Genomic DNA, 72,089 nt, shown 5'->3' on the forward strand with positions numbered 1-72,089 from the left:
AATTAACAACATACTATTCGATCACCTTATTTTTATTTCTATTTTCTAAGTGTATAATGATTATTGTTGAGGCAAATCACGTGTATGTTTTTATTTCTAATGTTTAAAATAGTTTTTAGTAAAATGATCATTATATGCGGATGGTTAACAGGCGAGTTACTGAAATAAACCCCCGAATAAGCCATATTGGAGATGCGCCTTCTATGATCGTGCAGCTGTTTCCTCTAACAATACGTTATTTTGCTGACGGGGATTCCCCTTTTTAAAAAACACGCACTAGTAGTGTGTCAAATCATGGACAAAACACGTACGATCGTTGTCCATGGCGAGGTAAAGATGACGTCTATTACTAATAACCATACATTTGAAACGTCTATAGGCCTCCTGCACGTGTTTTTGTGAAACGATCCAATGAGCTATAGATGCTCGACGCGATTATGAGATCATGTTCATTCATTCTTTATTTAGCCTTTAAAATCGAAATACATTTAAAACATAGGTAACCAAATCAAGACACGTGGAAATGTAAGGAGGCAAGGATAAGCAAAAGCAATTAAATCGCTGTAGCTCACAGGCTTGCTTATCCATAATAATTCCGAATAAAGCACTTTTTCTATAATTTGACAGTATGATTTATACGTATATACGTCGGCGATACTATAGATTTTAATTTGAATATATTTTTTATTTTTTTTCTTCATTTATAATAATCATTTAATGTAAATAATTAAGTAAGTGCAACTCAGTGTCTCGCATTCATACGCCGTTCGTAAATCTAAACGTTTAAATATCAGTGCATTACCTCTTTGAGAATTGTGTCCACCTTTATTATCCATACATTATTATTCTCACATCTATCATCGGCATATTATCTATATATTTTATTAATATCCTAAAACCATACGTAATTGTTTGCATAATAAAAGACACGACAAACGTATATTCTCTATATAATATATTAATTACAGTACATATAAATAGAGGTAAATTATTATATGCCTAATATAACAATATGCCTAATATAATATTTAAACGTGTTTAGAAATGGCCATTTTGAAAAGACACCGTCCTTCTCCGAGACCTGTGAAATACAAAAAAAAAATAAATTAATGATTAATAATAAATATTTATTAACCAAGTAACAAATATCCACATAAATAATCTAGTTCCTTAAAAATATCAATTAAATCTATATAAACGAAAAATGTATATCCCGCTCTAGCATGCATCCCGCTCGATCCATACAAAATAGCGCGACCGATTTCAAACGCGACCGATATAATCAAAAGTATAGCTCTAGCGGCGCGCCATACAAAATACCGGAAGTTGATTTTATCGCGACCGATTTCAAACGCGACCGATTTCAAGCGCGACCGATTTCATCTGACACCCCACAATCACCACCATCATCATCATCACCGCCAACGCTGTCAGCGCCGCCATCACCATCACCACTATCGTCACCGTCACCACCACCACAACCGCCACCACAATCACCGCCATCATCCATCATCACCAACACCAACTCCGCCAAACCAACTAAATCAATCACCATGTCTGTATTTATTTGCTCCATGTGACAGGTATTTCGGTACATTGAACATTGCCAGTTTTTTACGCCGACATCTATTCGCGAACCATCTAGTAATTATAATTATCTATTCATTATTAATAATCATTGTATTTAATTTTACAGAATTACACAAGAATTACAAATTCGACAAACACAAGGTATTATTTTAAGCATTCTGGACAATCTGTTAATGTCGGTGGCTACTTTAGTGTGATAATTGAAGCTAGAGATATCAACAACAGTCATTCCCGAAGAGGAGGAGATTTTTGGTATGCAACTATAAGAAATAAAGTTGTAAATGTAGCAGGCAAGATAACTGATTTTGATAACGGTACTTATGAGGCTAAGTTTTTTGCTGCACAGCCAGGTGAATATGATGTTGAAATTATATTGGTACATCCGTCTGAAACAACTAAGTTTATTGAAAATGTACTTTGGTCGATGGAAGATAGAGCGTCTTGGGATGGGAAATTCACCTCTAACGTCACCTATGAGATTACTAAATGTGCATTAGGTGTACAGTTTAACTACAGTAATAAATGCATTTATAGTTTTCCTTTGGCGATGGGGAAAACCGTGTTTTTATGTGATAAACCAAAACAAACAATACTTACCTGTGACTCACTGACGTCACTTAAGTCGAAGATTCCTCTCATCGAGAAAATATTTTCCGAACTATTAGCTGCAAATGCGGCTCTATTTCACAAGTAAGTGCATCTTAAATCTATTTTAATTGATTACTTAAATGCAATAGGTCTGAACACCCGAAATACTGGTACTCGGATCACTTGAACGAAAAATCAATGTGTGTTTGGAAATAAAATATAAACCATTGGTGCTTTGATCATGCAATGATATAGGCCTATAAGATCGAAACCGTATATAATTTTACATTAAATGAATAAAGAATAAAATATGTTTTTGTAGATCTGTGACTTACGTAAGAATTTTGAATGGTCCGCTTAAAATAAACATTACAGGTAATGCATTTATTCGTTTTCTATTATTAGGGTTACCTTGTAGATTATAGATTAGCAAAACTTGTCTATTTGAGTTTCAAACCCATATGAACCACTATAACCAATAAAGCTTATGAACAGTAGAATAATTGGAATGATGATGTTTGTTTTGATGAATGAATCTAAAACCAGCATATCATAATAATAAGCTTAAATAATACGCTTAGAAACATATTATGTTATTACACAGAAACTAGTGAAGACAAGTTAACTAAGCTGTTTACAGGCCTACCAAAATGCAAAGCAAATTTACCAGTTACACTTAGTGATGGTTTCTGGGTCAAAGACATCTGGACGTCACTAAGATGTAAGTCGAAGCAGTGGACAACGGCGGAAATAAAGCAGTGTGTAAAAGGAAAACATATCTACCTCTTTGGAGATTCCACGACTAGGCAATGGACCGTAGGTTTACTAGATCTTCTAGACCTCCGAAAAACGAACATGACAAAAAGACCTAACGCTAAGTTAACGTATCATTCGAGTGATGTACTCAATCTAACATTTCATTTTCATCCATATTCAATAGGACACAGTCCTTGCCCTTACCGCATTGGTAGATGGGAATATGAGATCTTGGATAACCTAGACTCTAGCACATGTAATTACATTATTGTTGTTAGTCCATGGGCCCATTATACACAGTGGGTGAAAGATAGTTTCATTGACAGACTTTATCTCTTGCGTCAAACAATATTGAGATTACGGAAGCGTTGTCCTAATACAGTCTTTGTTGCTAAAACTCCAAAACCTCGAAATCACGACACAGGCACTTCTCTTCTATATACTGGTGATAGATTAATTTATGATGTACGTAGTTTTTATCTCGATATATTTAAAGATATTGGTATTCATATTATTGACGTATGGGATATGAATTTGGCGTACCCATGTGCAAATAGAATTCACATGCCGATGAAAGTTATTTATCAAGAGCTACATTTGTTTCTTTCCCATGTTTGTAATATAGAATAGTATTGTGTGTGTGCTTCTGTGAAGAAGATTCAACATTGTCACGTGCACATTAAAATGATAATAAATACCCATAGAGATTATATTAAGCTTTCTTATATCTACTAGAGGGTGAGCTCGCTTCGCTTGCTCCCCCTCTATTTAATTTGATCTTTATTAATTTGCAGTATAATATTTTTTTAACTACTGCACATTTACACGCGCGGTCCGTTCCGAAAATAAACAAAAAACTAAAATGGCTATAGCCACTAACGTAACGGCCAACTTAGTTGAAACCAGGTAGTTGCAAGTTGAACTCATCGTGAACCCGGAAATTACTTTGACCGGTACAATTGAAATTGAGTTGAAAATGTACCGATGAAATCAGGAATTTTGTTTAAAAACTCTTTATAATATCTTCCTAAGGTAGAAATATGAAACAATATCGTAATAGTGAAAACTAATTTACATTTCGCGGTAGGCCTACAGTTTTTCCATTGTGCTCGCCTATGTCAGAATTAACCATAATATTTATATATAGATGTAAATAACACACTTATACATACTTGAATAATATACATCAAGAAGCTTATCTATCTTTCAACTGTAAAGTATTTATAATTAATCAAAATAGGCCAAAACAAATCTTAAATATTCAAAGCCAACATCCCGAAAACGAACAACCTATTTCCTACGATTACATAATAGGACAATATGCTAAAATTAAATATCTAACAGTTAATTGATACAATTTACTGACTGATAGACATTCAGGCAGACAGAAGTTGACAGTCACAGATGATCAAAACATTGACATCGTATAAGCTTATTGACAAATCGTATTGAAGATGCCATGACTTAGTCTTAATATGTGAGTAGTGTGTCGTGGCACTGTCGCAAGTCATAATACATTATATCAAAAAGTTATCGTAACAAGATCGTATTTCCATTGTGCGACCGTCGTAACAGAAACACGACAACGTAGTTTTCAGTACGAATGATGATTTTTGTAAATTCATAACTCATGCTCATTCGTAGAAACATTTGTAAATGTGGGAAAGGGGCATTAAAATTTTAAATAACTGCCAGTAAAGTTTACTTTATCGTTTTGATTTAGCTTTTCGCTTTTTTTGTATCTCCATTGAGATCCAGCCACAGATACCCGCAGCATTTTCATTTTTTCAGTAATTTGCCTTTGGATTTATATATATTTTCTACTGTTCGTATCAATTTTGATCTGATTTTGCTGTAATCATGGAGGGTACTTTGGATACTCCGGAGTTGGATAGCCGAGTGGTTAGGACACTTGACTGTCATACAGATAGACCCGGGTTCAATTCCCGACAACTCCCAGTCCACTCAGCTGTATATGAGTACCTAGTTGAAAATACTAGGGAGAAAAAAGTCGGCGTGGAAAGGAACTGGCCACCCTACCACATAAAGCCGAGGCTTAGTACAATGAGCTCCTAACAGCTAATTCCTCTACGTTCAAAATGAACACGGGACTCACCTTTTTTCTACTTTGGATAACTTTACCAAATTACGTCGCCTGTCCGAGAAACGTGTCAGGTACCGTCACCATTTACATACTTTTCTTTTACATCGTTCTAAACATTCGGCCCCTAAAGGAATTAAATAGGTATTCGATTTGCAGATGATGGCATGGGTTTTCCGTCACATCATGAATATTCATGTATGGATTCACGCCCTCTATAGTCTCTGCCTTAACATAATAGTAAAAAAATACCCCCTAGATAAATATTTTCCCATATCGGCCCCCTTTTTATCAAAATTCTAAATCGCCCATGTTTACCTTTCACATCAACCACAACCATTGCGTTTTGCTCTTTGATGTGAAAGGGGTATAAGCTTAAATGTATTGAATTAACCGAAATGTGCTTGACCGAATAAATACCAACATTAATGAAATTAGTATAGAAGACATATTAGATAATATAAAACGAATTAAACTTAATAAAAAGCAATGTATACTAAACTAACATATGTTTTCTTTAATATATAAACAAAACTGATATAAATACATATTTAACGGCTATTGAATAGATATGACTAAATTAATAGAATCGACAACTCGTACCACATCTAACACCCTAATTGACCACATATAATAACATTAAAACCAATAAATACATAAACATGTAAAAAAAAAGCATGGATCAGTTGAAGTCCAGAAAGTAATTCAAAATAACTTTGATAATTCTGATTTTATTACATAATATACAAAATACTGGAAGTGGAAGCTAATAAATGACGTATTTGCTACAAATCTTAACTCTGAGCTCACCTTACAGAGATAGGAACTCGTAACAGTCCTTTGATATTACGTCTGGATGCGAAAAATATCAACAGAGGCACGCGGTGTATGATTCCGCTTCAAATTAGATAAATATCGAATAAATACGAATTTTGTTATGACTGTAGAAACACTTTATACAACCGCCACGCTCTGTTAATTCACCGTTAACCTTTATAACCCATTGAGGGCGGGCTACTCATTATCAGAATATCCATTTGCTTTTTGCAAAGTTACATTATTTTGGACGAACAGGGGATTTTTATGTTCTGGTGAGTTTATATAATATATATTTGTTTGTATTACACTGTTATATTAAGTTTTTCATGACTGACTTTGTGAATGATTATGATCGACTCAATAACATAGTAGGCCTACTATTGTAAGGATTTAGTTTAATGCATGCTATGCAGGATATACATGATCCACATTGTTTTTCATATTGGTTACACATACAGGACACCACAACAAGAACGCACTTTTAATTTGCCCATTAGGCCTACATTTAATACTCACAACACATGCAATTCATCCTATCATTTTATTATATACCGTCAAGTGTACATATTCAAAAAATTCCATATGCAAAAAAAGGAAACTAATAATGGCTAATAAAAGGAAGTGGTACGCAATGTCTACCCAAGACGAATAGCGTAACGGATAATGATGATGAAAAGGAAGTGGTAATGTGTTTATAAAAGGAAGTGATTAGCCCAAGTAACTTTGTAAAATATGTCGTATTATAAATGGGAAAGTTGTTTTTATTCATTTAAAAATGCTAAATAAAGTCAGATGTTAAAACCACAATTTCCAAAAATTCATTTTTATTTATCCACTATAAACTTTACAAAAGTGTTGTTTTAAACCACACTCCAAATAAAACAAAGAAAATAATGATAGGACATTTGCAGAAAGAAGCAACCTTTGCTCTGCTACCGGTATAACACGGTTCAAATTTCGGAACGTCTATAAATTACTACGGAAATTCGGCCTAATATTTACGAACGTACGGAAATGAAGATAAATAGGGTACTACACGCATCGGAAATACAAAACTATACGCACAATTATGATTTGGCCTAAAAATGGGCCTTAGATTATGGAAAACCCCCGCAAAAACACAATAATTATGGACAAATCGATTATTAGCCTTGGCAATATGCCTAATATGGTTTATTCAAAGTCAAACCGTAACTAATCCCTCACTATTCAATCAAAATGTTATTATACTACTGTATTGTTGAAAAATGGATTGATAGTAAAACGTAATAAAGATACGTTCTTGTCTGGTTATTAGGCATTCATGCTCTGATGAAGCAGAGGATTATTTTTGAAGCGTTCCATTTAAAATAAATTTTATTACCAAGAAATATTTCGGTTGTGAAGGTCGTTTTAACAATTAGGCTAATATCAAAACATTCAACAATGATAAAAAGAAACATAAGTGTGCCAAATGTGAGCACGTACCATTCAGCGGTTTCGGAGGAGATACGTAAAATTACTCGACAAATTTAGTAGCAGCAATATATATATATCCACCAGTATACAGTAGGCACAGGTATGTACAGATACATTCAGCCATACCCCACCGAGAGTCTGTCCAATCGAATTGGAACAATACAATGAAAGCCCCAGTGGTCTAATGGTTAGAACATCTGCATATCAAGCAGAAGGTTCCGGGTTCGAATCTCAGTTAGGGCTTTCTCTCATTCTCACAGGTTTCGTCATTTTTATTGTTTCTAATTAATTAAATTTCATTATATCACCGGGCGGATTAGAATTTATTCTGTGCCTGTGCTGTTTATATACTGTATATATACAGTATATAAATCCAAAGGCAAATTACTGAAAAAATGACAATGCTGTGGGTATCATGTAGCTGGATCTCAATGGAGATACAAAAAAAAAACGAAAAACTAAATCAAAACGATAAAGTAAAACAGCCAGAAAAGTTAGTAGAGCTTTCGGGCAACACTAGCCCTTCATCTGTATATATATATATATATATATATATGTGTGTGTGTGTGTGTGTGTGTGTTTAAAATAGGCGTCATATTGGATTTCAACATGGCGGCTGTTTACAACTTTAATAACAATATATTTGGAATCCTCAGTCTCACAAACATACACATCGTTTTTAACTTTCTATGTTACTTATAAGTCAAGTTAGAAGCCAAAATACGTTTTAAATGGCGGCCATCTTGGATTTCAACATTGCGGCTGAAATAGAATATTTACAACTTTTTAGTAACAATATATTTAGAATCCTCAGTATCACAAACATAGATAAAGACATCATTTTTAACATACTATGTTACTTAAAAGTCAAGTTAATAAGGCAAAATATGTTTAAAATGGCGGCCATCTTGGATTTCAAACATGGCGGCTGAAATAGAATATTTACAACTTTAATAACAGTATATTTTGAATCTTCATAATCACAAACATAGGTATAGACACCATTTTTAACTTGCTACGTCACTTAGAAGTCAAGTTATAAGCCAAAATAATTCTGAAATGGCGGCCATTTTGTTTTTCACATTTTAAGGGTGAAGATCTAAAAATTGAGCCGGGTAAACAGCAGATTTGAATTCAGCACCCCGAAATTACCCTAAAACACATGTTTTTTTGCTTTTAACACGAAATGCCTACAGCATTTCATTTTTCTCAAATCTGGACTAGTCTATAGTAGATTAAGCGATTGTATTGAAAATGTGCAAAAGAGGGCTTGCCGTATTATGTTAGGAAACGATTATATTTCTTACTCTGGTGTCCTAGATTAAAATAGAGACTTTGGCTGAAGGGTGGAGCATTGTCGCAAGTTCGCTGAGTATCTCCTCAACATTAAACAAACAGCTGATTTAATCCCACCGACCAGACTTAGCTGTCATGGTAGGAATTTAAGAAATAAAAACAAAATTACCCAGCTAGCGTCGAAAACATCCAGATTTACTAATAGCCCTATACCCTACTTCATCAAATTATTAAATTCCTAATTATCTCCCCTGTGAGCTTGCGATTGCTCTTCCCTTCTTTGTTTTTGTTTTTTTAATTAATTTTGTATACCGTATATATATTTTTTCTATGACATGTATTTTTACACGCAATTTGGCTCTTAGCCACGAGTTGTAATTTTGGTCGATTTTGATATTTGAATAAAAGTGAATAATAATAAAAAAAAGACAGCAACGGCAATTGTTACTCTGATTTAGTTATAGTTGTCCCATGACGTAGAGGGTTGTACGAGCGTAGACCCTGGTTTATAGTCCTTATCCAAGAAGACTCGTTCTATCACCAGAACCATGTAGCGAATGAGCCTAACCCTTGGCGATGTTATGGCTATGTAATTAAGGTTATACTGCCCTTAACCGCTCGGCCACTCGATATTATTTATTTCCGATGTCCCACATGGGTCTATCACGTTCGTTCAGGTTTACCCAAATGGGATTGTCGGGGCCTTCTCTTTAGTAAGTTAGTGCAGTTTTGGCTTACCAATGGTTTATTCAAATTCAACACTGTAACTAATCCCTCACTATTCAATTAAAATTATATTATACTATTATATATTGTTGAAAATGCATTGCGTGATATGATTGAATTGATAACAAAGATACGTTTTAGTCTGATTATTAGGTATCCATTATTTTTGTAGCGTTCCATTTTCCATGTTTTGGCGCCAGCATTACTTATTTTACTAATTTTCACAAAGCTAGCAACAAAACATTTTAACAATGATAAAATGCCCTGCAACTCTGTAACTACTTTATTAAACCTTACCAAGATCCGGTTCTAAATTTTTGCAAAATTCATGCAAAAATGCAAAAACAAAATAAATAAAAACGTTATAATATTCTGAAATATTTATTTTTTGTCATCCAACAATGTACATATTAAATGAAATAATTAAAACTCATACATAACCACCTTAGAATCAATTGTGATCATACAGGTTTAATTATATCATAGCTAGTCCTACATAATATTAACGGATTTTGCCAAAAAAGGAAAGGCAATTGATTCAGCAATCAAGTACAATGCTAGACTAACATGAAACATGTATGTCATTTAGTGTCAAATTATTAATCAATTGTTAATACTAGTTGTTGAGTGGTTTACCCTAGCAGTGCGACGAGAGATCATTTTCGATTACCGCGTGAAAACTATTTCCAGGGTTTTCAGTCACATTATGTTTGGATTCACGCCCTCTATAATCTCTACCTTAACCTAATAGGAAAAAAATATCCCCTAGATAAATATTTTTCCATATCGTCCCCCTTTTTATCAAAATTCTAGATCACCCATGTTTACCTTTTTTCATCAATTACAACCATTGAGTTTTGCTCTTTGATGTGAAAGGGGTATAAGCTTAAATTTATTGAATTAACCGAAATTTGGAACATTGATGATAAAGACAAATATCAATTGAGTTCTTATAGTTTTCTATACAATTTGCTGCCTATACTATTCATAGTTAAGTATAGATGTCTTTATATAAATGTTGGTAACTCTGAATCATTGTGGTTTGAGGTATGTGATAGGGGTAAAATGTGCGTGACCGAATTAATACCAACATTAATGAAATTAGTATAGAAGACCTATTAGATGATTTAAAACGAATTAAACTTAATAAAAAGCAATGTATACTAAACTAACATATTATCTCTTTTCTTTACTGATATAAATACATATTTAACGGCTATTGAATAGATATGACTAAATTAAAAGAATCGACAACTTGTCCCACATCTAATACCCTAATTGACCACATATTATAGTAACATTAAAACCAATAACTACATAAACATGTTAACAAAAAAGCATGGATTACTTGAAGTCCAAAAAGTAATTAAAAGTAACTTTGATAATTCTGACTTTATTACATAATATACAAAATACTAAAACTCAGTACAAAAGTTGAAGATAATAAATGACGTACTTGGTAAAACAAGGTATTCTAACAGCAGAACTTAACTCTGAGCTCACCTTACAAAGATAAGAACACGTAAGAGTCCTTTGATATTACTGGCTGCGACAAATATCAACAGAGACGCGCGGTGTATGTTAGGGGTGTGGAACTGATTGTGTCGCAGCCACAGATAAACCCTTTAATCTCCAGAGCTGAGCATCATGTTGTTAGATTGCCTTGGTTTATTATTTGGCCGTGTGTTATCATATTACCGATAAAGTTCATGTGGAAACGGGATTATCCGATTCCGCTTCAAATTAGATAAATATCGGATAAATGCGAATTTTGTTATGACTGCGGAAACACTTTATACAACCACCACGCTCTGTTAATTCACAGTTAACCTTTATAACCTATTGAGGGCGGGCTACTCATTGTCAGAATGCCCATTACTTTTTGCAAAGTTACATTATTTTGGACGAACAGGGGATTTTTGTGTTATGTTCTGGTGAGTTTTTATCATATATATTTGTTTTTATTACACTGTTATATAAAGTTTTTCATGACTGACTTTGTGAATAATTGATCGACTCAATAACATAGTAGGCCTACTATTGTAAGGATTTAGTTTAATGCATGCTATGCAGGATATACATGATCCACATTGTTTTTCATATTGGTTACACATACAGGACACCACAACAAGAACGCACTTTTAATTTGCCCATTAGGCCTACATTTAATACTCACAACACATGCAATTCATCCTATCATTTTATTATATACCGTCAAGTGTACATAGTCAAAAAATTCCATATGCAAAAAAAGGAAACTAATAATGGCTAATAAAAGGAAGTGGTACGCAATGTCTACCCAAGACGAATAGCGTAACGGATAATGATGATGAAAAGGAAGTGGTAATGTGTTTATAAAAGGAAGTGATTAGCCCAAGTAACTTTGTAAAATATGTCGTATTATAAATGGGAAAGTTGTTTTTATTCATTTAAAAATGCTAAATAAAGTCAGATGTTAAAACCACAATTTCCAAAAATTCATTTTTATTTATCCACTATAAACTTTACAAAAGTGTTGTTTTAAACCACACTCCAAATAAAACAAAGAAAATAATGATAGGACATTTGCAGAAAGAAGCAACCTTTGCTCTGCTACCGGTATAACACGGTTCAAATTTCGGAACGTCTATAAATTACTACGGAAATTCGGCCTAATATTTACGAACGTACGGAAATGAAGATAAATAGGGTACTACACGCATCGGAAATACAAAACTATACGCACAATTATGATTTGGCCTAAAAATGGGCCTTAGATTATGGAAAACCCCCGCAAAAACACAATAATTATGGACAAATCGATTATTAGCCTTGGCAATATGCCTAATATGGTTTATTCAAAGTCAAACCGTAACTAATCCCTCACTATTCAATCAAAATGTTATTATACTACTGTATTGTTGAAAAATGGATTGATAGTAAAACGTAATAAAGATACGTTCTTGTCTGGTTATTAGGCATTCATGCTCTGATGAAGCAGAGGATTATTTTTGAAGCGTTCCATTTAAAATAAATTTTATTACCAAGAAATATTTCGGTTGTGAAGGTCGTTTTAACAATTAGGCTAATATCAAAACATTCAACAATGATAAAAAGAAACATAAGTGTGCCAAATGTGAGCACGTACCATTCAGCGGTTTCGGAGGAGATACGTAAAATTACTCGACAAATTTAGTAGCAGCAATATATATATATCCACCAGTATACAGTAGGCACAGGTATGTACAGATACATTCAGCCATACCCCACCGAGAGTCTGTCCAATCGAATTGGAACAATACAATGAAAGCCCCAGTGGTCTAATGGTTAGAACATCTGCATATCAAGCAGAAGGTTCCGGGTTCGAATCTCAGTTAGGGCTTTCTCTCATTCTCACAGGTTTCGTCATTTTTATTGTTTCTAATTAATTAAATTTCATTATATCACCGGGCGGATTAGAATTTATTCTGTGCCTGTGCTGTTTATATACTGTATATATACAGTATATAAATCCAAAGGCAAATTACTGAAAAAATGACAATGCTGTGGGTATCATGTAGCTGGATCTCAATGGAGATACAAAAAAAAAACGAAAAACTAAATCAAAACGATAAAGTAAAACAGCCAGAAAAGTTAGTAGAGCTTTCGGGCAACACTAGCCCTTCATCTGTATATATATATATATATATATATATATATATGTGTGTGTGTGTGTGTGTGTGTTTAAAATAGGCGTCATATTGGATTTCAACATGGCGGCTGTTTACAACTTTAATAACAATATATTTGGAATCCTCAGTCTCACAAACATACACATCGTTTTTAACTTTCTATGTTACTTATAAGTCAAGTTAGAAGCCAAAATACGTTTTAAATGGCGGCCATCTTGGATTTCAACATTGCGGCTGAAATAGAATATTTACAACTTTTTAGTAACAATATATTTAGAATCCTCAGTATCACAAACATAGATAAAGACATCATTTTTAACATACTATGTTACTTAAAAGTCAAGTTAATAAGGCAAAATATGTTTAAAATGGCGGCCATCTTGGATTTCAAACATGGCGGCTGAAATAGAATATTTACAACTTTAATAACAGTATATTTTGAATCTTCATAATCACAAACATAGGTATAGACACCATTTTTAACTTGCTACGTCACTTAGAAGTCAAGTTATAAGCCAAAATAATTCTGAAATGGCGGCCATTTTGTTTTTCACATTTTAAGGGTGAAGATCTAAAAATTGAGCCGGGTAAACAGCAGATTTGAATTCAGCACCCCGAAATTACCCTAAAACACATGTTTTTTTGCTTTTAACACGAAATGCCTACAGCATTTCATTTTTCTCAAATCTGGACTAGTCTATAGTAGATTAAGCGATTGTATTGAAAATGTGCAAAAGAGGGCTTGCCGTATTATGTTAGGAAACGATTATATTTCTTACTCTGGTGTCCTAGATTAAAATAGTACTATTGTAAGGAATTAGTTTAATGCATGCTATGCATGAAATACATGATCCGCATTGTTTTTCAAATTGGTTACAGAAAATAATTTAAATGAATGTAATTTTCTTTTAATTTGTCCATTAGGCCTACATTTAATACTCACCACACATGCAATTCATCCCATCATTTTATTATACATACCGTCAAGTGTACATATTTAAAAAATTCCATATGCAAATGGAAACTGATAATGGCTAAATAAAATGTTCATGTATTCAAAAGGAAGTGTAAAATTTGTCGAGGCTTTCGTTTTTATGCTACAGCTGTTATTTGCAATGTTTAGCATTTTTGTTTAAACGTTACAAAATCAACATTGATAACCCAGTTATTTAAACAACGGTGAAACAAAACTAAGCCCCTTCTTCATAATGTTATAAGAAAGAGGCATTTTAATAATTTTTTATAGTTATATAATTTTATAAATTGGCAAGTTGACATCGTTTACCTTGGTTTTATCAAAGCATTCGATATTGTTTTTCATAAATTACTTTTACATAAATTGAAATCGTATGGCACTCACTCCAACCTTCATTTCTCATAAAGACAGCAACGGGAATTGTTACTCTGATTCTAGTCATAGTTGTCCCATGACTTAGAGGGTCGTACGGGCGGTTTATAGTCCTTGTCCAAGAAGACTCATTCTATCACCTTTTATTTTGTTACCATGATATTGAAAGTAAATAAATGTTTAAATGCAAAAACCATGTAGCGAGTGAGTCTCGAACCCATGGCGATGTTATGGCAGTACGTAATTAAGTTCATACTGCCTTAACCGCTCGACCACTCGTTATTATCTACCCGTTATTTCCGATGTCCCACATGGGTCTATCCACGAACTCATCATTTTTAGTCGCGTGCAACGCAACTCTATAGCTCATTATTTCGGTCGGTTGGTCGGTCGAGTGGTCGGTCGGTTGGTCGGTAAATACTAATTTTAGCATGTGACTGCAGCAATGTATATGGCCTTGTTCTTTTGATCATCCTGCCTGGCATGCCACAAAACTGAACTATAATAGCTCTCTTGGCTTATGACCCCAACTGAATCAATAACATTATTGATTCTAAAGGCTTTTGCAGAATAACATAATAGATGAAAATTTGCTTTATTTGCTCACACGTTGTAATCACAAACCAATAATTCATATCACAAGGTATCCCACCATGTAGTAACATCATGAAGGAACAGTATCAAAGACCTCGGTGTCAATAATTATTATTTGTTTATGAGCTTAAAATGTTATCCCAAAATGATCAAACAAGATAAAGAGCTCATTATTAATGTAACCATAACATCATACCACCCTGATTCGTTCCGACTTTATATATGGCAATATTTCACTTATAGAGAGACAAACAAATATAATCAAGAAATATTACAAGAAATAAATAATTTGATTTTAATGTGGGACACATAAAAAACTAATTGACAAATGAATTAAACATCGAATTCAGTAAGAATAAGCATGAGGTTCAAATCTAATACACGTATAACCCAGACGAACACAATTAATTATTGTAATATAATGTGTAAGGTTTTACTGTATTAAAGTCTCTACTCGCTTGGTGGATTGAAATATCACAGTTGTTTATTCAGTAATACGGTATAAAACACAATACAATACAAATAGACTGGGCGCCCAGAGAATGTATTCATGTGAAAAGCCATAAAAGGTTTGGTGGGCTGATTATGTAGATATATGGCTAAGATTCAATAATAAATATTGCTGCCGGGTAATATCCTGTAAATTTTCCCCGGGGATACCAAATAGGAGGGGTAAAAAATGGATTTAATCATGTGAAAAGCCACACGGATAAAAGTTGTTGTACATTGTCCGCATATGTGTATAGAATGTTGAAACAGCAATGACAGCAACTTATTTGGGTTTAATATTTTTCATTTCTGTTAGTTTCTCTTCTTTTTTAGTGACAACTTTTTCACATCTGTCAACCAGGGTGTTAACAACACACTTAACCTGTGTCCCAATGGATGGCAGGAGTGAAAGTTTAAGTATTGATCTGTGTCGGTCTTTTTTCTGTAAACTGTTGTCGTTAGATTTCCAATTGTTCAATGTAATTGTGATGTCTAAGATGGGCAATGTATTGTTGGACATATGCTCAGTTTTAAATCTTATGTTACCTGTTTTATCAATTTGGTTTTAAATGTGAGTTAAGATTTTCCGCTGATCCCTCAGGAATGAGAGCTAATATGTTGTCAACATACCTTTTTCAAAATGTTGGTTTCATTCAGTCTGGTGCTGTTTGCCTTGCTTTTTCTACCAAATCTTCCAGATACAAATTTGCAACAATCGGGCTGATGGGACTACCCATGGCAATACCGCCTATCTGTTTATATATTTTTCCTGGAAGCTGAAATAAGTGGTATTAATGACGAGTGATAGTAAATCTATTATATCTGTAATGACAATGTTTGTGCGTTCTCGGGAATGTCAAGAGTGATCAGTTCCTCAACTAGTTGTTTTGAATTGTCGACGTGGTGGCAAGAGGTGCCTACCAACGGAGAGAGAATTTCAGCTAATGTTTTACCCAAGTTATAGTAGATGGTGTTTATGCAATCCACAATAGGTCGTAGTGGGACATCAGGTTTGTGGATTTTGGGTAAACAGTATAACCTTGGTGTGATTTCTTCAGTTGGGAATAAAGTAGCTTTCTCTTTATTAGAAATTTTTTTTTTCGTCTAGAAGCCGTTTTAACATTTTAACATACTGTGTTTTGTTTCTTTTGGTAGGGTTGTGGTTTAAGGCTTGGTATACCTTATCGGCATTAAGCATCCCTTGGACTTTTGTATGTAATCAGCTTTGTTTAGAATAACGGTTGCCCTCCCCTTGTCGGCTGGTAGTATTAATATGTCCTCGTCTTTCTTTAATGAATCTAAAGCAGTGTGTTGATCTTTTGTAATGTTACTAGGTGGGAGTTTTACGGAGCTTATGATAAAGGCCATTTAACTTCATTACGCATCACGGTCGTTTGATAAGTACGTACAGGTCTTCTATAAGCTTAGTCGTTGGGGAAAGCTAGAGTAAAAAACGTAAGTTTTACGATTTTTATTTGCCTTTGGATCATCCAAAAGAAAAATTATTTTAATAGTATAAGAGATCCAGATGAACCTTTTTACTAAAATTCCACTATAGACTGTACAAAAGTGTTGTTTAAACCACACTCCAAAATAAAACAACGAAAGTAATGATAGGTAATTTGCAGAAAGAAGCAAACTTTGCTTTGCTACCGGTATAACACGGTTCAAATTTCGGAACGTCCATAAATTACTACGGAAATTCTGTCTAATACTTACTTACGGACGTAAACGTAAAATTAATAAGGTACGACAAGCATCGGAAATACAAAACAATACGCACAATTATGATTTGGCCTTAAATTATGGAAAACCCCCGACAAAACTCAATAATTCAGGACAAACGATTATTAATATTAGCCTTGCCAATATGCCTAATAAAAGTAATGAATAGGCTATATTTCGTTTGTCGATGAATTTTTATTTTGACGCAAAGTTCATGTGTGAATGGATGCTTGATCCTTTAGAGGTAATCTGTGATGGCGCTACAGTAGTAACACTACTATGCGTGGGTAATTTGTGAATGACGTAGTAGGCTACATACCCGACCCCAGATAGGGAAGATCTGTACTGCTGTTCATTGCGAGAGGAGGGGGAAGTCAGGTAATGTGTAACAAGCCAGAGATGAAATAAAATCACGAATACATTAGTATATCGTGATTTAGTCGCAGTCAGAAGTTTTTTGACCGACATATATTTCTAATGTGTAGTAGAGCGTTTCTTTGAATAATTTTGTTTGTATTATAACCTAACAGCAAGTTCATTTCGGATTGTTATTAAATTGAAAAGCTTACCAATGGTTTATTCAAATTCAACACTGTAACTAATCCCTCACTATTCAATTAAAATTATATTATTATACTATTATATTGTTGAAAATGGATTGCGTGATATGAAAATTTATTGATAGTAACTTAACAAAGATACGTTTTAGTTCGATTATTAGGTATCCAATATTTTTGTAGCGTTCCATTTAAAATAAATATTTTGGTTGTGAAGGTCGTTAAATTCTTTGTCGCCAGCATTACTTCTTTTACTAATTTTCAAAAAAGCTAGCAACAAAACATTCTAACAATGATAAAATGCCCTGCAACTCTGTAACTACTTTATGACTAAGCCTTATCAAGATCCGGTTCTAAATTTTTAAACATTTTTATCTGTGCGAGGTATAGTAGACCTATATTTGTGACTGTTGTGCGTTCTGCCAATTTACAAATATTCTCTTGCAGACTGGACTTCTATAACATATACTGTAAATATATATGGATATTGTATACGATGAAATGGGACTTTAATTTAGTGGAAGAAACATTTAGTATGAACTTAAGGGTGTTGCCCGGGCCACTAGGACATCACCCCTAGGTCCGTCCCTGAGATGATAATTTGCTTTATCACACGTCGTAATCACAAACCCATAATTCATATCGTATGGTATCTTCACTATGTAGTAACAGCATGGAGGAACAGTATCAAAGACCTCATTATTGTATAATATTGTTTTAAAATGTTATTCCAAAATTATCAAACGGGATACAGAGCTCATTATTAATGTAACCAAAACATCACACCACCCTGATTCGTTCCGATTTATATATGGCAATATTTAACTTATAGAGAGACAAACAAACATGATCAAGATTGTAATAAAAAATATTACAAGAAATAAATAATTTGATTTTAATTTGAGACACATAAAAAACTAATTTACATGGAATTCAATTAGAATAAGCATGAGGTTCAAAGCTAATACACGTATAGACCAGACGAACACAATTAATTATTGTAATATAATGTGTGAGGTTTTACTGTATTAAAGTCTCTACTCGCTTGGTTGATTGAAATATCACAGTTGATTATTCAGTAATATTGTATAATACACAATATAATATAAATTCAGGAATGATACAGGATACTACCATAATAAAGAAACACGAACAAAGTATAAATGATGCTGTAAGTGAGGTGTGGCTGTAGATGTGCTTCTGAGGAAGTGTCGGTAAGGTGTCTGCTCCAAGAAGTGTCTATGAGGTGTGTCTGGGCTCTTCTGAAACTTGGGGGTATATCGGCTTCTGTTCGTTAGCATATGTCATTACATTATCTCTGATCACTGTTGGTCCTAAGTTTATCCAGGTACATTTTGGGGGGATTGATTAATTGTATCTGGGGGGTTACAATGACGAATTGACCCTGTCGAGCTTAAAATGGTCAATATCTAATAGTTTTACGATGAGAAAGTTCATAGGTCAAATCAACTGTTTTCTTTGGGGAACTAATTATTATACCTAATGGACATTCAAACATTTGGACAATTCCTTCACTGGACGTTTCTGGGGCAAATTGGTGAACTCAATTTTAGTTGTGATACTAAGGTTGATTTTTCAATTATAAATCAATATCATTACATTATGTAATCAAGACTGTCAAGAGTATAAACACAGCCCAACTTTAATAAATCATAGATAGATCATATATAATCATAATTATAATAATTATTAGAAAAAAATCCTATGTTTATTTGGTTCGTTAATAGAAATTAGGCATTTTCAAACAAAATAATACAATGTGTGGCACACTCAAGCGAAATCAGACATAAGCCGCATTAGTAGATTTGTATAAAAAGCCAAAAACAATAAAGGTTGAAAAATCACAATTTTTACAGAAAACGATAGTTACCTTGGTGTTTTTCTACTTCGAGACAAATAAATGCATACATTTTTACATTTTGTGTCGTATGTTGGTTAAAAATCATGTTTTATGCTTAAATTGAATGTCTTCCAATGAGTTGTTGCAAAAATGTTATTGGACGAAGGTGCGAAGTTTCATTGAAATAAACCAATTAGAATACCCCTTTTTAAAGGCGAAAACTTTGTACTCATTTCTTATTATTTTACTTTAAAAGCATTTTCCTTATTTTTATTTGATTTTTATTTCACCTTGTTTATAAAAGATGACCCTAAACAGCGTGTGCGAACAATCAAGAGGGTGGGGGCCACTTTGATGAGTGTGAAAATGGATGTGTGCATACTAGTACACTGGGGTAACCCCCTACTCGTCTCGAAAGATGTACTAGGTTCTTTAGTGCACATGAGCCACATGTGTATATTGGACCTACTGTTTATAATAGTCCTTATCCAAAAAGACTCGTTCTACCATCAGAACCATGGAGCGAGTGAGGCTTGAGCCCTTGTTATTGATTATAACAACCTAAACTTCAAACTGTGATTTCTCTGGAAGTAAACTTAGTACCACAAAATTGTTTTCAGTATTTTAAATCTTGGTTCATATAGTTTCAAACTTTAACACCATTTGATTTCGCCATGCAAACCTTCAAACAATAAAATATTATAATGACCTATTCAATTTTCACAGCATGGGGAATTACATTACGTTATTTATACAGTGTCGTATTGTTCGAAATGTAACGTACCGTAAACCCCGCACCACAAGCTTTGAACACATGTTCCAAAAGCTTAACAAATATGTTCGATGTTGTGTGTCTTAAATGAAACGACTCAACAAATATGTATTGTGTGTTTGTTAATTCCCTAAACTTGCCTACAGGGCAGGATCTGAAAACAATCCGGCTCAACTGCTTGCTTAGGTACATACATTTTTACCAATTTTACGAATAATCAGAATATTATTATTATATTATTTTATTCTAATTCCGATATTGATTTATTATTTACTACATTCAATGATGAATTAACACAATTTTGTGACTGGTTTATTTCAAACAAATTACTTATTAAAACTCTTAAAACAAATTATTTAATTTTTCACAATTCTCAACGTAAATTGAAAGTTGATAACCTCAATATACTTCTTGACGGAATTCAAATTGAACGTAAAACTGAAACACTTTTTTTAGGTGTATATATTCATGAATACCTCAAATGGACCAGTCATCAAAATTACATTTCGAAAAAAATATCAAGATCTATTAGTATTAATAATAGACTTAAGCACTTCTTCCCTCTAAATATTTTAATTTTCCTTTATAACACACTTCCTTATTTCCAGTATTGTAATATTATTTGGGCTGCAGATTACTCTTCTAATATTGCAAGATTAACTTTTACAAAAACGTGCAGCTAGAAGAATTACTTTTTCACCATATAGAACCTCATCTGAACCCCTTTTTAAATGTCTTGGTATATTAAAATTAACGGATATTCACAATGTTCAAGTTGCCAGTTTTATGTTTAATTATTTTAAAAACCAACTTCCTATTTCTATGGTTGATATGCTCTGTAAACGTACCAAATTTCACAATTACAATTTAAGAACTTCTCATTTAAACATCCTTTTGCTAGACTTACTAAAACTAAATTTTTTATAACTATATCAGGTCCCAATTTGTGGAATCATATCCCGCCAAATTTCAAAACGTCAATATCATTATTTACTTTCCGAAAACAATTAAAGAATCATTATATATCTAAATATTATACAGCTTAGTTAATACGCTTATTATTATTATTTATACTCAATATACTATTTAAGTTTACACATAAAATATTAGTTGTTGATTATTATTGCAATCTATACTTATCTTCATCCACTTATTGTAACGATATGTATGTGTATGTATATGTATATGTGTATATATTTTTTTCATTTACCGATGTCGATACATATTTTATTTATATCATGAAAATATTGAAATATAATTTTAAATAATTTTGATAAAGAAGATGTAAGTTATGTTATTATACTGTAATTTTTATCCCCAATTATATAATTATATTATTATAATTATACTCTAGGTTTATTTTTATTTTGTTAGTAATGTGTTTTGTTTGTGGGTCCCTGCGAGACAAGTTAATCTTGATCGATCCATGATAATAATGACTTCCAATTACTGCTTTATCTATGTTCACTTTAATATCTTTTTTCTATTTTATATATGTTCATTCATTATTATCTGAATAAATGTTATCTGAATCTGAATTTGTTTAAATAATGCGAACCACTATAACTATATTTATGGGTTTACTTATCCATAATTTGTAGTTAAACATTCATTTGATTATTTGAGATAGAAAAAGAATAAAAATGTAGTCACGCGCGCCAGTAATGTTCTTTATGTCATATACCGCCCTCTGGACATACGACCTCTCATTGTTGTTGTTTTCACAAATGCATTGCTGTTTGCTATGTTAATAAAATAGCATTATTGTCATACCTCAAGTAACGGTTATTGTTGTATTATCTGTGTGAGTATTGTCTACCAAGTTAGCGCAGTTGTGTGCGTTAGTATTCAGCCGTTTTCTTTGGACACAATTTGTGATTGGCCTCCGTGACAGCAGCCTAGCGCATCACTGCGGCATTAAGTACGCCTTTTCCATGAAAGAGAAGACATCTTGGATTTGTGACAAACATGCTGTACAGGGAAGTGTAACAAACATAAATTACATATTTTCAGAGGTAAGTTACATTAAAATTCGTAGTTATGGACAAAAGTTTTACTGTAAATATTAACTACATAAATATGTATGTAAACATTGAAAAATTGTTTTGATCGCCTAAAATCCAACGGAAAAAGTGTTTTTTTTAAATATTTTCCGTTGGATTTTAGGCGATCAAAAACATTTTTTTCAAATTTTGTTTTAATAATTCAGTAATGTAGGCCAATTCTTTATGAACATTTTCCGATTTTTGATTAACATGGTGTCCTGAAATTCCCTGAAGTTGTGAAAAATGCCTATGCCGTCATTTGCATAATGTGATTCAAATGAGAGGAATCTATTTCGATATAATGAATGATGAAAAGTTGTATTTCACCTTAGCCTCGTTTATAATAATAATAACCTTTCATCATTCTCCTCATGCCATTATTTATACCATTCCACTCATAAACATTCATTATTTGTATACTGTTTGTATGTATATCAGTTTTTTTATCAGTTTATACTCCTACTACTATTTGGCATCGGGTTTTACCATTAAATGTAATGCCCCATTAGAGAATTAATTAACTATTTATGATTTGATACTTTCAGAACATCATGCCAATGACAAAATCTCCAAGATAAGAATCTCCCTCGATGTAGCTGCACAACTAGCAGAGATAAGGACCCTCATCAACGACCTCTGCACTGCAGTGCAAAATATTAAAGGTACACTACCTGACGAGGAAATAACATTCAGAGAACCGGTCTACGGCGAGGTCCTTCCTCACTTCCCAATACAGTATTAGCCTATTCCGGCCTACCACAGCTACACACGTACCTGGAACAAGGCCATATAGATTGCTGCAGTCGCGTGCTCAAGTTAGTGTTTACCGACCGACCGACCGACCAACCGACCAACCGATCGACCAAACGACAGAAATTGCTGAACATGTTTAAAAATATTTTTTTAATTTACACGTGCGTAGCCTGTCACTTTTGACGTGCTCGTATAATGTAATTTCGAGTTGAAAAGTAAGTCAAGAAAGCAGAAATCGGGCAAAAAGAGTGCGTATTAACATTTAACGCGCAGTACGCGTGCAAAAATCTGCGCACTCATGGCAATTTTTTAAACGCTTAAAATTGCCTGAAACGTACTCTTATTTCATCGAAAATAAATTTTGACAATTTGGAAAAATTTAAGCGCGCGTATGCATTCGTTAAATGCGCTACGCACGTAATTGTATTGCCATATGATAATTTATGCCCTGAAATTTATTAGTACCAAATTTTATCTAATTGTGATTCATGCTTGTAAAGATATGATTACAAACGTGATTTCGTTAAATCGTGCGTAGACCGCGTAATTTTTTATTGCGCACCGTGAAAACATAACCACATCGATTCCTGGCCATGTGAAAAATTGACTTAGCTAGATTAAACTGATATCAAGATAAGGTCATATACAAGTTAGTGTTTACCGACCGACCAACCGACCGACCAACCGACCGACATAGTGAGCTGTAGAGTGAAAATGAATAGTGTTTGACGTTTTTTTTCGCTTTAATATCCGAACCTAAAATCACTAATTGTTGTCCTAAATTGAACGTGCAATCTGGTATATTTCCCGAACATTTTTCTGACCATTACAATAAATTTGTTTTCATTTAGTATTTCAAATCTAGAGTAAACGGAACTAGATGATGGATCGGGTGTGATAGTCCGCTAGAATTATATAATAGACCGTCGTGTAAATTCGGTTCATTAAATACATTTGTCATCCTTGTTAGTAGTCCAGGCAATCTATGAAAAAAAGGGGGTAACCCAAAACAAATTGCAATAGTTTTCAAACCTTTTTTATCTGATTCAGTACCTAGTAGGACACTTTCTTTTCAAAATCTACCAAAATCTGGTTAGTGGAACATATAATAATGATTGGCTAGAAATTCTCGATGAATCTGAAATGGTGGGTGTATGTTTCCTTGATATTTCAAAGTGTTTCGACACCATTGATCATTCTATTTTAGTAAATAAACTTTCACACTATGGATTCAATACTGTCGAAATAGATTGGTTCAGAAATTATCTGAGCAATAGAAAACAAATTGTCGTTTGCAACGGTAGTAAATCCAAAGCAACCAATATTGACATAGGTATATCCCAGGGAAGTTCGTTAGGTCCTATTTTATTTTTAATATTTATTAATGTTATTTCACAGTACATCTCCCCTGGTTCTTGTAGTATATTTGCTGACGATGTTGCTATCTATGTTAATGGGAGTTCAACAAACGAAATCAATCAAAAGCTTCAAACTATTATGGATAATGTCAATACATGTTATGAGGGCAAAAAACTCAGTATAAACCTAGAGAAAACAAAAGTTATGGTAATTCGAGGACAACGTTCTAGCCCAGATGGTGATATTAATATTTTCTTAAATGGTAAAAAGCTTGAAAATTCTAAGCACACTCGATATCTAGGTGTAGAAATTGACGAACATTTAACGTGGAACCATCATGTTAGGATTCTGTGTAAGTCACTTGGACACAAAATTACAATTTTTAACAAAGTAAGTAGATTTTTAAACAAAAGCCTTCTAGAAAAAAATTACAGAATGACTATACAGACATGTAGCGACTATGCCATTTCTGTATGGGGAAATACATCTGAAACAAATATAAGTAAACTATTTAGGTTTCAAAAACGAGCGGCAAGAATAATGACAAAGAACCACGACTTCATGAACAGTAGGGGTGAAAACATAGTTAAACAGGTTTTGAGCAGAGAAGAAATTACTCTCTTGCTACCCTTATGTATAAGTGTGTTCGTGGTGCTGCACCAGATAGACTTTGTAATGAAATCGAGATGGTAATAGACAGACATAGATATAACTAGAGAGCTTCTGAGACATTAAATGTTGTTCCCCCGATACCAAACACGGATACAATGAAAACAATCACTGAGGGTCGCAGGGGCAAACATATGGAATAACATACATTTTGACATTCAAAATTCAATTTCCATTAATGCGTTCAAATCGAGTTATAAAAACACTTTTTTTTTATCTAGGGAAATACTTTTTTAAAACATTTAAATCTGTTCAATGTATTTTTTATGTGGTGTATTCTTTTTTATGAACATCTTTGTTAACTTGGATTTTTAATCATAATTTTGTATTTTTAATGTATGGTTCTGAAATTTTAGTATTATTTTAGACTGTTCAATTTTAACATTTTTTACTATTTTTAAGAAACTATGTATTATATAATTTTATGAACATCTTTATTAACTTGGATTTTTAATCATAATTTTGTATTTTAAATGTATGGTTCTCACATTTTAGTATTATTTTAGACTGTTTAATTTTAATATTTTTTAAGAAACTATGTATTATATAATTATGTATGTTGTTATGTTTTATGCTGGACCTTTTGAAAAACAACAATGTCCCCTTTGTGGGACAACGTTGATATTTTCATCCAGTAGAAATATGTTTATAAATAAAAAAAAATAAATAAATAATTTAGGGGTCATTAGATGTCAATTATGTCAAATTTGGTATTAATCACTTTTTTTAGATATAACTTATGACTGGTATAACATATTTTATCAAATGAAGTATCATGTTAGCTATTTCAATTATCTATCTAATTATAGCAAACTTAATATGTTTACATGCACACATGGTATAGTTTTGGATATACATATACTATACAAATACCTAAATTATTATTATTATCTATATATACATTTACGTAAGGGCAAAATTCGGTAAATCGCGCGTTATTTCTAGAATGTTTACTTGATGGCATGTAAAGTTGGTTCGTACTTTCGGTACTGATTTTAACCACCTGATGTAACCCTGTTTACTAATTAAATTGAGTTAGATAATTAGTTATTGACAATTAAAACGAATTTAGGTTCAACGATTTGCCCCAAATAGGGGTGTTTCCCGATTGTGGTATACACTGTCTAATGGATGTCCTCTTGAAAAATACCTGCACACAATAATACGAGGATGCTTCGCATTTTCCTATCTCCTCCTACGATAATTGTTTTTAATAGTTGAAAACCGGTTGAACAGCTCGAGTACAGTATCATAATGTTGAAGACAGGCCGATTTTCTTTAAAAAATACTATTTTGATAGATTTAATATACGTGTATACACATGTATTGATTTGTGATGAATGGAACATTCCAAATTATTTGGTTTAACCATAGAGGTATAGGCTTACCTCCATGGTTTAACACAAGTAGGTAAATTTATGGGCCCTTGGAGAATAAACATAAATAGTATTGCAATGCTGTACAATACTGTAAATAGGTATTAACCACTTTTGATTTGCCATTTGAATCGCAAATTTCTTACTGTGAATGTTGGTACTGTTAGATATAATATAAACAAATACAAATAAACTTTATTACTGTGAGTGTGTGTAGGCCTTACTGTTAGATTATAAACACATAATATACAAATAAATAAACTTTATTACTGACAGTTGCTTAACGTTTGTATTAATTAATAATTTAACAAGGCCAACAGCCATAAATCGCGTGCTAAAACGCATAGTGATACCAGACCGACCGACCGACCGACCGACCGACATAGTGAACTATAGAGTCGCGTACACGCGACTAAAAATATATAAACGTCGTAGTGGTGTATCGTTACACGTACTTTACTATTTCAATCAACTATGACTCACAGTGAGAGTTTTAACAAAGTATTAAATCGCAAATGGTTTACTGTATTTAGTGGTATATTATTTATAGGCCTATACAACATAAAACAATTACTGAGTGGATAAGAATATATTTAAAAATTGTTCCTCTTTGTACCTATCCTCTTCCCCATCCTTCAACACTACACACAAAACACAAATTGGGTTTGTTTAAATGAGTCCATTTTGTGACAAGTTTCTCTTTCGGAAGTAATTCTCAGGGTACTAATTTTGGTTAACTACATAAATCATTGTGTCTATTTATTCGTTTCTGTAAACGACAATGTATTTTAGTCCTGCGGATACGTACATTTGAAATCTCCAGTTTTTTTCTCGCTGGAATTAATGTTGTATTCGAGAACCATCTGTGGGCACGACCTAGATGGAACGCTCGCTTCGCTCGCGTACCATCTAGTTTTTAAAATAGGGACACTTTGGTATTAATAACTTTTTAGATGTAACTTTTGACTGATTAACTAATTAAAGTAACATATTTTATCAAATAAAGTATCATATAATAGCAATTCTAATTATCTATCTAATGATACCAAACTTGATATGTTTTCATGCAAAAAGTTTTTGGGTGAAAATGGTATTTGTTAAATTGTTTATCAAAAATTACAATTTTTCAAGAATTATATTTTTAGTAAAAATAAAATTTAATTACATATTTTTTATAACACACTTTTAACAATATTTTGCCCATAATATAGTCATTTTAACTTTACAATATCAAAAGTGAAACGCAATTTGGTACGGAATTATATAAATTTAAATAGAAACACACAATTTGAGGTCAAATGTTACACCTTGGTCCAACCTAGGACAAAACTGCGATTTTTTCCTGTCAAAGTTTTCTCAATAACATTTTCCACTCAGTATTTCGTGATGACAGCATAATATTATACGCACATCAATTTATATCGCTTAATTCATTTCAGGTGGTACATGTGATTCTAGGATTGACGAAGATTGATTTTTAAAAGAAGATGACTACTCGACAACAAAGAATCTGTAAATTGCTTGTGTTTGTACTGGTTATGTGTACAGCCTATTATTCAATAATGGTAAGATTTTACACTAGGACGAAAACGGTCGACGATAAAAGATAAACATACTTTTTTTTTAAATAAAACAAACTAAATTGAAAAATCTTTCATTCTAAATAGGATAACTGTTTAAACAATTAAAGGACATCATGATTAATAAGAGCAATTATATTGTGATGATACAATGTTTTCATGGTTCTTATTGATCATGACGTCATTTGATTTTATTTTTATCGTCGATTGTTCGTCCTACTGTAGTGTAACACCTTTTAAAATACTGAAAATCATAATAATAATACACTGAACCAAACTGAAATTTAAATAAATTACAAAGGAATCAACTTACTAAAGTCTACCGCGTAAATGATCGAATAAGCAAATTATATAATTTTTTCTTTATTGTCAAATATAAAATAATAATAATAGTAATTACATTACTCAACTTATTTGACAAAAAGACCAAATAAAAAGCTTTCACTTGTCTAGATTTGAAAGTAATACAAAAATAATTATTTAATAGACGCTAGATAGTATGAGTATTGTTTATAGGAAGTTTAAGTTTAGCTTTCAGTTGTATGGTTTAGCTTGTTTCAGTAGTTGGTATTGATATTAGTTTGTAGTTAGATGCGCGTAATATTCTGTAATATTTTATATAGAGGAAACACCATTTAGTATCGACTTGATTATAAATATTATTTCCATTTCAGACCCCACGGATTCCATTACGTGTGAAAGTAGGCCTATCTAGTTTGGTTCCAAGCCTTGCAAAGTACACACAACAGGTATGAAAAAGGAAATGTTTAACCGCATGTCTGCAAATCGGAAATAATAAAGATCGTACAATTTTACATCTTTAAATCTTTCTATACATCTTTATAAATTAGCTATCTCTAATATATTATTAAAGGTGTACATGTAAATCATTAAACAATTTAATGAGGTTGAATTATGACGAAATATAGCCTAATGAAAAACGTATGTGGACTGACCCTGTATTATCTTATATGTCATGTATTTTATTGTTTTTGTATGTCATAACAATGATTACGTAGTTTTTAAAATGAAAATGTAAAATAGAGAATAAATAAAAGTGGATGAATCCAACAAAAAGGAGATAAGGTATATGAAAGAGAATGTCTCGAAATGTTTTACTGCAGCCACTTTCTGTTCAAGCAAAGTGTAATGTTTAATATCTTATCTTATATCTATATATGAAAGGCCGGACTTTGATACAAGTCAAACCATGGTTGTTGGTTCACACTAGACAAGCAAATAATGCTAGGTGTCAAAAATGATTTTGGTCCTCTAATTGTCAGTTTGTGAAAAAAAGTAGGCCCTAAGATAGCTGCTTTTGCTAGTCGGGATTAAACATGAACTCACTGGTGAATAAGCGATATCTTTATTAACTGTGTTGCTCTTATGTAGTTCTATAGACTTTCTGGTATGTCTGAATGCCATGATTGCACTGCATCTTCCAAACGAACATCCTTGCGTTGTGTCCTAGTGTGAACCAATTGTGAATTTTGTTTTGGAAAATCACTTACCGAAAAGTAATAATGGGTGTGTTAAGTTTGTCAAAAATATTGCTCTCCCCATTCATTTTGCAAACATGCATTAAAATTGTGTATATTGTTTGCATACTAGTTATATATGTACACTCTTCATTATTTTACAGACAAACACAAGATATTATTTTAAACATTCTGGACAATCGGTAAACGTCGGGAGCTATTTTAGTGTGATTATTGAGGCTAGTGTCAACAGTCATTCCCTAAAAGGCGGTGATTTTTGGTACGCAACTATCAGAAATAATATTGTTAATGAAGCAGGCAAGATAACTGATTTTGATAACGGAACTTATGAGGCTACGTTTTTTGCTGCACAGTCAGGTGAATATGATATTGAAATTATATTGGTACATCCGTCTAAAACCGTTGATTTTATTGAAAATGTGCTTTGGCCGATGGAAGATAGAGTCGTTTGGAATGGTAATTTCACCTCAAACGACAAGAAACAATACGAACTAACAAAATGTGGACTCAGATTGCAGGATGAATACAATAATAAATGCGTTTATAACTTTTCACTGGCGATGGGCAAAACCGTATTTCTATGTGATAAACCAAAAAAGAAAATGCTCACATGTGATTCATTGACGTCACTTCAATCCAAGACTAATGAAATAGAACGAACTTTTTCTAATCTGTTTGCTGAAAATGCCGCACTCTTTCACAAGTAAGTTCAACTATTGATATTAGTCTTCATTATTCGGAATAAGAGTAACCCACCTGGCCGCAATTTTCCGGATAATTCATTATCTAACAAAAACCGCATTTATCTCATTATACTAATTTGTAGTAAACAGTACGTTAAAGAAACCAAAAACATAATCCTTATGAAAATGAAAAAAACACAGATCGAAACATTAAATCTTCATCAACCTATTTCCGAACATTTTAATGTCAAATAGAATAAACAAACTCGTAAAGACACTGGGAATTACTATTTCAAACAACAAAACCTTTTGGACTAACACTAGAAAAATACTCCCATATCGTTAGAATTATTCCATTGTCATTCCAAATTTTAGTTTCAATATTATTGAGTTGTTATTAATTCATTGTATATTCCATAATTGTTTATCTATGCTACATTCATTGTTTAATTTAATCACCAGCCTATTGCCTCCTTTGTTATAACTAAACTAAATCATCCATGGTTATACTGGTATTTTCTTTTATTCCAATCCACTCTAGCAGCTCATATCTACCTCTACACTATCACACTTTAAGTGTGATGTGCCCATGGACATGTTATATCACTACCATACTTGGGCATATCACTGCCATATTTGGGCACATCACACTTTTTTTTAGTCAAACTAGTTTGTTGACAGAACATAACTGTACATTATCATGTTATATTATAATTATTCTTACTGCTTACTGCCCTCGAAGTACTCACTGGCACTGAAGAAAGGATAGTGTTAACCGAAAGCCCTGGAAATTAATTCTGGATTTTTTTGCTTAATCGAAATTTAAAGTTTTTGATTATTTTCTCTATTGAGATCCAGCCACTGATACCCACAGATATTTTTGTTTCAGTAATTTGCCTTTTCATTTAAATACAATTAATTACATACAAATTGAAGAAGTACAGATAAAAACGACACTAGAAAAACTGTTTTCTCCCCATCAGCCCCACCAACGACAAATATACACTTTTCAAAAATAGATCTGCCCCGTAATTACATTTTCATAATCATGTTGTATGGACATTGTTTCTATAGGTCTGTAACATACTTTAGGATTTGGAATGGTCCTAAGAAAATAAACGTTATCAATACAGGTAAATGTTCTGCTTATTTTTAGTCGTGTGGACGCGACTCTATAGTTCACTATGTCGGTCGGTCGGTCTGTCGGTCTGTCTGTCGGTCCGGTATCACTATGCGTTTTAGCACGCAACTTATGGCTGTTGGCCTTGTTAAATATAAAGTTAAATGAAAATATAAAGCTTGTTGTGATTGAAAGAAAGTTGTTAAATGGAACAAAGTGATGTTACCGTCCTAATTGATGTTTTTTTAAATTATTATTTTATTTATTTTATTTTAAATCAACTGACAGAGATAAAAAACCACTAAAAAGTTGATAAACAGTAACAATATACAAACATGACAAAAGATCTAAAACCTGTTCACAATTTTATATTTAAAAATGTTTAAAGAGTCAAACAATATCAGAATCACAAAACAACATAGAACGTATTATATGAATCGTACAAGCGCTTGAATAAACTTTAGTTACATTGATACGACCAAATGGAGGGTTTGAAAGTCCTCGATTTCGGATACGTTAAAGTACACGAATGCTAAAAATAAAATAAATTATTAATAATCAGAGTTCATAATCTTGTAATATATAATTATAATGTCAAAGAGCACTCTACGGTCACAAAGAAGATCAACTTTAGGAGCGTCATAACCAGGGCAAGCCTTAGATAAAAAGTGATTAAATTTTCTTTGTGATATTTGTGAACAGGAACAGTATCAAGGACATGGCTAGAAATAATATAAATTAGGTTTAACTTTTTAAGTGATGGATAACTCTAATTTTCCAGATTCTAGCCCATTTAGCAAGCCTACTCAAGTCGTTCTGGAGTAGGACTGCATCCTGTGGATATGAGAGATCACTCCGAACAACTTGACATCATCAGCAAATAATAAAGATTGCGAGTGGGTGATAAAATAAACAGGAAGACCGTTGATGTATAAATTGAATAACATTGGCACCAGGAGCGAGCGCTGGGGAACCCCGGGAAGCACATGCAGCCATTCAGAAGAGTCACCTTCTTGGTCAGATAACCAGTAACTTACCTGTGATTGACAGAATCGAACGCTTTCGAAAAGTACATAGCATATCATACTGCCTCTTGCTATCCATGGCATCGCAGCAGTAGCAGTTCGAGGTTGGTTTGACAGGACCTTCCCGGAACGAACCATGTCGATTAGGGCTTAAAATCGGTGAAATGTGATCATTAAAAGCATCATACACGAAAGATTGGCAGAAGAGAAATTGAATGGTAGTTAACAATAATATTTTTGAACCACACTTGCGGACCGGTATAACATTGACATACTTCCAATGATAATTAAAAAATGTTGGTTAAAAGAAAACGAATACATTTATAGGCGCCATTACCAATTTGATCACAGCCGGAGGCTTTGTGGATGTTGATGTTCAGAAGGCCCCTCTCCACGGCATGCTGTTCTACCTGAAATCGCGACAGTGTTTCTACATTATATTCGGGAGGTTTCGAACAGTGTTCGTCATTACTACCGCAAGACCTAGAGCAAAAAAAATGAATTGAATATACTCTAGCAGCTTTTTCATAATTAGATTGAACAGAAACACCGTAGTGGGACATAATCGACCGATAATTAATTTTTGTTTGCTCTTTATCCAACTCCAGAATCGTATTTTGTTGGAGCCAATCTGGCTAGCTAGTGTGTTTAGACATTAGATGAAAATATCCACACAATACAGTATATGTGTTGTACAAAATGTGGTCTTCAATAAACTTTGATGTGTAGGCTTTCTGTGAGGCGCAGAGGAAGGAAAGTTACTTGCCATTGTTTTTCTGGCAACCTAACCCTATTTTGCTACATATTTTTAATATAACTTTAATTAATCGTCCTGTTTAATATGTACTTTAATTAATTTACTAAAAGCTGCACCTTTTTTCTCCCACAAATGAATATTAATAATTAGTAAATTAAATAGTTTTGGTGGAATGCAATCATAAACAATTTCTTAAAATTGCTTTCCTGGAAACCCATCAGGAAATTAATTTATTTAGGATAATTTAATGAAAGCACTCAGAAACTGAGTGGAGTACACAGATAGAACATATTTAAAGATACATATTTTTTGTTTAGTTGACTGGTTCAAAGCTGCTGGGGTTTATAATTTTTTTAAATAATTTTAATACAAACAAACTCGGGTATTGCAACATTAACCTTTCTGAAATCAAGATTGACCAGTTGAACCCTATAGTATAATAGACGAGCCTGTCAAAACACCACAAACAAGCGGGTGAATTGGAAAAGAAATTGGTTTCTTAAAACTACTCGTATCAAAATACCTGTTAAATCAAATTATGTTTGAAAATTACAAACCACAAATTATAACTCTTGCCTTTTGTACAAAATGAAGTTTTTTGGACATTAAAAAATGCAATTTCAGTTTACTTGTTACTTTAAGACTGCTCGCCGCCGGCTTTTGAAAATGTTCTCCTATCTTTTAACACTAGCAGGTCTATTGATCAATTATAATTTCGGCCAATGTTAAAAGAATAAAAATGTTTCTTTTTTTGTTATTTGTGAAGTTACTAATGAATTTCTTGAATTTAAACAGTCATGTTCTGTAAGTATAGGCCTATTTAAACCAAAACATTGTAGGTGCTTTCGTTCTAACAAACAAAAAAACAAACAAAGCAAGTACTATATTTTGCCAAATAACAAAACGAAACAAGTACAACTCCAAACTAGCTTTTGTGCCATGAAGTACATTTAAAAACACTCTAGCAAGTAATCATAGAATGGGACTCGAACCCACGACTTCTAGATCAATATTCCAGTGTAATATACCCCTGACGTAAATACTACTACTATAATGTACATTGACCCGAACCAATTGTACTTATTAGTACGGGTCTTTGGTACCCACTGCATCCTTAGATGCGAATCTATTACCAGCACAAGGTCTATAACACCAGGCTAGTACTCTAAAGAACGTGGGTTCGAGTCCCACACGAATATTGATGTGCTTAGAGTTAAATAAAGTTATGTCAGAGCAGGGAAACATTGTTTAACCAAAATCAAGTCAAGCATAAGTAGAACCTACCAACATGTTTTTAACGTCACATATTTTGTGTATAGTTTTTTTTTATGTAAAATTATTTAAATGAAATGGTAGGCATATAAAATTCATATTTAATGTGTGCTATGATTAATTTATTGTAGCTAAAGTTACAGATTTTGTATAAAATATTGTATTGTTATAATATGGTTTTGGAAAAAAAGAATGAAAAAATTCATATTTTTACACAACAAAGTCGGTTTTCTGGCAATAATTGTTTTTTCTGGCAACCTACCGAGAAAATATTTCATTACAGCTAATAGAAATATTACTATTTTGAACATTTTGATACCAAAATTTAATTAATTTAAATTAAGTCTCTAGCGTAAGTAAAACTCAACTTATATTTCAAAGAATCAAAATAAACATGATTCTGGTAAATTTGCTTTGTTGCTATGGTGACAAAAGGTGTATTGATACATGGTTATGATGTTTTTTATCTAATCACCATATTTTACAGTCTCCATTTACATAAAATGATTACGAACTGAAAATAATATGTGAAGCTCCATATTCTAAATATTTGATTTCAGGTAAAAATGAGATAATTCGATATACATAGCAATGGTTGCTATGGCGATAAAACACATTTTCTCATACATACGTTATTTTCATTATAACCTATTTGGCATTTCTTATTAAAATCAGTATCAGATGAGTTTTGCTTATGGAATGAAAAGTAATTGGACAATTTGTATAATTTTTACATAATTATCAATTTTGGAATTGTTGCTATGGCGAGGGATATTTTAATTTTTTTCATTTTTTATTCATTTTCCAATACCAGAGTATGTTTCTAGCAAGTTTCAATGATTATTGGTGAGTAGTTTTATGTAAAAAATGGCGGCCATTTTGATTGTGCGATTTGAACATGTTCCCCCAAGGGGATTCTGGCTAATTTTGAGTTGTGACCTTCCCAAGACATATATTTTCAAAAAATATCAAAATTAGCTGGTAGTTCTTCCATTGCCACCTCAACCTAAAAATAGCCTCTAATCTACCCACCAAAATTGAATATGTTTTTGTGTATAAAAAACATTGATTTGTATGCATCAATTATCTAAGTTATGTATCTGATTATATTGGAACAGGTAGAATCTGATGACCATTGAACCAATCTGCCATATAAATTGCACCATGATGTATTCATTGTATAAGCAGCATAGGGCAATATAGTATAATGTAATGATAATATGTGTCTACATATAGTAACATACAGTCTACTATAAAGTTGAATAGATTAACACAGTGCTGTTAATGTCTTTCAATTTAAATTAACATTTTACAGAAACATAAAATAACAAAATAATTAAATTTCATTTCATTTGACACCAAACACAATGACCATTAACTTCCCAAAACTGACCGTTCCCCACTTCTCACCCAAGTTTTTTTTGGTAAATGTTGACACCCATACCTACCAGAATCAAGTGAAATTGGCTTCCTTTAAAAAATGTTCACATATTAAACCTTACACTGCATAGGGATACTAAATATCAACATTATAGTTAGTTGTTATTGCACAATGATCCGATTTTGAAATGCCGCTACATAATAATGCTAATTTATTACACTGGAAAAGTCCACAGCTGTTTATCAATGTGTCGGTGAGATGTTCGCTCATTGAGTTTGCAGGTGCCGTATACGGATCAGTGTGCCAATTTATTTCTGGGAGATTAAATTAACCAAGGATAAAAACATCGCTCTTAATGTATTGCAACATGGCTGTTCCAACTAACGTGGTAAACTTTTGAAGGTCTTCTGCTCCAGAATTTGGTTGAGGTATAGTCCTACACTCAAGCTCCTCCTCCATGCAAGTTTCAGTTCAATCCACATACTCTGATGTTTCATTCTCCAAGTGGCCCTATCTATTGCCCTTGAAAATATCATTCACAAGCATGAGGATTCCTTCTCTACGTCGACCAGAGCCTCTATCCTTTCTAAATAGTGTACAGTGTAGGATCGACAATGACCATTAACGCCCCAAAACTGACCGTTCCCCACTCCTTACCCAAGCTTTTTTTGGTAAATGTTGACACCCATACCTACCAGAATCAAGTGAAATTGGCTTCCTTTAAAAAATGTTCACATATTAAACCTTACACTGTATAGGGATACTAAATATCAACATTATAGTTAGTTGTTATTGCACAATGATCCGATTTTGAAATGCCGCTACATAATAATGCTAATTTATTACACTGGAAAAGTCCACAGCTGTTTATCAATGTGTCGGTGAGATGTTCGCTCGTTGAGTTTGCAGGTGCCGTATACGGATCAGTGTGCCAATTTATTTCTGGGAGATTAAATTAACCAAAGATAAAAACATCGCTCTTAATGTATTGCAACATGGCTGTTCCAACTAACGTGGTAAACTTTTGAAGGTCTTCTGCTCCAGAATTTGTTTGAGGTATAGTCCTACACTCAAGCTCCTCCTCCATGCAAGTTTCAGTTCAATCCACATACTCTGATGTTTCATTCTCCAAGTGGCCCTATCTATTGCCCTTGAAAATATCATTCACAAGCATGAGGATTCCTTCTCCACGTCGACCAGAGCCTCTATCCTTTCTAAATAGTGTACAGTGTAGGATTGCAAGTTCAGCATCAAGTATGTTGTTATTAGACAAAGTTTCGTTAGCGCAATTATATCAAATTGCAAAGAATGAATATTAGCTTACAATTCCGAGCTGTTAATGTCCAATGTATTCTTTAGAATTCTGTTAGCAAAAAAGACCATCGCTACTTGATGTAGGCATGTCTGGGTTTACTGGCCCTGTTTTTACTCGACGTTTCCCTATCGAATCAAGCAACTTGTTCGCAAATTCGCAATAAAATTGGCATAGTAAATCGTATTTTTCCTAGAAAATGAGTACTACAACGACGTATGTAAATGGCATGACGAACTTACGACTTCTATTGAATTGTGCTCTATATTTGAACACATGAAGGATTTCAGCATTCCACAGCAGACTCGTCTGTAATACGTCACCCAATTCGATTTGTCGCTATGAACATCGACGAGAGAGTGCTCCAACAGGCCTACGTTTTAAAGCTTTCCCTTCCCAAGAGTGCTTAATTCACACTAATTACATGGTGTAACTTCAATATCCAGGCTCTAATTCAATGCAGCAAATAGTGCGAGTGCAATAAAAGAGCGAAACAACATATATTCACATCCATAAATAACAGTAAATTCATGTAAATTGCAGAGTACAACTTGCTCCATTTAACGCAGCAGAAATGTTTTTTAGCTTTAGTAAATTTTGTGTTAACAAGTTTTTAATTACCAATGAAAAATGACAATTATTACACTAATTGACATGTGTAAATGTTGCATCTATATATACAAGTTCTAGAAACATTTCTAAAGTGTCACTGGCATTGTAATACTGCTATTTGTTGATACCGCTTTACGTTCTATATAAAGTCATAAAAAATAACACGAATTTAATTTGTCACTTTGACGAATTATAGGTGATCATTTTTATAATTTTTACTGACAGTTAATTTTGAAAAATATGCACGTACGTTAAAATACGATCACAAAATTTTGATATTTGCCATGACCTGATGCATATACGCTTTTCGATGGTAATACTGTATTAGGCCTATGCATGTGACTGATTTGTGTGCGATCCTAGTTTTATTTTTAACAATCTGAGTTGATTGAAACATATTTTCAAGTGCATGAAATTTTTATAAAGGTCAATATCAAATGTATAATCAATTTTAAAATCTCCTAATAGTGTAAGTTCTTTGTTCTCATTTGATACTTGTTCAAGCATATTTTCTAACTTGTCAAAAAGATAAATAAGAATATTTTCAATAAAGTTAATTATTTGAGCAAGCACATACTGACATTTGAGCGAAAATCTGGTACAAAATTACCAGAATGCGCTCTGTTGAATGTGATAATCTCCAAAGAAAGAAAAAAATCCTAGTTTTTAAATTCAAGTGGCCCTTTGATGACGTCACAAAATTTGTTACGTCAAATATGTACATGAATTCATATCTAAAACTAAATTGCTTCCAGAATAAGTTAAATAAATTGGGAGTCATCGTTCATTCTTTTTAAGATAATTAAAAACAAGGCCAACAGCCATAAGTCGCGTGCTCTCAGAAAAAAATGAACTTTCAAAAAGTAATGTACTTTAAAACTTTTCTGTACATCAAAACAGTTAAAAAAGTACAGAAAAGCGATAAAACGCATAGTGATACCGGACCGACAGACAGACCGACAGACCGACCGACCGACATAGTGAACTATTGAGTCGCGTCCACGCGACTAAAAATAAAGAAGAAGAATAAAGATTTCATAACAATAACAATTATTATATTGTAAATGATCACATAATAATTCCATATATTTAAGAATAAATATGTGAAGAGAAACCGATTACATGCTTAATAGTACATTAATTCAGCAGTAAATGATAGATAGCATACTGATTAGGCCAAATTTTATATTATTAATCTTCAAACAAAACTGAAACTGGGCGTGCAGATTATGATTAAGATTATGCAAATTAGGTCCAAACTACTTTAAAATTAAAAGGTAATATTTTTCATTTACCAGAAACTTCTGGAAATATGACATACAATCTGGTGATACCGGAATGCAAGGCGGATTTACCAGCTACACTGAGTGATGGTTTTTGGGTAGACGACACTTGGACGTCTCTACGATGTAAGTCAAAGCAGTGGACAATGGCGGAAATAAAGCAGTGTGTGAAAGGAAAACAACTCTACTTCTTTGGAGATTCCACAACAAGACAATGGAATGCGGGTTTACTAGATCTTTTAGGTCTCAGTAAAAGCAATAAAACTAAAAATCTTAACGGCAAAAGAACATATCATTCAAGTGACGTAGTAAATTTGACATTTACTTTCCATCCATATACAATAGGAAGGAATCCGATGCGATACCGCATTGGTAAGTGGGAATATGAGATCTTGGATAACCTCGACTTTAGCACATGTAATTACATTATTATGATCAGTCCATGGGCTCATTATACACAGTGGGTGAAAGAACGGTATATAGAAAGACTTTACCTCTTGCGTCAAACAATACTGAGATTACGAAAGCGTTGTCCTAATACCATTTTGGTTGTCAAAACCCCAAAACCTCGAAATCATGATACCCGCACTTCTCTTCTATATACCGGTGATAGATTAATTTACGATATACCTAGCTTGTTTCTTGATATCTTTAAAGATTTTGGAATTCATATTATTGACGTATGGGATATGAATTTGGCGTACCCATCACCGAATACAATTCACATGCCAATGCAAGTTATTTATCAGGAGTTATATCTGTTTCTTTCTCATGTTTGTAAAGTTAAATAGTGTTCCATCAAATTGGATTGTAGAGTATAGAATTTGTTTTATTCTATAATTATGGGTGCGCATAATTGTTGGTCACGTGTTGTAATAATCGTAGCATTTGTAATAATCCGTCGCAATTTAGTAACAAAAATGTATGTCTTTTGAGCCCCTTCACAGAGCTGTGTGCCAGGAATATTACGGGATTATACCATTACTATGCCGGTATGGTTTTCTTTGAGAACGGGTCGTCTTGGCATCATGCCGACATCGACCTGCTTTAGACCTAGTAATATTACTAGGGATATTCCCCGCAATGCCAGACGGGCATTCTGTGAGAACGTAACGCCGTTATATTCCGGGGTTATATTTAATTCCCCGTCGAGGCTTTGACACCTTGCGCGGTTACCAAATAATAACGTCGAACTGGAGAGATAATGATATAAGATAGCTGCTAAAATAAGGGGACAAGAAGAAATGTGTAGCATAATTTATAGGCCATAGCTCTTTGTTGGTGCCTGACCCTTCGTCGCCTTGTAAATTGTTCAGCCTTCTAAGGTGTTTTACAGATTGCCGATGACGGCTAATTAATTGCTGTACCTGTATAATATATGGACAATATACTGTACATAGCATGTATTGCATAAATATTCTATAAGGAAGATAATAATCTGTAACTTAAAATTCGCCGCCATATATCGCTAGACAAAAATAATAACAATAAAGGACGCCCTTAATAATTATTTTGTCAGAGACTTTTTATTGGTTATACTCACTCTTCTGCTTAAAATTCCATGCAACAGTAACATTCCTAATTACATAGCCAACTCTAACAGCTTTCTCTAACTCCGTTGATACCTATGTCCCGGTCAGGCACCTTTCATTTTCATTATGGTTGCATGATTCCTGACACATATTATCAACACATGTTCGACATAAAAGAAACAAAAGTTTTCCATCACTCCTATAAGGAAGAACAGGGTTAAACAGCTTTTTTGGAGGACTAACTGTGCATTGAACCAGACCAAAATACTCACGAATATCTGTAGACATATCTTTGAAAGCTAACTTTTCAGGATGTTCGATCGGATATGTTCCGTATTTGTTGCAGTATGGATAAAGGCTAGTGAAGTCAACATAGCAAATCTGCTCATCATCTTTAACTTGGTAAAACAATCTAGCTGCATTGGTTCTCCCTAATAAAAAAGCTTCTCGAGGGTTTAAGTGTAGGAGGAATAGCAAAAATGACGGCTAATTCCGTAGGGGTTAAAACCTTCTTAATGTTATTCCACTCATGCTCCAAAATTTCAATATACTGGTACTGGGAAACGTCTGTTTCAGATTTTCTCTGTGTTTGTAGATATGAATATGCCATGCTTAAACCAGTGAAAGGATTTTTGTCTTGTGGACGATAGAACTTGGTACAGCCATGATACAAACATCCCATAAATTCAAATATGAAGTTTGGTTCAAACGAAGCCACATCAACTTTATATCTACCAAAGCATTTCTCATTACCATTACAAGCATGATGAATATGGATTCCACGTTGTTTTGATCCATAACTTAACCACTTCATACTGGCAAAAGAATGAGTATCTGTAGTTAAGTAATCTGCTGGTGGAAAAGAGCAATTGTATTCGGCTTCAAAAAGTTCCTAGAAAATACAAAATTACAGGCTGAGGTTATGGTTATTAAACCGTTAGAAAACGGATCGACCCTTTCTTGATCTATACCATTAACAAGAACAGTTTAAATACGTGTCTAAATGAAAAGCAACAACGCCTAAGAATGTCCACGTCATTAACGCAATAATCAATTAACTGACTCTTTAAATCAAACATTTCACCTCGCTTCTGCTCGTACCAAATAAGAAAATCATTCCGGGCCGATTCAGACATCTTGTCAGCGGGATATGGACCTACATAGTTTGCATTACTAACTGTGTTAAACTTATGAGGAACGTAATTAGCAAATCCTGTGTTTTCCCAGGGAAGAGTTACATTCTTCCCTGGTTTTCCTATAATTCTCATACAAAGATTTCCTTTGTTTTCCTAGCCCTGTAAGAAACCCAATTGTTAGCCTAGGACTTTAATTAGCAAGCCCTATGTTTTCCTCTCATACAATAGATTTCTCTTGTTTGCCTAGTTGTAAGAAAACACATGTGATATACTCTATACAAAGCCTCCACCTTGTTAAAACTATACATCCTATTGTTAATTAATTAAAATTAGATTTCTATGTCATGACCACCATAATTCTACGAAAACACCTGTATAATCCAATTAATACCCATTTGTTTTCCTAACTTTAATCAAGTAGATTTCTTACTGTTTCCCTGTACTTATCCTTCTCCTATAGAAACTCCTTTGATAGCCTAGGACTTTTATTAGCAAACCCTTTGTTTTCCTATAATTCTCATACAATAGATTTCCCTTTTTTTGCCTAGGCTTGTAAGAATACTACTCACAATCGCAATTGTTTCGTCGCCGTTTACCACAATCGCAAGGGTTTCGTCGCCGTTTATCACAATCGTATTGGTTTCTTCGCCGTTTCCCACAATTGCAATGAGTTCTCGGCTGGTTACCACAATCACAATGAGTTCTTGGCTGTTTCCCACAATCGCAATGAATTCTTGGCCGGTTACTACAATCACAATGAGTTTTTGGCCGTTTACTAAAATCACAATGAGTAGCTTGCCTTCCCTCCTGGCATTATGTATGAAGTATTTGCCTGCGCCTGCGCCTAATCTGTTTCCTCCTCTGAGAACTAACACTGGGCTGCTACCTCTTAGTTTTATGTCCAGATCCCTACTCTCTTTTTCATTGTTCTTTCTAAACCAAACCACAATTCCACGATTTGCATAATAATGCTACATTACTAATTTGCATCATAATACAGTTCGACACTTGTACGCATAAAATGCATTACACTCGCACCTTCACGTGACAAAACCCATCTCACAAAAGAACAGAAAGATTTTTATGGGGACCGAATCTAAGCTAAAAAACATTTTCTAAAACAAAAAAAACGCTTACAGAACCACATACAGTATGATAGAAAATGTTCAGAAAGTAAGTGCAATATTAGTAAATTATAGTACTCTTGAATATTTGTGCAAATTAAAAAAAACAGACCTCCCAGAAATTATCTGATTTTTTTTATTATCATAAATAAAGATTGTTTTTGAATTGTAGTCTGTTACTGTATACCTTATACATTTTTATTCACACAATCATAAATTGGGACTAAAACATCATCACTGTGACAACTCAAAACGCGTTTGTAAGTTGGTAAGACTACTTGTACTATGTTCTAGTAGTATACATTGAAAGCACAAAACAACTGCAGCATTAATATAATACCTTATATACTTTCCAGAATTAAATTATAATGTGCTAATATTGCTATGTTTGTGTTCCTCGGGCATAGGACGGTATTTCTTTATTATGTCGATGTTCTGCATATGGATTTTACAGAAAATAAAACACTTTTCTATTTGTAGTTGCAATTAATGACTGTATTTTATAACAGTTTAATTGTGTTTTAGTTTTTCATTTTTATCGATTATTATGTGTAAATTAAGCCTACAATAACGAACCCAAAAATTCTCCCTTCAAGGAACTGCTACCCTCCCTCAATAATAAACCTTTCAACCCCCTTCCTTCTTTCCCCAAACAAATCAAAATAAATTTCCATCATACTGTAATCGTTTAATGTTTTAATTTCCTTACCTTCTGTATTTTACACCTTTAGTGATAATAAAAATCTTTTTTACAGCAGAAGAAATGAAATAGAGTCTTGTTTAAAGATGGCATAAATGACAAATTGTAGGCAAACAGATTTATAATTATTAGGTTTTTATTTGCACGGTATAACTCTACCCTCACATGATTTTTATAAAAAACAAGATATAATTCAATTGTATGTGTGTTAATTAACTTAAACAGATCTATGATTATTTTAAAACCCTCGTTAGTCTTCGATAAACTCAAGTTATGTAAACATGGTGTATTAGTTGTAGACAATTCATTATTTATCTTTACCAACGATAACAGTTTACTGTAGCCAAAGTAAAGTCTAAAGGTTATTAGCCTGAGATACTGTATCTTCATCAGTAACGTCAGGCCCGAGCCAAGTTCTATTGAAATGCCATGACTTTTGTGTAAATGTTTTCACCTGAACAGGTTATGTAAGTATACAATAATAATTTTTACTCGAGTCTAGGACTTACTCATTTTCTCCTCCTCCTCCTCCATCTGGACACTATTGAGTAAAAAGTGCGATTTATAAAGTACTACTCCTCCCTTATTCGTTGTAGTATGGAGCTGGGATTCGGCATGAATATACTACAGGGATATGTCCTCAAGGCTATAGAGCCGGATTTTTAAATTTCAAACTGGATGCAGCCATATCACGTCTCAAAGATGGTACCGTATAGCCGTATGCTTTTTTGTTAATTAATTTGTTTAATTAAGAAGCCACAATGTGTGACACACACCTCAGCGTTTTGTAGTTATATGCGGCTTCTTGGCGTAGTGGTTATCACGTTTGCTAACACCCAGAAGGTCCCCGGTTCGAGCCCGGGCGAAAACTTTTTTTTTTAAACTTTATGGTGAAAAGTACTGTATACGCAATATGATATACATAGTATATCTTATTTTTATTATTTTTTTACATACTTATTTTGTGTAATCGGTAATTATCACTTTTACACATGTTTATTTTGCTTTGTGCTTATTACCATATTTATTTGTAATTTAAATGGATTAAAAAACTTTGTGTAACCCACATTTTTGGTGTAAGAGGTTTCGTAGTGTAGTGGTTATCAAGTCTGTACGCAGAAGGTCCCCGGTTCGAGCCCTGGCGAAACCTATTTTTCTTAAACTTTATGGTGAAATATACTGTTTACGTAATATGATATAGAGTATATCTCGTTTTATTACTCGGGGTACCTGAGTCTAGGACTTCTTCTTCCATCCGGACACTATTGAGCAAAACGTGCGATTTATAAAGTGATATTCCTCCCTTATTCGTTGTAGTATTGAGCTGGGATTTGGCATGCAGGGACATGTCATCAAAGCTATAGAGCCGGATTTTTTAATTTCAAACCGGACGCAGCCATATCACGTCTCGAAGATGGTACTGTATAGCCGTATTTGGTAGCGAGGTTATTGATGTGTATGTGACGTCACATCCGTCTTATGACGTCATTACAGTTTCTTTTGCTGTACCCCGAGTATCGCACATTTGTGCTTGTTAAAAGTTATGCTTGGTTCCCACTAGCGACACAATGTATGGAAATGCCCTTTCAATCATTGCGTTTTCCCCCACCTGCGTGAAATCAAACCTACAAGTATTGCTTCGTCGGTTCTCACTTGTGATTAAGCAATACACTACAGCACTTTGTGTCGTTACGTCGCTGCGTTGCGTTCTAGTGAGAACCACGCTTAACATAAAATGGACCTCTGACCACACTCAATTTGGATTTAGTTGATAGATAGATAGAAGTAGTTACAGATAGTGGTATACGATGTATTTATTTAAAATATCTATTGTAATTAATGCTTTTTAAATTGAAGTTTGTTAAAAAATAGTTTATAATATTGATGATGTCTTCAGTTTCTTGTATTTATGATGATTAATTTTGCTTAGCAATAAAATTTGTTATTAGAATAGAAATAAAGAGGAAAAGAAAAGAGATTATGGAGCAGCTATTCCAGAATATTAAAGTTAGGAAAAATAACACATTGTAAAAAAGTTGTATTTACAGCGTTTAAATCATTTATCCAATAGCATACTGTATTCAATCAAACTATCGCTATTATTTATTTTATTGTCAAATTACGAAAATTAAAACATTTACCATTTACATTGTCAACAAGGTACGAGGTAGCCACGGAAGGTCGCTGGTCTCCTGGCCTTTCCATCATGCTACGCAAACAAAATTTTCAGTATGCTACTCAGTAGTAACATAATTGAATATATATATATATTCACTATATAATTAAATGTATTATTAATGGTTTTATTATTCATAATGAAAACGTCTATTAACCTTCCTAACGTTTAATGAAAAGTGTCTTTATTGGTAGTCTGATCTTCAGCTCTGTGCGCTGAACGTTTTCTCAAAAAGGCAACATTGATCATAAATTGACCCCTGTGGAACAGAATAGTCCAGTACAAAATAATCGTACTTCGAATTCCCTACACACACTCTTTGTGGACGGCCAGAAAGGTATGAGGAACACCAATCAAGAACCTTGCCATCCAGCCCTATGTAATGCTTGAGTCGCGCCAACAGAACAGCATTGTCAACTGTGTCAAAAGCTGCACTGAGATTGAGTAAACTAATCATCTATCTATCATAAAATGAAAACAATGATAATAGAAATAATGAAAATAATAACAATTGCTTTTCATAATATTATTATTAAATAGTAATGGTAATTATATCATTGATAGTTTTCTTATTATCTTATTTGTTTTATATCAATATCTTTATTCATTAATATAATACATAACATAATATCATCTTCATTATTAATATTACAACTAGTATTTCTATTATTAACAATATTAATATTATTAATATCATTATTACATTAATTGTTTATATTTTTTTTCGTTTAGACACTAAGGACTACCGGTAACTATGCATGCGTCAGGGGCCAGAAGAAAAGTAAAAAAGAAATCAAATGAGGCGGCTATACCGGATGATGATGGAAGTAGCCGAAGGAAACGAGGACCACTGTTGGTGGGGCTGAGACGGTACCTGAACAATTGTGTATCTTTCCCGGCTGAAGACCGGAAGGATGCAAATGAGTTAGTTGAAAGTATTAAACAAGGTTTTCAGCAACTTGCACAAGATGACCGCAGTACACCGTATACCTTTGGTAACATCATGTGCCTAGGCAGTAGTTATGAAGGACTAAAGGTTATAGCACCTAATGAGTTCGATCTCGCAATACCAATAACTTTGAAAAATGTACATTTTGGATACCAACAGGCTGACAGCGAATGCGAAGCGCCCGGGTACTTTTTCATTACAAAGAATGGACGTCAATCAAACAAAAAAAGATGTGATACTGCCACTTTCTACAAAGAATACTTGAGTCCTATCATGATGAAAAAAACTATTGAATCTATAACAAAGAAAGTGTTACGTTACTTGGAGTTACCAAAAGATTGTGCTAAGATAACTCATCATGGACCTGCGCTTACAATAGAATTTCGAATTCCGGAGAATGATGATGATGATGAGGACGATGACGATAACGATAAAGACGATGATGATGACTTTTCTGCTTTTGTCTTGGAAGATGATTACAATGAAGACGATTATGAAAGCGATGATGATTATGGTTCCTATGATGACTGGGAAGATAGCGATGATGATACAAATGACGACGATTATGATGAGGATGAAAAAAGTAAAGCTATCGAGTTACTGCCGTTCAGTATCGACATCGTTCCTTCAGTTAAGTTAAAAGATAAGGATAAGGATAGAGTAAGATTATTTGTTGCAAAGCCTCATCCTAAAGCTGACATAAAAGACGACGATAATATATACAATATGCTGTGGCAGGAGAGTTTTTCAGAAATGGAGAAACGAATTATCACCAAAATGGATAAGAAGAACGAATGCCGCCGAGACTGTCTTAAAATTATGAAGGCAATCCGAATTAAAAGAGGTTCTAGTCAACTTAGCATGCTTACCTCATATCATCTGAAAACATGTATGCTTCATCTGAACGCTGATAAGAGAATTGGACCTTGGCATCAAGAATACCTTGATGACCGTTTTAAGGACTTTGTACGGAAACTTATTCACTTCCTGAAAGAGAAAAGAATGCCACATTTTTTTGCTCCTTCTATTGATCTGTTTGCTCTCATACAAGATCGTAAATTGCATGATGCTAGACGCTGGCTTAGTCAAATAATTGTATCCGATGATAAAATCATCAACGAACTTCTGTCCGATTGTTGAGACTATATTCAATCGCTTTAGTTAAGTCAAAGGCCTAATCATCTATATTGATTGATAAAAAAAAATGGTTGATAATTAGTATTCCAATGTCATTGCGGACTTTTAGGACTAATATAACTAACAAGTGGTCGTTGCGCTCCCGCACTTGATGCAATGCATAACGTGATATGTCATTCACAATGCAATGTAAATAACACCCTAGAAACGCGAAGTTAGGTATAAATAAACGCTCCTAATGGATGATGAAACATTAGGTGATCTTTAAACAAATATACTAATATTAAAACTTCTTTTATAAAGTGTATACTATGTTTAAGTATTTAAAGCTCGGATGTGGTCTGACTATAACACGATGTAAAATAATGCGTGAATTGTGAAAGCAAAATATTGTTACATTACTAATTTGCTTGATATTTTTGGATTGATGACTTTTAATTTTTTTTCGAAATTAACAATAACACTACATTAAATTAATTTCAATTATTTTGGCATGAAAATAGTTATAAAATTTCATATTTTATGTATAAAATATATAGCTTACTTACTACATATATAGGCCTATAAATACAGAATAATGAATTGTTTTGTATAATGTAAATGTTTTTATCTTTAAGAAAAATCTTTTTTAACTTAAGGCACTGAAATTTGGTATTTGTGAAACAATACAAATCAATATAAAAATCGACTTGAGGTAAGATTAATGTTACGTGGAAAATTAAGTAAAATATGTAAATGGTGGGTAGTATGAAGTACTGTATATTGTAAATAAAATTAATAATAAATATTTCAAATAATTCAAAGGCACCACTTTCCAAATTATTTATTGTCATCTTGCCTCTGTCAGATAATATAATCATTATTATAATCACCTGTTTGGTGAAGGTCTTACCACCCGCTTGTTCACTGTCTTTCGAACTTAATCGAGATATTATCAAAACCTAGATTTGTACCAAAAATGAAGATCGTACCTCAAACAGTCAATCAAAAGAGAAGATACCATATAATACTTTTACACTGTAGAGATGATTTTCAATCAAATAGAAGATACGAGATAATTGTTATTAAATATCAAATATGTTTTTCAAAAAGTAAAGCAGATGGATTTTCATTTTTCCTTTCTTGTGGTATGAATTAAAATACATAAGAACACCTGTCAGAATAATGAATCAATTGAGTATAATTCTCTAGCATTAATGTCTACTTTTTTACCTGCACAGGGGCTTCGGATGCACCAAACATCAAACAAAAGTAAAAAGTGGATATAAATGGAAGGTAAGTATTTTATTCAATTATATCAAATATATTTATTGTTTTAAGCGAAAAAAAATTGGTTTTGGTGTGAGCCAAATAGTCAGCTTTATAAATAATTCTAATTACCTTCTTCTGCAAAATGTACTTTTATAAGTGTTGACCCATATTTCGCAACAATAAGTAATGTATGGTAATACTAATGAATTATACAAAATAAAGAATACACTACTTTAAATTTATATATTACACCGATATTTTTAGCAATTTTTGTTTGTATACCTTTAGTAATGTTTTTCCAATTTAATCTACAATCTATTTCGATCAATCTATTCTATTCCAAGGAATGTTGTGCTATAAACACGATCAATTTCAAAATCGTTTATTGTTACTTTGTTTTCACAACTAACGTTTTTGGAATGGAAGATTATATAATTTGTTTTTTATGTTTACCGAAAACAAACCAAATGTGAAGTTTATTTAACTCGTTTCTGACAATAATATAACATGTATGTTGTATATTGTTACCAAAGGTTGGTATCATCAGCAAATAAGATAAAACTAAGCAATGGGGACGCACGATAAATATCATGTATAGGCCTATACAGTAAAAATAAAGAGGGTCCTAAAATGTAGCCTTGTGGTACATCGCATTTAATTTCTATAGACTCAGACGTTACATTATGAACTGTTACTCATTGGATCCGGTTTGATAAATAACTTTTTAACAACTGTGAAGCCACACCTCGAACTCCGTAATATTCTAATTTGTTTAACAATATGCCATGGTCAAGTGTGTCAACATACGTGGGTGTAACTATAGACGATCAATTTAGTTGGAACGAGCATACACAAAGTGTCTATTCTAAAGCTGACGTTCTGTTGTATTGCCTGGTATTCAAATAAAAAAAACATCAATCAAATAATAAAATAACTAAAGCAGCATGTAATTGGTGTAGAAATTGAAAGTATAGGTAATCTTAGTTAGAGTTAGAATTAGTTAGCTTTTCCTAAGCTCAGGAAAACAAATGTCATGTATGTAATATTATGAGACAATAAATTGAATCTTGAAGTTTTTTAGATCTATAAAGACGCCGACAGAGTAATTTGCCTTGTCCAATGCAGATGTAATATCTTCTTTAGGTTAAGGCATGTGCTGTGAAATGATTTGGTCGAAAACTAAATTGTCCACTATATAACAAATTATATTAATAAATGACATTAATCTTTTGTTAAACATCTTTTCTAATATTTATATTGAGTAAACAGATGTTGTTCAGAGTCTAGCTAATAATTAATAATGAACTAATACTCAAAGCGCTATGATCTTCACAAAATAGCGCTATATAAATGTCGCATTATATAGAAACAGGTATTATCTTTGCACTCTTAAGCATAATTTGAAATGTTACACATTCTAATGACAGATTACATAACGTGTTACATGTTGAAAAATTTCATATATTACTCTTTTTACCATAGGCATATCGATACTTATCATAGCAATATTTAATTATAAAATCTGATACTTCCTTTAAAACTTCTAACACTATCTAAAATAATTTGTACACTTTCACTCATATATTAATATCATCATAATATGGAATATAGTTAGCTAATTCAGAGTCAACACTTGAAAAAAAAAATGATTATAACCATCTGTATTATTGTTGGGATGAGTTGAATTATTATTTTTATTCTTTCGATTTGCTAAATCATTTAATATCTTCCAAGTGCCCATAATGTTCTTTTCTTTCTCTTTCAAAACTTTACTGTAATATGTACTACGAAAGTTAGTTAGTATTATTTTTATATAACTTGCCCTACCATAATCAAATTTGCTATGTTACCTGGGAAGCAATATTTTTTCCGTACATAATTTAAGGACCCCTCATGAAATATCACAAAATAAATATTCAGAACTTATCAGTCATTATGCATAGGCTGGTGTCATCCGGGCCTCTGTTTCCAGAGGCGTTGGCATGTTTCCGACAACCTTTCGGGTACACCGACTATAGGAGCAAGCGAAGCAAGTGAACCCTCTAGTAAATTAAATTTTCCAATCTTGGTCTCCAGATGTAGGCCTAATATTTTAATAAGCGTTATATTTGTGTATATTGTACAGCAAAATAAACGACACTGGAAAATACATTAGTTTGTAGGTAGCCTGAGTATCTAGACGTTACTCATTATTATACAGGAAACAAATGAGTATTAGTGGTGTGCATATCAACATATTACACATTTCTTTTTGGATATATAAATCAACAGTTTATTTCGCTCACGATGCCGGTGAATACTTATATGTATGGTTTGGCATAATGAATATTCATTATATTTATGTCTCACAACATATTCACTGTGCCGAATAGGCTCTCGTTCTGCTTACCTTGATAAGTGTATACTAACTAATAGAGCGCGGTCTACATCGTTTTTTAACTGCAGATTATTATACCTATTTTCTTTGCACACAATAATGAGTATGATTTAATAGTTTTAATTGTACAGTGACAACCTAAGGAAGCAATGTTCTGGGTATATAGTAGCTAAATAAATAGTACCAATATATTCAAAGATTCTGGTGAGTTTCTTGTATTGCTATAGAACTTTATGTTTTAAGGTCACAATGTTGTTAGGTAGGTTAATTATAAAAAAAAAAAAAATTGTTATGAGCATTTATTAGTCTGACACATGGGCGGGTTTCCAGACGAAGCACGTATGAGTGCATATTACCAGCAAGGAAAATACGAATTACAGAGAGGAATGTTAATCTAGATTTAGTGGTAGAGTGTAGAACATCATAATGGACAGGGAGTGAACAGATTTGGAGAATAATTGCACGAATGTTTTTTGATCATTTTGAATTTGGAGAGAGGTAGTAGTGGCGCCAGCGGGAGAAGGAACCATGGTACCCGACGGGAAGTGCTGTCATATTTCGGAGAAAATTGACTATGTTTGGATAGATATGATATTTTCTGATAACAAATAACACAATGCCCTGCTGAGTGTGCCCAATCAAAGATTTTTTTCTTTAAAACCGACTAAAATACTTTTAAATGTCTTCTGGAGGATCATCCCCATTGTCGGCACCAGCGAATGGATGGTAGCTTTACTCGCATTCTTTCCTCCCCATCATGAGTGTTTTACAGTATCCACAGCAACATTTCCCTACTCATCGATATCCTTTATCTATGTGTTTAACCACAAAAGAACTTTATCTTTTTAGTCTACAGCTCACTATGTCGGTCGGTTGGTCGGTTGGTTGGTCGGTAAACACTAACTTGAGCACGCTACTGCAGCCATGTATATGTATGAAATGTTCGTTTACAATGCATTGCACTTGGTTAATGTAATATTATAATACAATACATATATTATATAAATAACTTTCAATACATCTTATATCTCACTTCTACCATTGCATTTTTATATATAATAGTAAGGAAAAAATATATTTTCCTCTATTTTATACAATTTTACATTATCTTTTAGTGCACCAAGTAAGTAAACCTGATGCACTATGCCCAGTGTTCAATCCTTGAAAATGTACGTATAATTTAGCACAGAATTCTTTTGTTTTATAACTTTTTTATCTCTTTCAGGCAATCAAAAAATAGTTATATTTTACTTTACCTAAATATCAATATTATAAACGCTAATTTTATACCTTGCTAAATTGTTACGGTCCATATCTGACCACATTTTTATTTGCCTTTTCTTTATTTATTAAAAACTAACTATTGATTATAACTTCTAACTCAGCAGTAAAAATTAACCATGGACATTTTTTACAAGACCAAGTCTATGACTGACTTTACTTTTATAAATACAGAAAGTTAAAATGGAAAATATTTCATTAATTTTGACATCATATTTTCCAAGTACAATTTTATCCCAATACAATATTCACAATAATTGCAGTTGGACAAAATCCATAATTTTAGCTTACACTTAGTTGGTAAAATTTTATATAGAAACTTAAAATTTTAAAAAGCCACCCTTTTTATGTGTAACATACTCTTTACTTTGTTTTTCCAACATAGATTCCAGTCTATTAAACAATTTTGAAGTTGGTTTTCACATTTATCTTATGTTTTTGGTATGCACGCTTTATATGCTACATCGGTAAAAGTGGAAAAGAATTGTTTGACAGTTGTATAATTTTAAGTAACATTTTCCTCTATGTATCAACCTCTTTGAAGGTTCCTTCATCGTTTGTTTATTTCGTGTATCATGAATTATATATTAAACAAAATACATACCGAAAGAAAATTATATAACATTAGTAAATGTATCTTCTACAGTACATTTATTAGTTAAATGTTTACAATTTTAGATGGTGAGAATTATAGAACAAAAAAAAAATATTAGAAAATTATGAAAAAAGGTGGATAACAGAAAAGAAATATTAATGTTCTGATTCTAAGAACAGTAACGTGAGAATAACAATGAAATATTTATTATTATTATTATTAGAAATAATTGTATTAATCTGTTTAATTAAAGATGAAATGAATAAATCACCCGATTCTATAGCTGGTAAATGAATAAATAGTGGTTAACGCCACAAAAGAAAAAAAAAATGTTGCTGTGATATATACCTATGCTATATTTTATTCTTTTGTTGGACCCATAGTTCATAGTTGTATAATAAAAGGTACTAGCTATATCTGCATCAAGCAATCGGAATTTCACATTTATTGACATCTTTTAGGTTTTTTGTGTCTTTTGTTAAGTTCAATATGAATATTCTTTTTTGATTTTATTTGTTTTTTTATAAGTTTAGTTTTTATTTGTTTGTCATTAGATGAATTTATGTCGCACCAAAACCTTTTCTGTTCTTAGATATTACCTCTTGTACATAAATGCTGTGTGACTTATACTTTATTTTCCTATAACCAACCACTTAAAAAGCTACGTTATGGTCTATTTCTTTTGAGGTTCCAGTTCCTGCATGTTTGGTTTTCTTGGTGCCATTGGTACCACAATAGTTTTAAGCTGTCTTTATTACTGTACTCTATGATCGGTGTATGTATTTGTGCCGCTGTAAGCTACACTCTTCTGACCATTTTGTTGACTATGTCTCTGTAGACATTCTCATGTAGTCCTATGTGACATATTATGTATAAACATGGTGTTTGTTAGTTCTAGGTTATTTCTTAGTGCACATTCAACTTTCTGTGTTCCATTACTGTTCGTTTTTCCTTCACCATATCTTCCTACACACTGTGGGTAATCGTGATGGCTATCCCCCGTTTTTTCATTCATATTTCCTGCTAATATTAAGATACAGTATCTCTATTATTTGCTTGGTTTAGAGCTTCTTGTACTTTGTCGTAAAAAATATCTCTATCCTAATATGACGTAATGTAAGTGCATGTGATCATACTTAAAATCCTTTGACAGAAAAGTAATTTATAAAGCGCAGCTAAAATCATAAATTTCAGATATATTTCGATAAATGTAAATAAATTAAACATGTGTAACAGAAATCATAACATTATTTGTCTTAAAATGGTCAAATAAAGAATTTTGGTCAATACGACTATTGAGAATTGAATACGGTATGAAAATTGTATTTGGTAAAATAATGCATGTGCAAGATTTTTTTGGTAAAATATATTTCATTGATATGTTGTTACATTTTTAAATATTAAGTTTACATTAAAATTTAAAATTCGAATGAAATAAGAAACGGGTGCCCATACCAAAGAAGATTGAAATTGTAATTTTACTCATCCCTGCCCATTAATCTAATTAAAATTGAGTTAATAATTACTTATTATTTATTAAATTTAATGTAATTTTTGTTAGTAGGCTAATTTGGATTTCATACATTTGCGTAATACATGCTACTTTTATACATGGTTGTAATGATATGCTTGATTCGATGACGCAAGAGGACTGTCATCGGTCAATTCGTGTTGTGTCTAAATATAATTACGTACATGCGTTACCGCGCTTTAATATAAAACTACAACATTTTGTGTTTTAAGCATCCTTTGCTTCTATTATTATTTGACGTACAGTTGTTTCTTTCATATTACAACATTTGACTACGCTAATGTGTCGAAAAAAATAAATTTTGCTCACGCTTAGAAAACCATGCAGCATGGCAAGACCATGGCTCATGTTAGGGGTAGAAACTGCTTATCGCACTAAGTAATTACAAAACGCTCCATTATTTTAGGTCTATGCAAAACAAAAGCTCGAGTTTTATGAGTATTTAGCAAATCCAACAAACAATGCTGTCAAAATATGTAGAAAATATTTTCTGAGATTGTGTTACGTGTTTTTGACTAACTTTACTCAGAATCACATCGTTGATCAATGCTACAGAATCAATCGAGAAGAAAGGCTTAAATAGCATCCGGAACTGATTTCAACTTTTACTCTTCGTCTCTTTCGACGGGAGAGAGAGAACACCGTCTAAAGAGATACTTAGCAATCTAGTGATATTACATTTAAAAAATAAATCGACATACTTAATCATCGTAGGGTAAACTTTAGTTGTGAGGATACTGTTATTAAGGTTATATTGAAACCATCGCAATTTTTATGGAATAATCAATTACTAAAAATAGATGTATTATATGGATAACAATGAATTAAAAGGTACTACAACATCTGTTACAGTAGTAGTTATTCCGCCTTTTTGTTTGCTTCGAATGGATTAGGACTACTGTGAAAAACAGAAATCTGTTAAATGTTTATATTATACATTCCTATTACATATTCCATACAAGAATCGGGTGATTTTAAAGTTGGGTGATATTGTTTATTTAACAGAAAATTCTGATTTCATGGCACACAGTCTGCTGATACTGGAATGTAAAGCGGATTTACCAGCTTTTGGGGTTCACGGTGAGTCATCACCTAGCAACTTCCTGGTTTCAACTAAGTTAGCCGTTAGTGACGAGAGCCATTTTATTTTTTTGTTTATTTTCGGACCAAGCGTGTGAACGTACAGTTAATAGCAAAATAAAAATTATACTGCAAATTAATAAAGATCAAATTTAATAGATTCTTAAAGCATCAGTGTATATTGTGTGGAATAGTATATAAAATTACATTGGGAGAACTGATGATAAGAACGTTTATTTGAAATCGAGTGAAACCCCGATAGCCAAGTTGTTGAGTAAGCTGGCAGGAATAACTGTAGGCTATCTGTGTCCCGTTAGGCCCATGTTGAAAGCCGTCTAAAACGTCTTCCTTCTTAGGTCGAAACGGCCCAATAAAACATCACTTAGAATAATAATAACCGCCGCCTCGTCCACAAATATGCCCACAAACACTATAATTCTTCCAAACCACAGAGAGTGTTAATCGTTTTCAATTGTGTTTATTAACAATACCATATGGCTCCAAACATACAAAAACAGAACAAATAAATAATTTCAAACCATAGAACATATTACATTTCTTCATATTCTACATAATAGTGATCCATGTGTGTAAATTCTGGAGGCGGCATTGAACACTTATTAATAACGACAATATTGTTAACTTCCTTCCTAAGAAGAATGCTAGTGAATGGCTTTCAAAGAGTTTGCCCACCAAACCATGTAGACATATCCTCAGATGAAGAAACAAGATGAAAACTATATAGACTGGCGTTACGTAATTGATAATGACGATCTCTACAACATTAATGGCTGTCAACCGCTAGAAGAATATGTCTACAAGCAACAATTCAACTGGATCGGACATGTAATTAGAAAAAAAAATGAAGATCCTACAAAAATTCTTACTTTTACACAACACAAAGTAAACGAAGTGGTCGGTAGATACCATCAGTACTTGATAGAGTTGTACAACAAAGTCAACTTACTAGATGCAACTTGATTGGAGCCTGCTTCAACAGAAACTTATAATTCCCAGCAATGTTTTAACTGTATATATGAACTATTTTATAAGTTGTTTTGTGACTGTGCAATTTGGTAGTGGTCACTCTCGTACTGTACATTTAAAAGTAACACATCCAAATGCCAACTTTAAGTCAATGGCTACCAGATGTCTCTATGAGACGGTTATTTGAACCAGTACCAGTACCAGTACCAGTGTTCCATGTCCTTATTATTATTATTATTATCCTCTACTCTACCCTTGCCTCTGTTTTATATGTATATATATTATATATAAAAATAAAGGTACATTTGTAACAATTAATTACTTGTATGAATATTTCTCTTTCTATTGTATATTACTACGATTGTTACAGTGTTAAAAGTAGTTAAAATGCAGGCATATTTACATAAAAAGATGTTATTTAAAATATAAAGATAAAACATGGTAATAAATAAACTGTCAATAAAATCGTACTTATAAAATCTTGTTCGTGTTCGGGTAGAGAGGCTATAAACTCAGAGGATGAATATAAAACATCCTCCCTTTTCAAAGACAAAAAGGATGAGATGAAAAAAAGGGGAATGCAAAAGTTTGAAAACTAGATAATAAGAATGATAGCATGGAATAATATATTTAATGAAAACCGTAAGGTTAGAGTCCATACACTGTGCCAGTCCAAGATGTAATTTTGGCTCTGTAAGTATGAGAGACGCTTTATACCCGATGTTATCTTATTATAATACTACTTCTGTATACAATTTGTAATTGAGAAATAAACAAAAAAATATTGCATTTTAGAAAATATAAAACACTTCATACAAATTATATTCATGCTATCAATTGTAGCATAGTTTCCTTTTTTGCATCCCATTTACGTTGTGCCTTAATTAAGTTACACAGAATGTTCATTTTCTATTAGATTTTTATCTTTTTGATATCTGATTTTCTGTATTGTAACCTTAGTGATAGTAAAGAATGAAGAAAAAGAATTAGAAAGTATGAGTACACAAAATATATACAGAGTTTAATTTAAAAAAGGTCGCTTACTAAATATATCCCAACATTTCTAAGGCTCTTGTTATAGAATGGCTTGCCATGTATATGCATGTGCCTATTAAACCATATATATTGGGACCCTTCGTTTACTGTATCAGGATGTATTATTTCGAAATAAGCGTTTAACATATCCTTATAAAACAAAGGAATATTTTTCCAACGACGGACACAGTCCGCGCTTACATTACAATAACAAATAATGTCGCCTCCTTGCTTATTTAGGAACCTATGTAGTAGAGATCTCCATGCTTCATTGACATTTATGTTATATCGTTGTATCCATTTTATCTTTATGCCTTAAACATACTTTTGATATCTACCATTTTTAAACCGCCTTCTTCAATATTCCCAATTAATGTTGTTCTTTTTATCATACCTTTACCACCGTTCCATAAGAAACTACATAGATTTGTTTCAATTGATTTAACTATATGCGGCGGTATATGTATGACAGATGCTAAATATATAAATTGGGATAATGCGAATGTTTTATTTAAAATTATTTTTCGGTTAGGTTAATTTTCTGGTTCTCCATATTGTTTTTATTTGTTTAATTTTCGTTTCGAAATTACATTGTTCCCGTTGTCCTTCATTATAAGAAAAATAAACTCCTAATGCTTTTACTGGTTGTTGTGGCCATTGCATATGTATTGATTTGTTTTTGCATCGGCTATTTGAACCAAGCCATATAGCCTGCGATTTGCTGATATTTAATTTCAAGCCTGATATTTTTGAAAATTTCTCTATTAAGTTAATTATATTTTTTGCTGACACTTCATCTCTCAAAAAGCATGTGGAGTCGTCTGCATATTGAGTTATTTTAATTTCTCTATTATTTACTGTAATCCCCTTAATAGTTTTATCGTCTCGTATTGCACATGCTAGTAATTCTATTGATAGGATAAATAAGTAAGGGCTGAGGGGGTCACACTGTCGAATGCTCGGGAACACCTATTTTGCATTTCATTCAAGTGTATCATATGTATGATTTATTATGAAATTAAGAGAGCAAATGTTGATTAGGTCATCATTAATTGCATATTAAATTTTAAAAAAATAATTTCGACAATCAAACAAATTATGACATTTATTAGGCCGAAATAACAAACTTAACTTTCTTCCTTAAAACGTTTACATATTAAATTTAAAAATATATAGTTTGACAGTGTATTTTATTATATTTTTAAAGATGTCATAGTAAATAATTATAATTCATTGCGGTATGTAATAATCTAAAGTGGTTACTGCATAGTAAATGCACGGAGGAATCTTTGTACAACTTTTAGTCAGTTGTGTATGGCTCGGTGGTACCGAGATCGAGTCTCACCTTGGGAAACAAAACGATTGCTTTTCTCTTGCCACCTCAATTCAATTCAATTCAAAATTCTGTAATCATCCCACACGGGGCAATTCAAATAAAAAGGTCTGGATTAAAATGATCTTACAAAATATACAAATTATCACAATACACAGTACAATATAATAAGAGTCAAGGTTAACAAATTTAAGAGTCGGATGGCCACTGGCAAATACAAATTTCTATTTAATTTCAAGCCTGATATTTTTGAAAATTTCTCTATTAAGTTAATTATATTTTTTGCTGACACTTCATCTCTCAAAAAGCATGTGGAGTCGTCTGCATATTGAGTTATTTTAATTTCTCTATTATTTACTGTAATCCCCTTAATAGTTTTATCGTCTCGTATGGCACATGCTAGTAATTCTATTGATAGGATAAATAAGTAAGGGCTGAGGGGGTCACACTGTCGAATGCTCGGGAACACCTATTTTGCATTTCATTCAAGTGTATCATATGTATGATTTATTATGAAATTAAGAGAGCAAATGTTGATTAGGTCATCATTAATTGCATATTAAATTTTAAAAAAATAATTTCGACAATCAAACAAATTATGACATTTTTTTAGGCCGAAATAACAAACTTAACTTTCTTCCTTAAAACGTTTACATATTAAATTAAAAAATATATAGTTTGACAGTGTATTTTATTATATTTTTAAAGATGTCATAGTAAATAATTATAATTCATTGCGGTATGTAATAATCTAAAGTGGTTACTGCATAGTAAATGCACGGAGGAATCTTTGTACAACTTTTAGTCAGTTGTGTATGGCTCGGTGGTACCGAGATCGAGTCTCACCTTGGGAAACAAAACGATTGCTTTTCTCTTGCCACCTCAATTCAATTCAATTCAAAATTCTGTAATCATCCCACACGGGGCAATTCAAATAAAAAGGTCTGGATTAAAATGATCTTACAAAATATACAAATTATCACAATACACAGTACAATATAATAAGAGTCAAGGTTAACGAATTTAAGAGTCGGATGGCCACTGGCAAAAACAAATTTCTTTTCCGGTTTGTTTTACATGCCGGGCATCAAAGGTGACGCCCACGAGGCATGATCTCGAAATCACTGAAACAAGGCATGGTTAACATTTGTTAGAATATCTCTACTTTTTCTAGAGTTTGCATGTCACGGAAAGAAGATAAGCTACGAAATTGACAACCTATTAATTTAGAACTTAAGTTAACAATTCTTTGTAGTGAGTTTCTCTCTTTGACCCTAAGACTAAAAAACAGCATATAAAGGAAAACGTTAAAACGTTCTCAATAAAGGAATTATAAAAAAACCCTAAGAATTACATTATCGACATTAAAATGGTTCAGCTTCCTTAACAGATAAAGTCTAAAGTCCTTTGTCTAACATCAGGACAACAAATGTAGGAGTACCCCAAGGCTATGTAATATTACCTGTGTTGTAGGCCTATTCCCCTTTTCACCTCTAATTTTAGATCACCAAATGATAAATGTTCTGTGATTAAATACGCAGATGATACTGTTATCACAGGATACATCTTAGGCGATAAGCATGATAATGATATCAGATTTTGTAAATTGGAGTAAATCAAATAATTTAAAGTTAAATGTTGGTAAAACAAAGGAGATGGTTGTAGATTTTAGAGTAAAAAAAGATCAAATTATTCCAATTTTTATTTATGGGAGGTACTGAATTAGATAGAAATTCTTTTTGTCATGGATCACAAACTGTTGTGGGAAACCAACACAGAAAGTTAAAAAAGCCAATCAAAGATTGTTCATACTTCGAAAAATGTATTCAGTATTGATAGCTCTCTGTTAAAATTGTTTTATAACACCTTGATACAAAGTATTATGACTTTCTGTTTGATTTGCAACTATGAAAATATTAATTAAAAAGATAAAAAGAAACTGAATCGCATTACAAAGAAAGCTGAATACATCGTTAAAAATCAGTTGATACAATTAGATGACTTACAGCTGTATACATTGATTGGATAGTGAAGGCAGCTAATAAAATAATTAAGGATATGATCAACCCCTTAACAAATACTTCACAATCAAATGCAATGGTAGAATACATGTTCCAATAACTAAGACAAACAGAACAAGATATGCCTTTGTTGCAAATGTCATCCATATTATTAACTCACACCACCATCGATAAAACTCTGTATTTTATTTAAATTTTAACTTTAACTTCCAAAGTGTATCTACTTTTTAATTACATCTTTTAAGCGTTTTGTGCTTTTTATCATATTTTAACTTTTAACGTCCAAAAAATCTACTTTTTAAACTTTTTTTGTGCAATAATGTGTGTGTATTATATTTTTTAATGTTTGTTTATATTTGCCAATCTATTCTATTATTATTTGTTCCACCCATATTTTTTAATGGTGTCCTAAAGAAGGTGTCTTTTAGGGAGCCGTCTTTTATGGAAGTTAGCAACAGCCATTTCTGTACCAAAAGTATATAATGTGACATCATTCCAGGGCCTCAGGCCAATTTCCCTTAAATAAATTGGTTTACTACAATTAGGCTAGCTTTATTTTCTGAGATCCATGTTACAAAATCTTCCTTTTCAACCTTCTTGGGGATTGCGCATTACCATCACCATCCTAAGTATCACATATGCCCATGCGCCGTGAGTGTCTCTTTGATAATTAAAATGGCAGTCTGCATCGTTTATTAATAATATCGTCAGTGCTCTTATGTCATATCATACAGTGTGATACATACATCTAAATCGATTTGCTTTATCTAGCTATTTTATGAACTGGGTCAAATTGGATAGAAAGCAAACTTCCTAGCTACTGTAATTTTTGCTATTTGGAAATTGAGCCAGATTCAATCTTCCTGTAAAAATGATATCATTTTATGAAACAAGGCCATTATAAATGTAAATATTGATAACAATTGTATAAGAATAGCTATTCATTTGTATGTTTTATTGTATATTTATTTAATTCAAAGTCATGTAAAGTTTACACAAAATGGCCTATCCTTTACCAATTTGATAATACCACCAATTACCTAAATGGACAAAGTTTGACAGCCTTGTTCTTGCATTGGGCATTTACATTCATTTTGCCAATCACAATTTCCACCTCTCATAAGACAATATTACAAGTAAAAGATTAGAAATTTTATTCCGGGAGTCCACCTTTAAGTACAATAATAATCATGATATTTGGCTATCTTATTCAACAAGAAGTTTAATCGACAGTAAAAAACATTTCATAACAGGGTCTAGACACATGGTGTCTACACTCAGCTTCGAGATAATGCTATTGTTTTTTAGTATTTTAATATTCATGAGAAACAATGCTCTTCTATAGCTAGTTTCAATTCCTTCCACCGTGAACCTTGCTATTATTTTTATCTTTCACACCAGTCTAATCCTATTCAAAATTCCCAGTTTCCTGGACATCTTGCATTCTCACTCCTGAGGGTGATCAAAATAAATTGATGGAAAAGTTGAGAAACAGTTCTTTTCAGAACTATACATAAATGGTATCCCGCAAACTTTATGTCAACATTCAGTAAACACGTTATGAAACCGTTAAAGAATATAGTCAGCGTCCTCGTGTAATTCCGTATGATCTTTCTCATTTTTATCTTCCTTTCTTTTTTGATTAAATACTATAATTTCCTTACAAAAATGAAAAAAAAATAAAAATTCATGTAGTAGCTGTATGTATGTGTAGTAGCCCAGTCAAATCGGAAATTCAATCAAATAAGCTAAGAAGAATTTTTTTTTTTAATTGAGGAATGAATTTTCATCACTTTATTCCAAATCACAATTTTTTAACTTAACAATTTTAAAACAAATGCAATATGAAAAGGAATAGGGCAACCACGAACAAGCAAAGCTTTACAACTGTGGCACCCTTTAAAAATATAAAACAAATTATTTTAATAGTATGCATGAAAGAATAGAAATTTACTAAAAACAGTTTTTTTATAGTACTGCAAGTTTTCTTCTTGACACAAATACTTTATAAAATGATAACGTTCAATATAAATACAATCTAATTTCTTTTTAAATAATGATATATTTCTACATTGTTTTAGATCATCTGATAGATTGTTCCACACCTTAGACCCAGTATACGAGAAGCCTTGACGGCCAACATTTGTATGCTTCAGATCTATTACAAGATTGTTTTTATTGCGCGTGTTATAATCATGATACGAGTCGAAGGTGTGGAAAAATCCATCAAATGACTCTAGTAATTTTCCATTTTTGTAGAGGAACATTAATTTTGCTACATTTTTTTGATATAGATCGAATATGTTTAAGGTATTAGTTTTAATGAATAACGGAGAAGATGGATGTAGGTAGTGGACTTTACATATTATTGGAGGGCCTTTTTTTGTAAAACGTGAATTCTATTTAAATTATTTATGCTACCAGTACCCCACACAGTAATGCCATATGTAATGATGGGAAGGATAAGGGATTTATAAATAATAAGCAATATTTCATATGGTAGTATGGTTTTTAAGAGATTCATAGCTCCAATAATGGCAGAAATTTTACTAGTGATTACATTAATATGCTGTAAGAAATTTATTTTTTCATCAAGTATGATAATTGATAAACTCTTTCAACAAGTCTTGATCAATAAAAATGTTTACATGAGATGTATCAATAGTACTATTTCTACAACTAAAAACCATAAATTTGGTCTTTTTAGTATTTATGGTAAGTTTGGTTTTTAAGAGATTCATAGCTCCAATAATGGCAGAAATTTTACTAGTGATTACATTAATATGCTGTAAGAAATTTATTTTTTCATCAAGTATGATAATTGATAAACTCTTTCAACAACGTCTTGATCAATAAAAATGTTTACATGAGATGTATCAATAGTACTATTTCTACAACTAAAAACCATAAATTTGGTCTTTTTAGTATTTATGGTAAGTTTGTTTACCTTAATCCACAAATTTAATTTTCTTAATTCATTATTCATAATATTAATAGCTTCGTTTACATTTTGTGTTGTAAGAAAACACTTGTGTCATCGGCAAACATTATTAGTTGTGTACTGGTACACACTGATGGCATATCATTTAAAAACATTAGGAATAATAACGGACCCAAGATTAGATATTTTTTCAAAAATAAATAAAAAGAAAAAAGAATAACAGTAAAATATCGGGAAAAAGTAACAGTTTACTGTTATCAATGGCCCTAATGATACTGTTTCCCTTCAAAATGACCTTGGTACACTCTTCAGATGGACCACCACCTGGAAGCTGAGTTTAAACTTACCAAAATGCAAAATTATGACGATTACTAAGAAAAGACAATATATCCAATATGATTACAGCATAAATAATCATGTTTTGGAAAGAATTGACCGTCATAAAGATCTTGGTATTATTATCGACTGTAACTTAAATTTTATTCCTCAAGTTGATGCTGCTGTTAGTAAAGCAAATAGAATGTTAGGCATGATACGTCGTAATTGCTGGTGTTTTAAAAATTCCAATACTTTAATTAATTTATATGTTTCTCTTGTCGGTCCCCATCTTGAATACTGTAGTGTTGTGTCTAATTCGTTTTCGTCTGTTCATAGTACCCGTCTTCAAAGAGTCCAAGATCGTTTTGTTAGTTTTGTGTATTCTACTTGTCACTGTCCTCCTTTGTCTGTCTCTCTTCCTTCGCTTGTCTCTCGTCGTTCTATGTTCGATCTTCAGTTTTTGTATAAATGTATGAATTCCCGTTTCAATTGTAATTTTATCTCCTTGTTTTCCTTTCATGTTAAAGCTGTTGGTTGTCGTACTGTAATTCCAAATGTAATCTTCTTTATGTGCCGTATTGTCGTGTTAATGTTACCAAGAATGGATTTATTTCACGTATTTGTCTTCTTTTTAATAATTGTGTTGTTAAAGATAATTCTATTGATCTCTTTTTTGACCGTTATAATTGTTTTTGTAATAAAATTAGTAAAATTGTATAATTTTGTATTGTTAGATTTTAAGATTTATATATATTTTTATATGGTATAGTTTATTCCATTCTGTAAGGGGCGGGTTTCCCGCTGTTGAATGAGTTTGAATAAAATAAAATAAAATACTGTTTATCACAACTGATCTCCGCGAGTTATGTCTCACATATTAGGTACAGTATTGGTTTTTCGTTCATGTTAAGTTTGGGTACATTAATTATAAACCAATACATGAGCCTACAGTTTATATTCTGCTCCTGTAGCTTCTTAGAAATGCGTTGGGTACTGATTCAGGTATGATGACCACGGTACGGTCTTCAATCTATGTATAAAACACCGTTACGAAAAACTGGATGTTTACCGGACTTGAAAGCATTTTCCATCACGTCTGCGTATTTACGTTTCTCCCTGACGTCAGCTGGCGGCAAGTCTTCCAGTGCGTAAAATGCCGAATTCTTTAGTGCTTTTGTCTTCTTTAGAACGGCATACCGCTGTGGCCTGTAAATAAATTTGGCTATTATGTGCCTGGGCTTTTCAGCATTCCTCGTTTGTTTACCGGTCCTATGCGCATTTTCAATTTGTATGTCGTCAATTTTTAAATGTTTACTTAACATATCTTGTAGTTTATTTAGCGTATTTTCGCTTTCGTCCTCCTGTATACCACCAAATCTTAAGTTGTAACTTCTCAAGTGCCTCTCCATCCTTAGTACCTCAGCCTCCAAATTACTTATTGTTTTCTGTTTAACATTTAGTTCAGTCTCTATATTTACCATTTGTGTAGCAAGATCACCTACTTTACTCATTTTTATTTATTGTCGTAGTTCAAGCGATCTATCCAACTCTATTTGTTTCTCCTCCAATTTAGGCATCCTGCTCAATAATAGTTGTTGAGTTGTTTGAATAGTCGCTATTCCCGTATCAATTTTAGTATTAATTTGAGCCATCATATCTTTAAGTTCGCTTCGTATGGCTTTAATTTCAGTGGTTGATGATGTAGCGGCGGGGGATTCAATCAGTGTTGTTACGCTGTGAGCTTTTTCCCCGGCTTTCTCGGTCTCATTTTTTGCTTTCCTAGTATTAGGCTTAGAAGCGCTCATCCTTAATTTTGGTTTATTTTTTCTTTGGAGATAAAGTATACAATATAGGGTGAGACTTACGTTGCATGCAATGTGATCCCGGTACAGTAATCAGTATTGGAGCAGAAATTTTAAGCGGAGCTCTCATTTTTGTAAATTATTATTATCGACAGCTCCCTTTGTTTCGGCGCTTTTTTATGGTTACATAAAAACAAAGGCATGTTTGATGTGCGCGGCATTGTTCGGAGGGGCGCCAAGCGCGGACAATTAATGTTCTACAGTTATTGTATATATTGTTCTTCGACTTTGTTTATGTTGCCGCTCAACAAGTATAAAAACATGCTGAAAACTGGTGTTTGTCATCATTTAATCTTTACTATCACTTACAAAATGTCGACGTTTAAAATTGGGAGCAGCATCCAGGCCATCGATAAGGAATGCGGGATTTGGCTAACGGGAAAAATTAAAAAAATAAACGGAAGGCGAATACTGATACAGTGGGCTGGATACAGTAACTCATCATGGGTAGCGAGCGAGTTTGTTAGAAATCCACTACGCAGACGAATCATATCTGCAGCGCACGTAACTTTGAGAACACTTCAACGTGGAGATAAATTTAGAAAAACCATTCCAAGTGGAGGATTATCACCGCCATTAGTTGTGGATCCGTTTCTTTGTGAGGTAAGACGATATTCTTGTTATTTACTTTCTTGTTATTTAATTGATTATCCATTTTTGAAACGGACAAGCATTTTTTAATTTTGTCCTTACATTTTAATTTTACCATTTACAAACTGTGTATTATTCCATGGTTTCTAGCGACTGATTCATCAATAAATAACGTTAATATCATTTCCTATTGTTTTTAATGATTTTTTTTTTTATGGAATAAATTTTCAATATTTTGATATGTTTGTTAAATGTTATTGTTTTTACTTCTTTTTAGATTAATACTTCGATTGGCGTGACGGTCAAATACGAAAGCATCGCTGGAGAATTGGTTCAGAGCGACGACGATGATGATGACACTGATGATGCCGTGGTGAATGATGATAGAGATGATGGAAAGAAACAACATGATTATGGAACGAAACCAAAGAAGAGGAAGACTGTTAATGTTGAGAAACCGGTAAGTTAAACATTTTAAAACTCATTTTTTAAATGTTATTCCCATAATTTAAAAAGTTGTTTTCTTTCCCTTGATATTATATTACATACAGATTTAGCTTTCTTCCATTGACCCACCACTATTTGTTTACAGTAATTACTAGAATTAATCACATTGTTTATTGCATCCAATTGTGGTTTTCCACAGTTCATCGTAAAATTCATATTACGCTTGCGCGCTAAATTACATTATTGGTTTTTGTTTCATAATGTTCTATGTATTTTTTCTTTTCTTTACAGGCTGCATGTGTTCGTGAAATTGTTACTGACGTTGTAAGGACTGATGACGTTGGAGATGATTGGCAATATGACGTGTGCCCTTTAAACACCGCTGATGACCAGATGAGTACAATGATAGCCAGATATGAACAGGACACAGGAAAGGACATCACTTTACTTGAACACTGATGCCATCACCATGATTGATTGATTGATTGATTTTATTTGATATTCATACATAAAAGTTAAAATATACAATGTATAAAAAGAATACCTGGATAACCCATTAAGTCGACAAAAAAGTAAACTTATTTCCAATGGGGTCCAATCCGTAATGACTGAAAAGTGAGTGGTTGGGCCTAGTACAATTATCGTTAAGTATGACTCAGTAAAAATGAAAAAACAAGAAAATACATACAAGACAAGAAAACATCAAAAAAACAATATTAAAAATAGCTTAATTAAACTGAAATACCAAGCTGTTCATTATTAAAATATTCTTTAAGTTTTATTTTGAAGGTTGCATTATTTTGTATTGATTTGAGTGAATTGGGGAGCCTGTTCCAGTCACCATAGCCACGTTAAATGATCGGGTTCGTGAACTGGAGGCAGCGAATCTAACTCTGACCAACACAGTAGCTACCCAACAACGCCAACTTGACCGTCAATCAGCCGACTTACTTGCCATTCACCAAAGACTATCATCAATCGAATCACGACCTGAACCACAGCAACGGCAGATACACCAACCGTGGTTACCTTCGACGACAGCACAACCAGTCATTCAAACTCCTCCACCACCACCACCAACCGCTACTCCATCAAGACCCAGCGTACACCCACCAAGAAGACTAAACTCAGAAGATGACCTACCACGTGACCTGATTCTAAAACTTCTACGCGACCACGAAGACACGAAGAAAGTATCGAAACATCTGCTTGGATATTATTTCACCGAAGAAGAACGACTACGATGCAACGTAAGCGGTACTCGGGATGCAGAACAACTGGACGTGCAGCCGCGTAACAAGGGGGTCTTGTCAGGGGGGGGGGGGCAAACAGGGGCTGATCCTTCCAGACACCAAGTACTTGAGCCACAGCCCCTCCATGGTGGGGGCTGTGGCGAAGCGAATTTTGGTAAATGACACCCAATGAAAGATTGAGTATTGGAGCGACAGCCAGCTATGAAAGTACGTTCGTTTTGCTGATCACTAGCGCGTTACATACGATTAGTAGGAGTGTATTTTTTAAGGTGGCCTCACACGCACAGCACAGCGTCACAATTGTGTATGAGATGCCGGCCCCCGCGCGTGTTCTATGGACCGGAACCGCGCTTGGTAAACATGTCTCTTCAACGTATATAAAAAAACACAAACAAATACGACATATTAACGCAATGTATATTAAGATTAGCCATATACTCGTGTGTTTGAACTAAATAATAAACTATACAGTAGTCTACAAACATTAAGTGTTACATGTACTAGTAATTTTATTCTATGCGAAAAGAAAATGAATGCCTGTCCGGGAGTGAATGAAATGCTGTAATGCCCTTACAGGTAGGCAGGCCCGTAACCAGGGGGATCGGGGGATCGTACGATCCCCCGCTGAACAGCGAGTTCCGCTTGGCCTCCCACTTTTGTTTTTGCTGGGCATACTAACACAACATTACGATTGTTTACTAGTCAAGCCTTAATAAATTTAATTAATATAAATCGACAGGCGCTACTGCAGTTTCGCACCACACTGTTATATCTTCGATTTCTCACCTAATTTTTTTTCTCACACCCACATCATACAATTTTGCCATTATGTAACATGTTCCCATGATTTAGCCACCGTTATATTACCTTTATCACAATAAAAAATGCCTTTCAAAACAGCTCCTTTTCCTCGAATACTTCGATCGAACTGTGGCCATTTTAGAATCAGAAAATTGCCAGAAATCAATGTATGTTTTATTTTCTGTTTTTATTTTTAAACTGCAGAGTGTGGTTTTTATAAAGAACCAGCTGTACATATCAAAATATACATATAATATTTAATTTTTTTTAAAACAATTCAGTTTTTTAAAAATCATAAACCATATTTAAATATTATTTGAATAATGAAATATTAATTTAACCTCTATTTCGACAGCCGAAAACATTTCTTGCCTTTCAAAACTAAATAGGCCTATTATTATATATGTGTAATCGGATTTTATAACACTGCCCTCTATAGTTTCTACATATTTTGGGGAAAATGAAGCATACATTCTGGCAGTTAAGTGATAAATATAAGATGGCGAACATTTTTGCAGTGTGTTGACAGAGCGAGTTCAGTATCGTTTAAAATGTTTTGAAAAGTATTGTTATTAAAAAAAAATTACTTCGTAAGTGGTCGAATCGTATAAACATGTTACATAATATTATGTTGTGAGTGTGAAAAAGGAAAGTTTGGGTGAGAAATCGAAGATATAACAGTGTGGTGCGAAACTGCAGTAGCGCCAATCGACATAAGAATCTAAAATATATTTTAACTAAAATATTAAAACCTAACACTAAAATTTACAAGATAAATTCTATTTGATAACTGCTGAACATCGTGGTTCTGGAGCTAGCCGTACACAGAGCATAGTTGTTTGCTTGACATAAAAGGTTATTCCCCTACACAGGTCGCGGCGTGCGTGTGACGTGCCCAGCTAGCTGCTTTGATAGAGAAAGCATGCAACTCACGCAAGTGCAAGATGCAATGGTTGGGTGAATTCAGGGATCATCTTAATCCCATGGTTTGTTACCTAAACACCACATGATGGTGAATATGCCTGTTAAAATCTCAATGATACGATCCCTTAATGTACCATGTTGTTGCTAGGAGGCTTTAAAAGGAGGAGGGATCTAGCCTAGTTTCGGTCGGCAAGAGAATGCCGTCCTCTGACAATTTAAGGTCGGCAATAAGGTCGGCAATTGAAATTCGTGGGCTGGAAATTACACCAAATTATATAGTTCATAAACAAAAGAGATTAGCCGGAAATGCGATTTGCGGCCATACATGGCCTATAGAGAAAAAAAATTTGAGGGTATGGTTCCACTAAACAACTTAACGATCCACCCCGCCGTCAAACCTGGTTACGGCCCTGGGTAGGCAATTCGGCAAATGCATGGCGGCTTAGATAAAAGAGTAAAGACGCCAACAACCACAGTCAACTGACCGCATGTTAATGTACTGATAAGCAGTGCGTCTTCCCACGAGTTGTCAGTCAGGATTTTGTGTGTTTCATATCATCTTACTTGAATATCATACTGTACTGTGACTCATTTGACGCCATATCATATATCGTATTTCTTCTATCCCTTCTTTGTATTTTATTTTATTTTTTTTACTTGTTACCCAGCCCGATCGAACGCTTCTCAACCCGGTAAAATCCGCCAGGGGGGTATTCCGCCCCCTGCCCCCCCCCCCCCCCCCCCCGCCTGTTACGCCACTGTGGACGTGGAAAGAATGGATATCGTACGACAACAAACTGTCAAGTATTCTCCAGTCGCGAAAGGATTAGAACAGAAGGTATGGAGATCCTGTGAAATTTCATTCGATGCTGCTAGACGAAACAGAAAACGGGATTTAAAGAGACTCTTTCACTAGATAATGTAACTAGAGATTAAGTAAATTTAAGTGTAATAATGTCTAATTTAGTATTTAAATGTTTACAAATTGTCCGAATTTTATTTAGTAATTTAATGTTAAATATTTTCTTTTACTATAGTTAATAAATTAATGTTAAAACGCGATTTAAAGAGTAAATTTAAGTATAATAATGTTTAATTATTTTATTTAGTATTTAAACGTTTACAAATTGTCCGAATTTAATTTAGTATTTTATTGTTAAATATTTCTTTTACTGTATTTAATAAATTAATGTTATATTTTTGTGTAAAACAATTTTGTATGTCAGTTAATGTTATTAAATCAAAACGTTTATTAAATTTACTTCAGTGTTTAGTATTTATAATTTAAGAATTTCTTGCTAACTAACAGAAATAATAATAAAGATAAAAAAGAGCTTCATTTAACAGTATGACTCATTTCATTACAGTTGCGCCTATCCTTGTTTTAAACGTCGCTTTGTATTATGTATTGTTACATAAAGAAAAGGTATTATTATCATAATAGTACTGCTATTGTTATTTGTTCTGGGATTGTCTTTGTTCTTACAATGTAAGTGAAGGTGTCGATAAAGAAATGTTAAATAAAACATATATAGGGTTTAAGTAATGCGGTAATAAAAAAAACATAGACCAAGTAAATGCTATCAAATTTCTTTCGTATTTTTGTAGCCCTGAAAAGGGCTGTTTGGTTTGCGATGACTATAAACTTCAA

General features: G+C 32.9%; 3 protein-coding genes across 8 annotated transcripts; all 3 read left to right on the forward strand.

The window, feature by feature from the left end:
• Positions 1 to 1,553: 1,553 nt before the first annotated feature.
• On the forward strand, positions 1,554 to 3,602 carry LOC144848238 (NXPE family member 1-like). The gene is made up of 4 exons (XM_078704952.1): positions 1,554 to 1,559; positions 1,697 to 2,280; positions 2,501 to 2,553; positions 2,783 to 3,602. The coding sequence occupies exons 1-4, from the start codon at positions 1,554 to 1,556 to the stop codon at positions 3,562 to 3,564; spliced, it is 1,425 nt and encodes a 474-aa protein (XP_078561078.1). The 3' UTR covers positions 3,565 to 3,602.
• Positions 3,603 to 6,082: 2,480 nt separating this feature from the next.
• Positions 6,083 to 39,880, forward strand: LOC144848180 (NXPE family member 4-like). Of its 6 annotated transcripts, XM_078704886.1 has the most exons (7): positions 22,109 to 22,345; positions 22,921 to 23,037; positions 27,972 to 28,097; positions 28,787 to 28,861; positions 29,755 to 30,314; positions 31,369 to 31,427; positions 39,072 to 39,880. In XM_078704886.1, exons 3-7 carry the CDS (start codon positions 28,020 to 28,022, stop codon positions 39,845 to 39,847), a joined length of 1,548 nt encoding a protein of 515 aa, XP_078561012.1. In that variant the 5' UTR covers positions 22,109 to 22,345; positions 22,921 to 23,037; positions 27,972 to 28,019; the 3' UTR covers positions 39,848 to 39,880. The 6 variants fall into 6 exon arrangements, with proteins under 6 accessions (XP_078561013.1, XP_078561014.1, XP_078561016.1 ...); XM_078704887.1 differs by lacking the exons at positions 22,109 to 22,345; positions 22,921 to 23,037 and adding an exon at positions 6,083 to 6,126; XM_078704888.1 differs by lacking the exons at positions 22,109 to 22,345; positions 22,921 to 23,037 and adding an exon at positions 11,249 to 11,268.
• A 6,598-nt stretch (positions 39,881 to 46,478) lies between these two features.
• On the forward strand, positions 46,479 to 47,999 carry LOC144848239 (cyclic GMP-AMP synthase-like). The gene has a single exon (XM_078704953.1). The coding sequence runs from the start codon at positions 46,479 to 46,481 to the stop codon at positions 47,811 to 47,813; it is 1,335 nt and encodes a 444-aa protein (XP_078561079.1). The 3' UTR covers positions 47,814 to 47,999.
• The last annotated feature ends 24,090 nt before the right edge of the window (positions 48,000 to 72,089 follow it).

This window comes from Antedon bifida, chromosome 7 (genome assembly GCF_963402885.1).
Source record: "Antedon bifida chromosome 7, ecAntBifi1.1, whole genome shotgun sequence".
NCBI lineage: Eukaryota > Metazoa > Echinodermata > Crinoidea > Comatulida > Antedonidae > Antedon > Antedon bifida.

Bases quoted from the DNA above. Each gene is read 5' to 3' on its own strand.
- LOC144848238 (XM_078704952.1), top strand. The intron at 2,281-2,500 runs GTAAGTGCATCT...ATGTTTTTGTAG, and splicing joins AATGCGGCTCTATTTCACAA to ATCTGTGACTTACGTAAGAA. The intron at 2,554-2,782 runs GTAATGCATTTA...GTTATTACACAG, and splicing joins GCTTAAAATAAACATTACAG to AAACTAGTGAAGACAAGTTA.
- LOC144848180 (XM_078704887.1), top strand. From the start codon at position 28,020: ATGACTACTCGACAACAAAGAATCTGTAAATTGCTTGTGTTTGTACTG. The intron at 28,098-28,786 runs GTAAGATTTTAC...TTTCCATTTCAG, and splicing joins CAGCCTATTATTCAATAATG to ACCCCACGGATTCCATTACG. The intron at 30,315-31,368 runs GTAAGTTCAACT...TTGTTTCTATAG, and splicing joins AATGCCGCACTCTTTCACAA to GTCTGTAACATACTTTAGGA.
- LOC144848239 (XM_078704953.1), top strand. From the start codon at position 46,479: ATGCATGCGTCAGGGGCCAGAAGAAAAGTAAAAAAGAAATCAAATGAG.